At 48.8% G+C, this 70,273-nt stretch overlaps 3 protein-coding genes across 3 annotated transcripts; 2 read left to right on the forward strand and 1 right to left on the reverse strand.

The window, feature by feature from the left end:
* Positions 1 to 10,463: 10,463 nt before the first annotated feature.
* Positions 10,464 to 14,181, forward strand: LOC138666879 (filaggrin-like). The gene is made up of 2 exons (XM_069755058.1): positions 10,464 to 10,632; positions 11,291 to 14,181. Exons 1-2 carry the CDS (start codon positions 10,464 to 10,466, stop codon positions 14,179 to 14,181), a joined length of 3,060 nt encoding a protein of 1,019 aa, XP_069611159.1.
* An 11,459-nt stretch (positions 14,182 to 25,640) lies between these two features.
* DUSP5 (dual specificity phosphatase 5) lies at positions 25,641 to 34,968 on the forward strand. The gene is made up of 4 exons (XM_069754276.1): positions 25,641 to 26,071; positions 30,049 to 30,185; positions 31,419 to 31,638; positions 33,112 to 34,968. The coding sequence occupies exons 1-4, from the start codon at positions 25,708 to 25,710 to the stop codon at positions 33,504 to 33,506; spliced, it is 1,116 nt and encodes a 371-aa protein (XP_069610377.1). The 5' UTR covers positions 25,641 to 25,707; the 3' UTR covers positions 33,507 to 34,968.
* Positions 34,969 to 42,025: 7,057 nt separating this feature from the next.
* LOC138666880 (streptococcal hemagglutinin-like) lies at positions 42,026 to 46,720 on the reverse strand. Its single transcript, XM_069755059.1, has 2 exons — positions 46,485 to 46,720; positions 42,026 to 46,145 (listed from the first exon to the last, which is right to left on the reverse strand). Exons 1-2 carry the CDS (start codon positions 46,718 to 46,720, stop codon positions 42,026 to 42,028), a joined length of 4,356 nt encoding a protein of 1,451 aa, XP_069611160.1.
* Between the last annotated feature and the right edge of the window lie 23,553 nt (positions 46,721 to 70,273).

Below are 70,273 nucleotides of genomic sequence, written 5' to 3' on the forward strand. Positions count from 1 at the left end.
CCTCCACCAAAACCGGGGCAGGAGCATCAACAGATGGAACCATAGGTGCCACGTATCTCCGCAACAATGACCTATGGAATACGTTATGGATGGAAAAAGAATCTGGAAGGGTCAAACGAAAAGACACAGGATTAAGAACCTCAGAAATCCTATACGGACCAATGAAACGAGGCTTAAACTTAGGAGAGGAAACCTTCATAGGAATATGACGAGATGACAACCAAACCAAATCCCCAACACGAAGTCGGGGACCCACACAGCGTCTGCGATTAGCGAAACGTTGAGCCTTCTCCTGGGACAAGGTCAAATTGTCCACTACATGAGTCTAAATCTGCTGTAACCTGTCCACCACAGTATCCACACCAGGACAGTCCGAAGACTCAACCTGCCCTGAAGAGAAACGAGGATGGAACCCAGAATTGCAGAAAAACGGCGAAACCAAGGTAGCCGAGCTGGCCCGATTATTAAGGGCGAACTCAGCCAAAGGCAAAAAGGACACCCAGTCATCCTGATCAGCAGAAACAAAACATCTCAGATATGTTTCCAAGGTCTGATTGGTTCGTTCGGTCTGGCCATTTGTCTGAGGATGGAAAGCCGAGGAAAAAGACAAATCAATGCCCATCCTAGCACAAAAGGCTCGCCAAAACCTCGAAACAAACTGGGAACATCTGTCAGAAACGATGTTCTCTGGAATGCCATGTAAACGAACCACATGCTGGAAGAACAATGGCACCAAATCAGAGGAGGAAGGTATTTTAGACAAGGGTACCAGATGGACCATCTTAGAAAAGCGATCACAGACCACCCAAATGACTGACATTTTTTGAGAGACGGGGAGATCCGAAATAAAATCCATAGAGATATGTGTCCAAGGCCTCTTCGGGACCGGCAAGGGCAAAAGCAACCCACTGGCACGAGAACAGCAGGGCTTAGCCCGAGCACAAATCCCACAGGACTGCACAAAAGAACGCACATCCCGCGACAGAGACGGCCACCAAAAGGATCTAGCCACTAAATCTCTGGTACCAAAGATTCCAGGATGACCAGCCAACACCGAACAATGAACCTCAGAGATAACTTTATTCGTCCACCTATCAGGGACAAACAGTTTCTCCGCTGGGCAACGATCAGGTTTATTAGCCTGAAATTTTTGCAGCACCCGCCGCAAATCAGGGGAGATGGCAGACAAAATTACTCCCTCTTTGAGAATACCCGCCGGCTCAGACAAACCCGGAGAGTCGGGCACAAAACTCCTAGACAGGGCATCCGCCTTCACATTTTTAGAGCCCGGAAGGTACGAAACCACAAAGTCAAAACGGGAGAAAAACAGCAACCAACGAGCCTGTCTAGGATTCAACCGTTTGGCAGACTCGAGATAAGTCAAGTTCTTGTGATCAGTCAAGACCACCACGCGATGCTTAGCTCCTTCAAGCCAATGACGCCACTCCTCGAATGCCCACTTCATGGCCAGCAACTCTCGATTGCCAACATCATAATTTCGCTCAGCAGGCGAAAACTTCCTGGAAAAGAAGGCGCATGGCTTCATCACCGAGCAATCAGAACCTCTTTGCGACAAAACAGCCCCCGCTCCAATTTCAGAAGCATCAACCTCGACCTGGAACGGAAGCGAAACATCTGGTTGACACAACACAGGAGCAGAAGAAAAACGACGCTTTAACTCTTGAAAAGCTTCCACAGCAGCAGAAGACCAATTGACCACATCAGCACCCTTCTTGGTCAAATCGGTCAATGGTTTAGAAATACTAGAAAAATTACAGATGAAGCGACGATAAAAAATTAGCAAAGTCCAGGAACTTTTGCAGACTCTTCAGAGATGTCGGCTGAGTCCAATCATAGATGGCCTGGACCTTAACAGGGTCCATCTCGATAGTAGAAGGGGAAAAAATGAACCCCAAAAATGAAACCTTCTGAACACCAAAGAGACACTTTGACCCCTTCACAAACAAAGAATTCGCACGCCGGACCTGGAACACCATTCTGACCTGCCTCACGTGAGACTCCCAATCATCCGAGAAGACCAAAATATCATCCAAGTATACAATCAGGAATTTATCCAGGTACTCTCGGAAGATGTCATGCATAAAGGACTGAAACACCGATGGAGCATTAGCAAGTCCGAATGGCATAACTAGGTACTCAAAATGGCCCTCGGGCGTATTAAATGCAGTTTTCCATTCATCGCCCCGCTTAATACGCACAAGATTATACGCACCACGAAGATCTATCTTGGTGAACCAACTAGCCCCCTTGATCCGAGCAAACAAATCAGACAGCAGCGGCAGGGGGTACTGAAATTTAACCGTGATTTTATTTAGAAGGCGGTAATCTATACAAGGTCTCAGTGAACCATCCTTCTTGGCCACAAAAAAGAACCCCGCTCCCAATGGCGACGATGACGGGCGAATATGACCCTTCTCCAAAGACTCCTTCACGTAACTCCGCATAGCGGCGTGCTCAGGCACAGATAAATTAAACAGTCGACCTTTAGGAAACTTACTATCAGGAATCAAATCGATAGCACAATCACAATCCCTATGCGGAGGTAGGGCATTGGACTTGGGCTCATCAAATACATCCCGGTAATCAGACAAGAACTCTGGGACCTCAGAAGGGGTGGATGACGAAATAGACAGAAATGGGACATCACCATGTACCCCCTGACAACCCCAGCTGGACACAGACATAGATTTCCAATCTAATACTGGGTTATGGACTTGTAGCCATGGCAACCCCAACACGACCACATCATGCAGATTATGCAACACCAGAAAGCGAATATCCTCCTGATGTGCAGGAGCCATGCACATGGTCAGCTGGGTCCAATACTGAGGCTTATTCTTGGCCAAAGGCGTAGCATCAATTCCTCTCAGTGGAATAGGATACTGCAAGGGCTCCAAGAAAAACCCACAGCACCTAGCATACTCCAAGTCCATCAAATTCAGGGCAGCGCCTGAATCCACAAATGCCATGACAGAATAGGATGACAAAGAGCAGATCAAAGTAACGGACAAAAGAAATTTCGACTGTACCATACCAATGGTGGCAGACCTAGCGAACCGCTTAGTGCGCTTAGGACAATCGGAGATAGCATGAGTGGAATCACCACAGTAGAAACACAGCCCATTCTGACGTCTGTGTTCTTGCCGTTCAACTCTGGTCAAAGTCCTATCGCACTGCATAGGCTCAGGTTTATGCTCGGATAATACCGCCAAATGGTGCACAGATTTACGCTCACGCAAGCATCGACCGATCTGAATGGCTAAAGACATAGACTCATTCAGACCAGCAGGCATAGGAAATCCCACCATGACATCCTTAAGGGCTTCAGAGAGACCTTTTCTGAAAATAGCTGCCAGCGCACCTTCATTCCATTGAGTGAGCACGGACCACTTTCTAAACTTCTGACAATAAATCTCTATCTCATCCTGACCCTGACACAGAGCCAGCAAATTTTTCTCTGCCTGATCCACCGAATTAGGTTCATCGTACAGCAATCCGAGCGCCAGGAAAAACGCATCAATATTACATAATGCAGGATCTCCTGGCGCAAGGGAAAATGCCCAGTCTTGAGGGTCGCCACGTAATAAAGAAATAATGATCCTAACTTGTTGAACTGGGTCACCAGAGGAGCGAGGTTTCAAAGCCAGAAACAGTTTACAATTATTTTTGAAACTCAGAAATTTAGCTCTATCTCCAGAAAACAAATCAGGAATAGGAATTCTTGGTTCTAACATAGAATTCTGAACCACAAAGTCTTGAATATTTTGTACTCTTGCAGTGAGATGATCCACACATGAAGACAGACCTTTAATGTCCATCACTACACCTGTGTCCTGAACCACCCAAATGTCTAGGGGAAAAAAAAGGCAAAACACAGTGCAAAGAAAAAAAAATGGTCTCAGAACTTCTTTTTTTCCCTCTATTGAGAAGCATTAGTACTTTGGGCCTCCAGTACTGTTATGAACTGGTGATTCAGAACCACAATGGAACTAATGGTTAAGAGCACACAAGGTGACCTGATAGTTACTAATAACATAGGACGAGCTCTGAGACGTGGGAACTCTGCTGACCGCAATCCCTAATCCTATCCAACCACACTAGAGGTAGCCGTGGAGCGCTCCTGACCAGACCTATGCGCCTCGAGCACAGCCTGAGAAACTAGCTAGCCCTGAAGATAGAAAAATAAGCCTATCTTGCCTCAGAGAGATACCCCAAAGGAAAAGGCAGCCCCCCACATATAATGACTGTGAGTTGAGATGAAAATACAAACGCAGAGATGAAATAGATTTAGCAAAGTGAGGCCCGACTTACTGAACAGACTGAGGATAGGAAAGATTGCTTTGCGGTCAACACAAAACCCTACAAACAACCACGCAGAGGGGGCAAAAAGACCCTCCGCACCGACTAACGGTACGGAGGTGCTCCCTCTGCGTCCCAGAGCTTCCAGCAAGCAAGAAAAACCAATAATGCAAGCTGGACAGAAAAAATAGCAAACAAAAATAACACAAGCAAAACTTAGCTTATGCAGAGCAGACAGGCCACAGGAACGATCCAGGAGGAAGCAAGACCAATACTAGAACATTGACTGGAGGCCAGGAGCAAAGCACTAGGTGGAGTTAAATAGAGCAGCACCTAACGACTTCACCACATCACCTGAGGGAGGAAACTCAGAAGCCGCAGTACCACTCACATCCACCAACGGAAGCTCATAGACAGAATCAGCCGAAGTACCACTTGTGACCACAGGAGGGAGCTCTGCCACAAAATTCACAACAGAGGATGATGGCCGTCCAGAGGAGCAACCGATATCCAACATCAATGTGTCATCAGTGGGAGGATGATGGCCGTCCAGAGGAGCAACCGATATCCAACATCAATGTGTCATCAGTGGGAGGATGATGGCCGTCCAGAGGAGCAACCGATATCCACCATCAATGTGTCATCAGTGGGAGGATGATGGCCGTCCACAGAGGAGCAACCGATATCCAACATCAATGTGTCATCAGTGGGAGGATGATGGCCGTCCAGAGGAGCAACCGATATCCACCATCAATGTGTCACCAGTGGGAGGGATGATGACCGTCCACAGAGGAGCAACCGATATCCACCATCAATGTGTCATTAGTGGGAGGATGATGACCGTCCACAGAGGAGCCATCGATATCCAACATCAATGTGTCATCAGTGGGAGGATGATGGCTGTCCACAGAGGAGCAACCAATATCCACCATCAATGTGTCACCAGTGGGAGGGATGATGGCCATCCACAGAGGAGCCATCGATATCCACCATCAATGTGTCATTAGTGGGAGGATGATGGCTGTCCACAGAGGAGCAACCAATATCCACCATCAATGTGTCACCAGTGGGAGGGATGATGGCCATCCACAGAGGAGCCATCGATATCCACCATCAATGTGTCATTAGTGGGAGGATGATGGCTGTCCACAGAGGAGCAACCAATATCCACAATCAATGTGTCACCAGTGGGAGGGATGATGGCCATGCACAGAGGAGCCATCGATATTCACCATCAATGTGTCACCAGTGGGAGGATGATGGCTGTCCAGAGGAGCCATCGATATCCAACATCAATGTGTCATCAGTGGGAGGATGATGGCTGTCCACAGAGGAGCAACCAATATCCACCATCAATGTGTCACCAGTGGGAGGGATGATGGCCATCCACAGAGGAGCCATCGATATTCACCATCAATGTGTCACCAGTGGGAGGATGATGGTTGTCCAGAGGAGCAACCGATATCCAACATCAATGTGTCACCAGTGGGAGGGATGATGGCCGTCCACAGAGGAGCAACCGATATCCAACATCAATGTGTCATCAGTGTGAGGATGATGGCCGTCCACAGAGGAGCAACTGATATCCACCATCAATGTGTCACCAGTGGGAGGGATGATGGCCGTCCACAGAGGAGCAACCGATATCCACCATCAATATGTCACCAGTGGGAGGGATGTTGGCCGTCCACAGAGGAGCCATCGATATTCACCATCAATGTATCACCAGTGGGAGGATGATGGCTGTCCACAGAGGAGCAACCGATATCCCTCATCAATGTGTCACCAGTGGGAGGATGATGGCCGTCCACAGAGGAGCAACCGATATCAAACATCAATGTGTCACCAGTGGGAGGATGATGGCCGTCCAGAGGAGCCATCGATATCCACCATCAATGTGTCACCAGTGGGAGGGTGATGGCCGTCCAGAGGAGCAACCGATATCCACCATCAATGTGTCACCAGTGGGAGGGATGATGACCGCCAACAGAGGAGCAACCGATATCCACCATCAATGTGTCACCAGTGGGAAGGATGATGGCCGTTCAGAGGAGCAACCGATATCCACCATCAATGTGTCACCAGTGGGAGGGATGATGACCGCCAACAGAGGAGCAAACGATATCCACCATCAATGTGTCACCAGTGGGAGGGATGATGACTGCCAACAGAGGAGCAACCGATATCCACCATCAATGTGTCACCAGTGGGAAGGATGATGGCCATCCAGAGGAGCAACCGATATCCACCATCAATGTGTCACCAGTGGGAGGGATGATGACCGCCAACAGAGGAGCAACCGATATCCACCATCAATGTGTCACCAGTGGGAAGGATGATGGCCGTTCAGAGGAGCAACCGATATCCACCATCAATGTGTCACCAGTGGGAGGGATGATGACCGCCAACAGAGGAGCAAACGATATCCACCATCAATGTGTCACCAGTGGGAGGGATGATGTCCGCCAACAGAGGAGCAAACGATATCCATCATCAATGTGTCACCAGTGGGATGGATGATGACCGTCCACAAAGGAGCAACTGATATCCACCATCAATGTGTCATCAGTGGGAAGGATGATGACCGTCCACAGAGGAGCAACTGATATCCACCATCAATGTGTCACCAGTGGGAGGATGATGGCCGTCCACAGAGGAGCAACCGATATCCACCATCAATGTGTCACCAGTGGGAAGGATGATGACCGTCCACAGAGGAGCAACTGATATCCACCATCAATGTGTCACCAGTGGGAGGTTGATGGCCGTCCACAGCGAAGCAACTGATATCCATCATCAATGTGTCACCAGTAGAGAGAGGGATGATGACAACTGATACAACTGTCAGCACAAAACCAGTGCAGAGGTGGAGGGGGTATAATGGGGATACTGGCCATGTATAGGGAGCCACTCCACACCCAGCATGGCAATATGGCAAAGATGGAAGTAGGGGGGATGGTTTTCCACAAAGAAACAAATGATCTCCCTTCTCCATTCACATGTATGGATGTACAGGGTTCAGAGATCCGCCGTTGGTCTCGGTCTTTACTCCAGATTTTTGTATTTTATTCATGACCATGAAACTTTCACTGAAAGATCAGTGCAGCCAGCCTTGTGTGCTGAAATGGCTGATAACAGAGAGCAATGGTAGTATTCCCTTTCTGAGCTCGCATTTCTGCGCTTAGTGTCCCAGTGAAGCCCCGGATGGCGGCAGTAATGTGGGTCAGGAGCGGAGCGGGATATAATGTGGTGATGACGTCACTGTGTAATTATGATAATAGACGCAGCGTCCTAGGAAAATACCGTCATCTGCTGCTGACCCCGATCCCACCAGGATGAGTCAATCCGCTGCCACATTGTAGTGTGAGAAGGGAAGAGGGTCCCGGGATCTGCGGCGTCGTACACAATGTGCCGCCCCGTATCACAGCGCCCGCAGGTCCGGTACTGAGCGCGGACACATGGCAGCAGTGCTGTGCATCCCTATGACTGCGACCAGTGGGGGATGCAGACAGAAAAGGGCCCCTGTGCAAGAACAGTATATGGGCCCGTATCAGCTCAATAGTGGATGTGGCCCCCTCACCTCTCGGGCCCCTGTGGAAGAACAGTACATGGGCCCGTATCAGCTCAATAGTGGATGTAGCCCCCTCACCTCTCGGGCCCCTGTGGAAGAACAGTACATGGGCCCGTATCAGCTCAATAGTGGATGTGGCCCCCTCACCTCTCGGGCCCCTGTGGAAGAACAGTACATGGGCCCGTATCAGCTCAATAGTGGATGTAGCCCCCTCACCTCTCGGGCCCCTGTGGAAGAACAGTACATGGGCCCGTATCAGCTCAATAGTGGATGTGGCCCCCTCACCTCTCGGGCCCCTGTGGAAGAACAGTACATGGGCCCGTATCAGCTCAATAGTGGATGTGGCCCCCTCACCTCTCGGGCCCCTGTGGAAGAACAGTACATGGGCCCGTATCAGCTCAATAGTGGATGTGGCCCCCTCACCTCTCGGGCCCCTGTGCAAGAACAGTATATGGGCCCGTATCAGCTCAATAATGGATGTGGCCCCCTCACCTCTCAGGCCCCTGTGGAAGAACAGTACATGGCCCTGTATCAGCTCAATAGTGGATGTGGCCCCCTCACCTCTCGGGCCCCTGTGGAAGAACAGTACATGGGCCCGTATCAGCTCAATAATGGATGTGGCCCCCTCACCTCTCAGGCCCCTGTGGAAGAACAGTACATGGCCCCGTATCAGCTCAATGGTGGATGTGGCCCCCTCACCTCTCGGGCCCCTGTGGAAGAACAGTACATGGCCCCGTATCAGCTCAATAGTGGATGTGGCCCCCTCACCTCTCGGGCCCCTGTGCGGCCACACAGGCTTCACCAATGATCCATCTCTGCCTGTGACCGGCCAGCAATTCAAGGACGCATCAAGGTCACCAGAGACCCCAGAAGGACGGAGTCCCAACATGCAGGAAATTAGTGAATGGTGCAAGTTGCGTGCTCGCTGCACATCACAATCTCCATTTTTGGGGGGCGCATTTTACTAAACTGCTGCACTCCCCGTAGACATCGCTGAATCGGCGTGTGTGACACCGATTCAGCGATGTCTTTGCCGGTAACCAGGGTAAACATCGGGTAACTAAGCGCAGGGCCGCGCTTAGTAACCCGATGTTTACCGCTGGTACCGTCACACATAGCGACGCTGCAGCGATACCGACAACGATCCGGATCGCTGCAGCGTCGCTGTTTGGTCGCTGGAGAGCTGTCACACAGACCGCTCTCCAGCGACCAACGATCCCGAGGTCCCCGGTAACCAGGGTAAACATCGGGTAACTAAGCACAGGGCCGCGCTTAGTAACCCGATGTTTACCCTGGTTACCATCCTAAAAAGTAAAAAAACAAACGCTACATACTTACCTTCCGCTGTCTGTCCTCGGCGCTCTGCTTCTCTGGTCTGGCTGTGAGCGCCGGGCAGCCAGAAAGCAGAGCGGTGACGTTACCGCTCTGCTTTCCGGCTGACCGACGCTCACAGCCAGAGCAGGAGGAGAGCAGAGCACAGCGCTGAAGGACAGACGGCTGTAGGTAAGTATGTAGTGTTTGTTTTTTTACTTTTAGGATGGTAACCAGGGTAAACATCGGGTTACTAAGCGCGGCCCTGCGCTTAGTTACCCGATGTTTACCCTGGTTACCCGCAAAGACATCGCTGAATCGGTGTCACACACGCCGATTCAGCGATGTCTACGGGGAGTCCAGCGACGAAATAAAGTTCTGGACTTTCTTCCCCGACCAGCGATCTCCCAGCAGGGGCCTGATCGCTGCTGCCTGTCACACTGGGCGATATCGCTAGCGAGGACACTGCAACGTCACGGATCGCTAGCGATATCGTCTAGTGTGACAGTACCTTTAAGTGTAAAAAATGTCCACAAATCTGCGGTGCGAGCGGGACCCTCAGAGAGGCTTCTGTTCGTATAGGACCCTTCACCTCCAGTAAGGCTACGTTCAGACTAGCATTGCGCGCCGCTGCGTCGGCGACGCAACACACGACGCACACAAAAACGCGGCAAAACGCACGCAAAAACGCTGCGTTTTGCGACGCGTGCGTCGTTTTTTTGCCGAAAATCGGACGCAAGAAAAATGCAACTTGCTGCGTTTTCTTGGTCCGACGCTAGCGGCAAAAAAGACGCAACACACAAAAACGCATGCGTCCCCCATGTTAAACATAGGGGCGCATGACGCGTGCGTCGCCGCTGCGTCGCCCGACGCTAAGGCGACGCACACTAGCAGAACGCTAGTGTGAACGTAGCCTAATACAGGGAGGACGGTGCTGGGGGGGACGGACATGACGAGACGTCAGACTGACACTGGATAAGAGACAGCTGACAGCGGAGCGCTGACTGACGGACCGCCACAATGTCGTCTCATCAGACGTGACCTGGGCGCACCACAAAGCCCAGACACACCGGGATCTGATAGCATCCGGAGCTGAAATTGAAATGCAGCCAAGAACTCAGGATCTAATCAGATAGAGCGAATTTACAGACAGACGGATCGATAAATCAGTAGATAGAGAGCAGAGTGAGGACACAACCTCCAGGTCCTCGCAGGCGGCCATGTTCTCCCACCGATCACCTGTCTTATAGGGGGCTGCAGGATGGGGGGCGCAGAGACAATTACAGGAGAAACGCCGGAAAGTCATCAAAATGTAGATGTCGCAGAGAAGAAAGACAGGCTGGAGCGAGCCGCCCGCCCCCTCCCCCGGGCGGCGTACGAGAAAGCCGCCATGACAGGGGGTTTGGAGCAGGGAGAAAAGGGGGCGTGGGGTTCGTTCCTGGAGGAGGGGTACTGCCGGCGAGGGGTATGGTGGGAACAGGGGTAGGAGCGCTTCACTTCCCGCTCTGTGGAATCGAGAGCAGTCCCGCCCGCCCTCCCCTTTTTTGTTATGATTCAAGGGTGTTTTTGTTTTTCTGTTCGGGTCATAGTGGCTGTAGGCGGGGGGAGGGGTCCTTGGAGTTGGTGCTAAATTGGCCGGGGGGTCCGTCGGGATACGGATTCTCCAGTTGGTTTAAGTTTTGGTTGCGGGTCTGGTGATCTGGGGGAATCTTGGTAACGGTGGGCCAGATTCCTAAGTTGGAAGTGGACAATGGTAACCCTTCGGGGTATTTTGGTGCTCTCGAGCCTGTGGGGTAACGGCTGAGGGTAATCTATCGTTGGTCTCTTGTCCACTTGTTTATACTTTGGGTGACACCAGATTTTTAGCTTCAAGGACCGCTTCCCAGCTCATTTATGGTTATATGTTTTGTTTGTTATAATAAAGGCCGCTGTGGCCAATTATATCCAACTTGAGACTCATGTCGTTATTCGGTGGTTGGGCAGGAAAAGGGGTCGGTGATCCCTTGGGGAAGGTAATTAAGCATGATAGTCGACAATACCAATGTCATGTTCCCACCTCAGCTCTGCTACATCTGTAATCTCACCCAGGTGAGGTCCCCTCCGGTCGGACACTGTCACCTCCAGTATTTGGTGTCACTATTCCCCATCTCACCATTGATGCCCGGGGCAGGAATAATGGGGGGTCTGCACATACGCAGCGCAGGAATAACGAGGGGTCTGCACATACGCAGCGCAGGAATAACGAGGGGTCTGCACATACGCAGCGCAGGAATAACGAGGGGTCTGCACATACGCAGCGCAGGAATAACGAGGGGTCTGCACATACGCAGCGCAGGAATAACGAGGGGTCTGCACATACGCAGCGCAGGAATAACGAGGGGTCTGCACATACGCAGCGCAGGAATAACGAGGGGTCTGCACATACGCAGCGCAGGAATAACGAGGGGTCTGCACATACGCAGCGCAGGAATAATGAGGGGTCTGCACATACGCAGCGCAGGAATAACGAGGGGTCTGCACATACGCAGCACAGGAATAAGGAGGGGTCTGCACATACGCAGCGCAGGAATAACGAGGGGTCTGCACATACGCAGCGCAGGAATAACGAGGGGTCTGCACATACGCAGCGCAGGAATAACGAGGGGTCTGCACATACGCAGCGCAGGAATAACGAGGGGTCTGCACATACGCAGCGCAGGAATAACGAGGGGTCTGCACATACGCAGCGCAGGAATAACGAGGGGTCTGCACATACGCAGCGCAGGAATAACGAGGGGTCTACACATACGCAGCGCAGGAATAACGAGGGGTCTGCACATACGCAGTGCAGGAATAACGAGGGGTCTGCACATACGCAGCGCAGGAATAAGGAGAGGTCTGCACATACGCAGCGCAGGAATAAGGAGGGGTCTGCACATACGCAGCGCAGGAATAAGGAGGGGTCTGCACATACGCAGCGCAGGAATAACGAGGGGTCTGCACATACGCAGCGCAGGAATAACGAGGGGTCTGCACATACGCAGCGCAGGAATAACGAGGGGTCTGCACATACGCAGCGCAGGAATAAGGAGGGGTCTGCACATACGCAGCGCAGGAATAAGGAGGAGTCTGCACATACGCAGCGCAGGAATAATGAGGGGTCTGCACATACGCAGCGCAGGAATAACGAGGGGTCTGCACATACGCAGCGCAGGAATAAGGAGGGGTCTGCACATACGCAGCGCAGGAATAACGAGGGGTCTACACATACGCAGCGCAGGAATAACGAGGGGTCTGCACATACGCAGCGCAGGAATAATGAGGGGTCTGCACATACGCAGCGCAGGAATAATGAGGGGTCTGCACATACGCAGCGCAGGAATAACGAGGGGTCTGCACATACGCAGCGCAGGAATAATGAGGGGTCTGCACATACGCAGCGCAGGAATAACGAGGGGTCTGCACATACGCAGCGCAGGAATAATGAGGGGTCTGCACATACGCAGCGCAGGAATAATGAGGGGTCTGCACATACGCAGCGCAGGAATAACGAGGGGTCTGCACATACGCAGCGCAGGAATAACGAGGGGTCTGCACATACGCAGCGCAGGAATAAGGAGAGGTCTGCACATACGCAGCGCAGGAATAAGGAGGGGTCTGCACATACGCAGCGCAGGAATAAGGAGGGGTCTGCACATACGCAGCGCAGGAATAACGAGGGGTCTGCACATACGCAGCGCAGGAATAACGGGTCTGCACATACGCAGCGCAGGAATAACGAGGGGTCTGCACATACGCAGCGCAGGAATAAGGAGGGGTCTGCACATACGCAGCGCAGGAATAAGGAGGGGTCTGCACATACGCAGCGCAGGAATAACGAGGGGTCTGCACATACGCAGCGCAGGTATAACGAGGGATCTGCACATACGCAGCGCAGGAATAACGAGGGGTCTGCACATACGCAGCGCAGGAATAACGAGGGGTCTACACATACGCAGCGCAGGAATAACGAGGGGTCTGCACATACGCAGCGCAGGAATAATGAGGGGTCTGCACATACGCAGCGCAGGAATAATGAGGGGTCTGCACATACGCAGCGCAGGAATAACGAGGGGTCTGCACATACGCAGTGCAGGAATAACGAGGGGTCTGCACATACGCAGCGCAGGAATAACGAGGGGTCTGCACATACGCAGCGCAGGAATAACGAGCGGTCTGCACATACGCAGCGCAGAAATAAGGAGGGGTCTGCACATACGCAGCGCAGGAATAAGGAGGGGTCTGCACATACGCAGCGCAGGAATAACGAGGGGTCTGCACATACGCAGCACAGGAATAACGAGGGGTCTGCACATACGCAGCGCAGGAATAACGAGGGGTCTGCACATACGCAGCGCAGGAATAACGAGGGGTCTACACATACGCAGCGCAGGAATAAGGAGGGGTCTGCACATACGCAGCGCAGGAATAACGAGGGGTCTGCACATACGCAGCGCAGGAAAAAGGAGGGGTCTGCACATACGCAGCGCAGGAATAAGGAGGGGTCTGCACATACGCAGCGCAGGAATAAGGAGGGGTCTGCACATACGCAGCGCAGGAATAATGAGGGGTCTGCACATACGCAGCGCAGGAATAACGAGGGGTCTGCACATACGCAGCGCAGGAATAACGAGGGGTCTGCACATACGCAGCGCAGGAATAACGAGGGGTCTACACATACGCAGCGCAGGAATAATGAGGGGTCTGCACATACGCAGTGCAGGAATAACGAGGGGTCTGCACATACGCAGCGCAGGAATAAGGAGGGGTCTGCACATACGCAGCGCAGGAATAAGGAGGGGTCTGCACATACGCAGCGCAGGAATAAGGAGGGGTCTGCACATACGCAGCGCAGGAATAACGAGGGGTCTGCACATACGCAGCGCCTGACGAGTAGTTGTGATGACGGGTTCGTTTTCCGTTGTGTTCGCACATTGATGCTGCGCTTTGTGGTAATTTAATGGCGACGTGTGAACACGACCGTAAGGCGGATCTGTCACCACGTGAGACGTGTTCAGGGTTCGCTCTTATTTCGGTCCTGAGTCGTCTGTTGGGTTTTGCTCTATTAACCCATTACTTGCCAATTTAGCAATTTTCATTTTTATTTTTTTATGACAGATTTTTAATGATTTGGGTCCTAATGAATCAGAAACATAATTTGCAAAATTTTTACAAGTACGGATTTTTCAGAAAAGGGCGTCCCAATATTCAATTAAAAATGACAATGACATGATTTCCTATTTTGAAAACATTCATTTTACAGACACAACACAAAAAAATTGGGCCTAATTATAAAAATTAAAAAATCTTAGTTGCTAGTAGCTAAAGATTAGGCATCCCAAAAAAAGGACATTGGTAGATAATGGGTTAATCCGCCATGCGGGTCCAGAGATATGACACAGCGCGTGTCGCTGCGTCTCAGCCGAACCACGCAGTGTTTCTAATTGCAATAAGCTTTTGCATAACTTTCAAGCTGGATCCTCCGTGAATTTCGTGCTTCAGGGCCCCGGGAGCCGGTTACTTTTCTTTTTTTGCCTATGTATTTAGTGTTAATATTTATGATCTAATCATGTGGTGTAACCTAAAGACACGCCCCAGAGGATCCTGTAAGCCACGCCCCCTTAATAAGAACTTGAATGAGTTGGGTGGGAACTGGATCTCGTTTCCTCCTTTTGCTCAGTATTGGGGGGCTGGTTGGGCACTGGTTCTGGTATCCCCCTATACTCAGTATTGGGGGGCTGGTTGGGCACTGGTTCTGGTTTCCCCCTTTTGCTCAGTATTGGGGGGCAGGTTGGGCACTGGTTCTGGTATCCCCCTTTGCTCAGTATTGGGGGCTGGTTGGGCACTGGTTCTGGTTTCCCCCTATTGCTCAGTATTGGGGGCTGGTTGGGCACTGGTTCTGGTATCCCCCTTTGCTCAGTATTGGGGGCTGGGTGGGCACTGTGTTGTGAATTCTGTGGTCAAGCTCCCTCCTGTGGTCGTGAGTGGTACTTCGGCTGGTTCTGTCTGTGAGCTTCCTCTGGTGGATGTGAGTGGGGCTGCGGCTTCTGAGTTTCCTTCCTCAGGTGACGAGGTTAAGTCGTTAGGTGCTGCTCTATTTAACTCCACCTAGTTCTTTGTTCCTGGCCTCCAGTCAATGTTCCAGTATTGGTCTTGCTTTCTCCTGGATCGTTCTTGTGGCCTGTCTGCCTGCATAAGCTAAGTTTTGCTTGTGTTACTTTTGGTTGCTATATTTTCTGTCCAGCTTGCTATATTGGTTTTTCTTGCTTGCTGGAAGCTCTGAGACGCAGAGGGAGCACCTCCGTACCGTTAGTCGGTGCGGAGGGTCTTTTTGCCCCTCTGCGTGGTTGTTTGTAGGTTTTTGTGCTGACCGCAAAGCTATCTTTCCTATCCTCGGTCTGTTCAGTAAGTCGGGCCTCACTTTGCTAAATCTATTTAATCTCTGTGTTTGTATTTTCATCTTAACTCACAGTCATTATATGTGGGGGGCTGCCTTTTCCTTTGGGGAATTTCTCTGAGGCAAGGTAGGCTTATTTTTCTATCTTCAGGGCTAGCTAGTTTCTCAGGCTGTGCCGAGTTGCATAGGGAGCGTTAGGCGCAATCCACGGCTACCTCTAGTGTGGTATGATAGGATTAGGGATTGCAGTCAGCAGAGTTCCCACGTCCCAGAGCTCGTCCTATGTTAGTAACTATCAGGTCACTTTGTGTGCTCTTAACCACTAGGTCCATTGTGGTTCTGAATCACCTGTTCATAACAGTACTGGAGGCCCAAAGTACTAATGCTTCTCAATAGAGGGAAAAGAGAAGTTCTGAGACCATTTTTTTTTCTCTGCACTGTGTTTTGTTTTTCTTTTCCCCTAGACATTTGGGTGGTTCAGGACACAGGTGTAGTGATGGACATTAAAGGTCTGTCTTCTTGTGTGGATCATCTCACTGCAAGAGTACAAAATATTCAAGACTTTGTGGTTCAGAATTCTATGTTAGAGCCAAGAATTCCTATTCCTGATTTGTTTTCTGGAGATAGAGCTAAGTTTCTGAGTTTTAAGAATAATTGTAAACTGTTTCTGGCTTTGAAACCCCGCTCCTCTGGTGACCCAGTTCAACAAGTTAAGATCATTATTTCTTTTTTGCGTGGCGACCCTCAAGACTGGGCATTTTCCCTTGCGCCAGGAGATCCTGCATTATGTAATATTGATGCGTTTTTTCTGGCGCTCGGATTGCTTTATCATGAACCTAATTCAGTGGATCAGGCAGAGAAAAATTTGCTGGCTCTGTCTCAGGGTCAGGATGAGGTAGAGATATATTGTCAGAAGTTTAGGAAGTGGTCTGTGCTCACTCAATGGAATGAATGTGCGCTGGCAGCAATTTTCAGAAAAGGTCTCTCTGAAGCCCTTAAGGAAGTCATGGTGGGATTTCCTATGCCTGCTGGTCTGAATGAGTCTATGTCTTTGGCCATTCAGATCGATCGACGCTTGCGTGAGCGTAAAGCTGTGCACCACTTGGCAGTATTATCTGAGCATGGACCTGAGCCTATGCAATGTGATAGGACTTTGACCAGAGCTGAACGGCAAGAACACAGACGTCGGAATGGGCTGTGTTTTTACTGTGGTGATTCCACTCATGCTATCTCCGATTGTCCTAAGCGCACTAAGCGTTTCGCTAGGTCTGCCACCATTGGTACGGTACAGTCGAAATTTCTTTTGTCCGTTACCTTGATCTGCTGTTTGTCATCGTATTCTGTCATGGCATTTGTGGATTCAGGCGCTGCCCTGGATTTGATGGACTTGGAGTATGCTAGGCGCTGTGGGTTTTTCTTGGAGCCCTTGCAGTGTCCTATTCCATTGAGAGGAATTGATGCTACGCCTTTGGCCAAGAATAAGCCTCAGTACTGGACCCAGCTGACCATGTGCGTGGCTCCTGCGCATCAGGAGGATATTCGCTTTCTGGTGTTGCATAATCTGCATGATGTGGTCATGTTGGGGTTGCCATGGCTACAAGTCCATAACCCAGTATTGGATTGGAAATCAATGTCTGTGTCCAGCTGGGGTTGTCAGGGGGTACATGGTAATGGCCGAGAAAAAGATGTCATGCTATACATAAAGGGGAACCACCAAACAATAATGAAGATAAATAAAGATAAACTTGAATATTTTATTGTATCGACCAACACACAAAACAAACCACTACAATTAAAAACACTTAAAACAGAGTACACACCTGCTCCTGACGAAGCCACTCCTAGTGGCGATACGCGTGGGGCTTCAGCCCCCTGGACCTCTGTTTTCATTTGGTATTTGGTCATGCTCTACCGGTATTTTCTGCACTGGGATGATAGTATAGCGCCCCCCTTTTTGTGGGCTCTATACAGGTAGCTCCGGTCTTATTAGGTATTGGGACAGTATTGGCAGTGTGTGTCTGTGCTTGGTGGGGTTATGTACACCTCAGGAGGTTCAGATAATCTCTGACCTCTAGATTTACATGTGGGGATATTTGTATGTATAGTGCTTCTCCTTACTATAGACACTGTGCACTTGCTCTTTACCTTTGCCTATTTGTTCTTATCTGCTCGCAAGGGATACATGTGTTGTCACCATTATTATTGGTATATTCTTACATCTATATATTGGTAACTTATTGTCAGGCCATTTCATACCGGCCAGTCTTGAATTTGTACCCGAATATGTACCTGTTTAGAATAGAACATTTGGTTCACATATTACATCTATTTTAATATTGAATATTTATGTACATCATAATACCTGACACTGTTTGACTTATACCCACTATTGTGTGCTGCGAGCTGGACCAGGAGTAAATATACGTATAATTTCTGCTATTATTCCCATTTTTCATGCATACGCTTTGAATCATTTTACCATCTGTATATATGTGCATGTAGAGCAGCTGTGTCTGCCACTGACTTTGTCATCTGTAAGTGCATATTGTTATACATGTCCAGGGGGGGTTCCTTATAGGAATCCTTGATGACCTATTCTCTGTTTTAAGTGTTTTTAATTGTAGTGGTTTGTTTTGTGTGTTGGTCGATACAATAAAATATTCAAGTTTATCTTTATTTATCTTCATTATTGTTTGGTGGTTCCCCTTTATGTATAGCATGACATCTTTTTCTCGGCCTTTATAATGTGTACTACAGGTCATGCTTTGGGTTGAACCTCTGTCTTCCGATATTAGGTTGGATGGTGCCCTCCATTTTTCTTGTTTATACAGGGGTACATGGTAATGTTCCTTTTCTGTCTATTTCATCATCCACCCCTTCTGAGGTCCCAGAATTCTTGTCTGATTATCAGGATGTATTTGATGAGCCCAAGTCCGATGCCCTACCTCCGCATAGGTATTGTGATTGTGCTATCGATTTGATTCCTGGTAGTAAGTTTCCTAAAGGTCGACTGTTTAATTTGTCTGTGCCTGAACACGCCGCTATGCGGAGTTACGTGAAGGAGTCTTTGCAGAAGGGTCATATTCGCCCGTCGTCGTCACCATTGGGAGCGGGGTTCTTTTTTGTGGCCAAGAAGGATGGTTCGTTGAGACCTTGTATAGATTACCGCCTTCTAAATAAAATTACGGTCAAATTTCAGTACCCCTTGCCGCTGCTGTCTGATTTGTTTGCTCGGATTAAGGGGGCTAGTTGGTTCACCAAGATAGATCTTCGTGGTGCGTATAATCTTGTGCGTATTAAACAGGGCGATGAATGGAAAACTGCATTTAATACGCCCGAGGGCCATTTTGAGTACCTGGTTATGCCATTCGGGCTTTCTAATGCTCCATCAGTGTTTCAGTCCTTTATGCATGACATCTTCCGAGAGTACCTGGATAAATTCCTGATTGTGTACTTGGATGATATTTTGGTCTTCTCGGATGATTGGGAGTCTCATGTGAAGCAAGTCAGAATGGTGTTCCAGGTTCTGCGTGCGAATTCTTTGTTTGTGAAGGGGTCAAAGTGTCTCTTTGGTGTTCAGAAGGTTTCATTTTTGGGGTTCATTTTTTCCCCTTCTACTATCGAGATGGACCCTGTTAAAGTTCAGGCCATTTATGATTGGACTCAGCCGACATCTCTGAAGAGTCTGCAAAAGTTCCTGGGCTTTGCTAATTTTTATCGTCGCTTCATCAATAATTTTTCTAGTATTGCTAAACCGTTGACTGAGTTAACCAAGAAGGGTGCTGATGTGGTCAATTGGTCTTCTGCTGCTGTGGAAGCTTTTCAAGAGTTGAAGCGTCGTTTTTCTTCTGCCCCTGTGTTGTGCCAACCAGATGTTTCGCTCCCGTTCCAGGTTGAGGTTGATGCTTCTGAGATTGGAGCAGGGGCTGTTTTGTCGCAAAGAAGTTCTGATGGCTCAGTGATGAAACCATGCGCCTTCTTTTCCAGGAAGTTTTCGCCTGCTGAGCGTAATTATGATGTTGGCAATCGAGAGTTGCTGGCCATGAAGTGGGCATTCGAGGAGTGACGTCATTGGCTTGAAGGAGCTAAGCATCGTGTGGTGGTCTTGACTGATCACAAGAACTTGACTTATCTCGAGTCTGCCAAACGGTTGAATCCTAGACAGGCTCGTTGGTCGCTGTTTTTCTCCCGTTTTGACTTTGTGGTTTCGTACCTTCCGGGCTCTAAAAATGTGAAGGCGGATGCTCTGTCTAGGAGTTTTGTGCCCGACTCTCCGGGTTTGTCTGAGCCGGCGGGTATTCTCAAAGAGGGGGTAATTTTGTCTGCCATCTCCCCTGATTTGCGGCGGTTGCTGCAAAAATTTCAGGCTAATAGACCTGACCGTTGCCCAGCGGAGAAACTGTTAGTCCCTGATAAATGGACGAGTAGAGTTATCTCTGAGGTTCATTGTTCGGTGCTGGCTGGTCATCCTGGAATCTTTGGTACCAGAGATTTGGTGGCTAGATCCTTTTGGTGGCCGTCTCTGTCGCGGGATGTGCGTTCGTTTGTGCAGTCCTGTGGGATTTGTGCTTGGGCTAAGCCCTGCTGTTCTCGTGCCAGTGGGTTGCTTTTGCCCTTGCCAGTCCCGAAGAGGCCCTGGACACATATCTCTATGGATTTTATTTCGGATCTCCCCGTCTCTCAAAAAATGTCGGTCATTTGGGTTGTTTGTGATCGCTTCTCTAAGATGGTCCATTTGGTACCCTTGTCTAAATTGCCTTCCTCCTCTGATTTGGTGCCATTGTTCTTCCAGCATGTGGTTCGTTTACATGGCATTCCGGAGAACATCGTTTCTGACAGAGGTTCCCAGTTTGTTTCGAGGTTTTGGCGAGCCTTTTGTGCTAGGATGGGCATTGATTTGTCTTTTTCCTCGGCTTTCCATCCTCAGACAAATGGCCAGACTGAACGAACCAATCAGACCTTGGAAACATATCTGAGATGTTTTGTTTCTGCCGATCAGGATGATTGGGTGTCCTTTTTGCCTTTGGCTGAGTTCGCCCTTAATAATCGGGCCAGCTAGGCTACTTTGGTTTCGCCGTTTTTCTGCAATTCTGGTTTCCATCCTCGTTTCTCTTCAGGGTAGGTTGAGTCTTCTGACTGTCCTGGTGTGGATACTGTGGTGGATAGGTTGCAGCAGATTTGGACTCATGTGGTGGACAATTTGACATTGTCTCAGGAGAAGGCTCAACGTTTCGCTAACCGCAGGCGCTGTGTGGGTCCCCGACTTCGTGTTGGGGATTTGGTTTGGTTGTCATCTCGTTATATTCCTATGAAAGTTTCCTCTCCTAAGTTTAAGCCTCGTTTCATTGGTCCGTATAGGATTTCTGAGGTTCTTAATCCTGTGTCTTTTCGTTTGACCCTTCCAGCTTCTTTTTCCATCCATAACGTATTCCATAGGTCATTGTTGCGGAGATACGTGGCACCTGTGGTTCCATCCGTTGATCCTGCTGCCCCGGTTTTGATTGAAGGGGAGTTGGAGTATATAGTGGAGAAGATTTTGGATTCTCGTATTTCGAGACGGAAACTCCAGTACCTGGTTAAGTGGAAGGGTTATGGTCAGGAAGATAATACCTGGGTCTTTGCCTCTGATGTTCATGCTGCCGATCTGGTTCGTGCCTTTCATTTGGCTCATCCTGGTCGGCCTGGGGGCTCTGGTGAGGGTTCGGTGACCCCTCCTCAAGGGGGGGGGGGGGTACTGTTGTGAATTCTGTGGTCAAGCTCCCTCCTGTGGTCGTGAGTGGTACTTCGGCTGGTTCTGTCTGTGAGCTTCCTCTGGTGGATGTGAGTGGGGCTGCGGCTTCTGAGTTTCCTTCCTCAGGTGACGAGGTTAAGTCGTTAGGTGCTGCTCTATTTAACTCCACCTAGTTCTTTGTTCCTGGCCTCCAGTCAATGTTCCAGTATTGGTCTTGCTTTCTCCTGGATCGTTCTTGTGGCCTGTCTGCCCTGCATAAGCTAAGTTTTGCTTGTGTTACTTTTGGTTGCTATATTTTCTGTCCAGCTTGCTATATTGGTTTTTCTTGCTTGCTGGAAGCTCTGAGACGCAGAGGGAGCACCTCCGTACCGTTAGTCGGTGCGGAGGGTCTTTTTGCCCCTCTGCGTGGTTGTTTGTAGGTTTTTGTGCTGACTGCAAAGCTATCTTTCCTATCCTCGGTCTATTTAGTAAGTCGGGCCTCACTTTGCTAAAACCTATTTCATCTCTGTGTTTGTATTTTCATCTTTACTCACAGTCATTATTTGTGGGGGGCTGCCTTTTCCTTTGGGGAATTTCTCTGAGGCAAGGTAGGCTTATTTTTCTATCTTCAGGGCTAGCTAGTTTCTCAGGCTGTGCCGAGTTGCATAGGGAGCGTTAGGCGCAATCCACGGCTACCTCTAGTGTGGTATGATAGGATTAGGGATTGCGGTCAGCAGAGTTCCCACGTCTCAGAGTTCGTCCTATGTTAGTAACTATCAGGTCACTTGTGCTCTTAACCACTAGGTCCATTGTGGTTCTGAATCACCTGTTCATAACAGCACTGGTTCTGGTTTCCCCCTTTTGCTCAGTATTGGGGGGCTGGTTGGGTACTGATTCTGGTTTCCCCCTTTGCTCAGTATTGGAGGTCTGGTTGGACAGTGGTTCTGGTTGCCCCATTTGCTCAGTACTAGGAGGCTGGGAGGGCTCTGGTTCTGGTTTCCCCCTTTGTCAGGTATTGGGGGGGCTGGTTGGGCACTGATTCTGTTTCCCTCTTTGCTCAGTATTGGGGGGCTGGTTGGGCACTGGTTCTGGTTTCCCCCTTTGCTCAGTATTGGGGGCTGGTTGGGCACTGGTTCTGGTATCCCCTTTCCTCAGTATTGGGGGGCTTGTTGGTCACTGGTTCTGGTTTCCCCCTTTTCTCAGTATTGGGGGTCTGGTTAGACAGTGGTTGTGGTTGCTCCATTTGCTCAGTACTAGGAGGATGGGAGGGCTCTGGTTCTGGTTTCCCCCTTTGTCAGGTATTGGGGGGCTGGGTGGGCACTGGTTCTGGTTTTCCCTTTTGCCCAGTATTGGGAGACAAGTTGGGCACTGGTTCAGGTTTCCCCCTTTGCTCAGTATTGGGGGGCTGGTTGGGCACTGGTTCTGGTTTCCCCTTTTGCCCAATATTGGGAGGCATGTTGGGCACTGGTTCTGGTTTCCCCCTTTGCTCAGTATTGGGGGGCTGGTTGGGCACTGGTTCTGGTTTCCCCTTTTGCCCAATATTGGGAGGCATGTTGGGCACTGGTTCTGGTTTCCCCCTTTGCTCAGTATTGGGGGGCTGGTTGGGCACTGGTTCTGGTTTCCACCTTTGCTCAGTATTGGGGGGCTGGTTGGACACTGGTTCTGGTTTCCCCTTTTGCTCTGTATTAGAGGGCTGGTTGGGCACTGGTTCTCTTTTCCCTCTTTGCTCAGTGTTGGAGGGCTGGTTGGGCACTGGTTCTGGTTTCCTCTTTGCTCAGTATTGGGGGGCTGGTTGGGCACTGGTTCTGGTTTCCCCCTTTGCTCAGTATTGGGGGGCTGGTGGGGCACTGATTCTGGTTCCCCCTTTGCTCAGTATTGGGGGGCTGGGTGGGCACTGGTTCTCCCCCCCTTTGCTCAGTATTGGGGGGCTGGTTGGGCACTGATTCTGGTTCCCCCTTTGCTCAGTATTGGGGGGCTGGTTGGGCACTGGTTCAGATTCCCCCTTTGCTCAGTATTGGGGGGCTGGTTGGACAGTGGTTCTGATTTCCCCTTTGCTCAGTATTGGGGGGCTGGTTGGGCACTGGTTCAGGTTCCCCCTTTGCTCAGTATTGGGGGGCTGGTTGGACAGTGGTTCTGGTTTCCCCTTTGCTCAGTATTGGGGGGCTGGTTGGGCACTGGTTCAGGTTCCCCCTTTGCTCAGTATTGGGGGGCTGGTTGGGCACTGGTTCAGGTTCCCCCTTTGCTCAGTATAGGGGGGCTGGGTGGGCACTGGTTCTCGTTTCCCCCTTTGATCAGTATTGGGGGGCTGGGTGGGCACTGGTTCTGGTTTCCCTCTTTGCTCCGTATTGGGGGGCTGGTTGGGCACTGGTTCAGGTTTCCCCCTTTGCTCAGTATTGGGGGCTGGTTGGGCACTGGTTCTGGTTTCCACCTTTGCACAGTATTGGGGGGCTGGTTGGGCACTGGTTCTTGTGTCCCCTTTGCTCAGTATTGGGGGGCTGGGTTGGCACTGCTTCTGGTTTCCCCCTTTGCTCAGTATTGGGGGGCTGGTTGGGCACTGCTTCTGGTTTCCCCCTTTGCTCAGTATTGGGGGGCTGGTTGGGCACTGGTTCAGGTTTCCCCTTTGCTCAGTATTGGGGGGCTGGTTGGGCACTGGTTCAGGTTTCCACCTTTGCTCAGTATTGGGGGGGCTGGTTGGGTACTGGTTCTGGTTTCCCTCTTTGCTCAGTATTGGGGGGCTGGTTGGGCACTGGTTCAGGTTTCCCCTTTGCTCAGTATTGGGGGTCTGGGTGGGCACTGGTTCAGGTTTCCACCTTTGCTCAGTATTGGGGGGCTGGTTGGGCACTGGTTCAGGTTTCCCCTTTGCTCAGTATTGGGGGTCTGGGTGGGCCCTGGTTCAGGTTTCCCCTTTGCTCAGTATTGGGGGGCTGGTTGGGTACTGGTTCTGGTTTCCCCCTTTGCTCAGTATTGGGGGGCTGGTTGGGCACTGGTTCAGGTTTCCCCTTTGCTCAGTATTGGGGGGCTGGTTGGGCACTGGTTCAGGTTTCCACCTTTGCTCAGTATTGGGGGGGCTGGTTGGGTACTGGTTCTGGTTTCCCCCTTTGCTCAGTATTGGGGGGCTGGTTGGGCACTGGTTCAGGTTTCCCCTTTGCTCAGTATTGGGGGGCTGGGTGGGCACTGGTTCAGGTTTCCTCTTTGTATTGGGGGGCTGGTTGGGTACTGGTTCTGGTTTCCCCCTTTGCTCAGTATTGGGGGGCTGGTTGGGCACTGGTTCAGGTTTCCCCTTTGCTCAGTATTGGGGGGCTGGTTGGGCACTGGTTCAGGTTTCCACCTTTGCTCAGTATTGGGGGGGCTGGTTGGGTACTGGTTCTGGTTTCCCCCTTTGCTCAGTATTGGGGGGGGCTGGTTGGGCACTGGTTCTGGTTTCCCCCTTTGCTCAGTATTGGGGGGGCTGGTTGGGCACTGCTTCTGGTTTCCCCCTTTGCTCAGTATTGGGGGGCTGGTTGGGCACTGGTTCAGGTTTCCCCTTTGCTCAGTATTGGGGGGCTGGTTGGGCACTGGTTCAGGTTTCCATCTTTGCTCAGTATTGGGGGGGCTGGTTGGGTACTGGTTCTGGTTTCCCCCTTTGCTCAGTATTGGGGGGGCTGGTTGGGCACTGCTTCTGGTTTCCCCCTTTGCTCAGTATTGGGGGGCTGGTTGGGCACTGGTTCAGGTTTCCCCTTTGCTCAGTATTGGGGGGCTGGTTGGGCACTGGTTCAGGTTTCCATCTTTGCTCAGTATTGGGGGGGGCTGGTTGGGCACTGGTTCTGGTTTCCCCCTTTGCTCAGTATTGGGGGGGCTGGTTGGGCACTGCTTCTGGTTTCCCCCTTTGCTCAGTATTGGGGGGCTGGTTGGGCACTGGTTCAGGTTTCCCCTTTGCTCAGTATTGGGGGGCTGGTTGGGCACTGGTTCAGGTTTCCATCTTTGCTCAGTATTGGGGGGGCTGGTTGGGTACTGGTTCTGGTTTCCCCCTTTGCTCAGTATTGGGGGGCTGGTTGGGCGCTGGTTCAGGTTTCCCCTTTGCTCAGTATTGGGGGGCTGGGTGGGCACTGGTTCAGGTTTCCCCTTTGTATTGGGGGCTGCCTGGGGTGAATCATCGTCTCCCCCGCATCTTCCCTCCTACATTCAGCACTGGGAAAGTCTATGATTGAGTGCAGGGGGCGGGGACACATAGGTTTCAATGAATGGAGCACGGAGTACGTCACTCTCCATATATAGGCATTGACGTCACTGGCGGGTGGACCAATCACTTATAAGCAGCGGCTTCGGGAACCCCCGAGGCGGAAGTGAATTTAAAGAGCCGCTCGGAGCGCAGAGCTCACAGTGATCGCGGCCGGCGCTGACATGAAGGTGACCTCCATAGAAAGCCGGCGGCTGCACCGGCTGCTCAGGAAGGAGTTCTCCCGGTGCCTGGTGCTGGACTGCCGCCCCTACCTGCCGTTCAGCGCCTCCAGTGTCCGCGGCTCCATCAATGTGAACCTGAACTCCGTGCTGCTGCGCCGGGCGCGGGGGGGAGCGGCTCCTCTGCACTTCGTGGTGCCCGAAGAGGCGGCTCGGTGCCGGCTGAGGGATGGACAAGTGTCCGTGGTGGTTGTGCTGGACGAACGGAGCCAGAGGTGGCAGAAGCTGAAGAAGGAGAGCGCCGCGCACATAGTGATCACCACCCTGATGAGCCTGCCGGCCGGGCCCGGGGTCTGCTTCCTGAAGGGTGAGGAGACCCCCTATACCTGACACCCTGTGTATACAGAGACCCCCCTATACCTGCCTGACCTCCTGTGTATACAGACCCCCTATACCTGCCTGACCTCCTGTGTATACAGACCCCCTATACCTGACCTCATGTGTATATAGACCCCCTATACCTGACACCCTGTGTATTCAGACCCCCCTATACCTGACACCCTGTGTATTCAGACCCCCCTATACCTGACACCCTGTGTATAGAGACCCCCCTATACCTGACACCCTGTGTATACAGAGACCCCCCTATACCTGCCTGACCTCCTGTGTATACAGACCCCCTATACCTGCCTGACCTCCTGTGTATACAGACCCCCCTATACCTGCCTGACCTCCTGTGTATACAGACCCCCTATACCTGCCTGACCTCCTGTGTATACAGACCCCCTATACCTGACCTCATGTGTATATAGACCCCTTATACCTGACACCCTGTGTATTCAGACCCCCCTATACCTGACACCCTGTGTATAGAGACCCCCTATACCTGACACCTTGTGTATACAGAGACCCCCTATACTTGACTTCCTGTGTATACAGACCCCCTATACCTGACCTCCTGTGTGTCTAGACCCCCTATACCTGACCTCCTGTGTGTCTAGACCCCCTATACCTGACACCCTGTGTATAGAGACCCCCTATACCTGACACCCTCTGTATACAGAGACCCCCCCTATACCTGACACCCTGTGTATACAGAGACCCCCTATACCTGACACCCTGTGTATTCAGACCCCCCTATACCTGACACCCTGTGTATCCAGAGACACCCTATACCTGCCTGACCTCCTGTGTATACAGACCCCCTATACCTGACACCCTGTGTATAGAGACCCCCCTATACCTGACACCCTGTGTATACAGAGACCCCCTATACCTGACACCCTGTGTATTCAGACCCCCCTATACCTGACACCCTGTGTAGAGACCCCCTATACCTGACACCCTGTGTAGAGACCCCCTATACCTGACACCCTGTGTATACAGAGACCCCCTATACCTGACCTCCTGTGTATACAGACCCCCTATACCTGACCTCCTGTGTATCTAGACCCCCTATACCTGCCTGACCTCCTGTGTATAGAGACCCCCAATACTGACCTCATGTGTATACAGACCCGCTATACCTGACACCCTGTGTATTCAGACCCCCCTATACCTGACACCCCGTGTATAGAGACCCCCTATACCTGACCTCCTGTGTATCCAGAGACCCCCTATACCTGCCCCGACAGCCTGTGTATAGACCCCCTATACTGACCTCATGTGTATACAGACCCCCTATACCTGACACCCTGTGTATTCAGACCCCCCTATACCTGACACCCTGTGTATAGAGACCCCCTATACCTGACCTCCTGTGTATCCAGAGACCCCCTATACCTGCCCCGGCAGCCTGTGTATAGACCCCCTATACTGACCTCATGTGTATACAGACCCCCTATACCTGACACCCTGTGTATTCAGACCCCCCTATACCTGACACCCTGTGTATCTAGACCCCCTATACCTGCCCTGACAGCCTGTGTATAGAGACCCCTTATACCTGACACCTTGTGTATACAGTGACCCCCTATACCTGACCTCCTGTGTATACAGACCCCCTATACCTGACTTCCTGTGTATACAGACCCCCTATACCTGCCCCGACACCCTGTGTATACAGAGACCCCCCCCCCTATACCTGCCCCGATATCCTGTGTATAGAGACACCCCCCCCCCCATACCTGCCTGTCCTCCTGTGTATAGAGACCCCCTATAACTGCCCCAACATCCTGTGTATACACCCCGTATACCTGCCCCGATATCCGGTGTATACAGTCCCCGTATACCTGCTCTGACATCCTGTGTATACAGTCCCCATATACCTGCTCTGACATCCTGTGTATACAGTCCCCATATACCTGCTCTGACATCCTGTGTATACAGTCCCCATATACCTGCCCTGACATCCTATATATCCTGTATATACAGACCCCCCTATAGCTACCCCGCAGCACTGCTCCTCCTGTATAGTAGAAGTGTATAGATTACCAGCGCCTTACATAGATGGGTTTTAGCGCCTCATATATTGTACACTGTTGTATGTATTGTAGACCCCCGTGTTCCCCCGTACACCCCCCATACCCCCCTCTTCCAGCCTCCTGTATTACTGGCGTGATGATTAGCGCAATGTTCAGACATCTGATCTTCATGGATCATCCTCTGAATTCTTCCCTTATTAGCGGTGACTCGGATCTCCTCCATTTTTTGACGCTTCACATCCCTTTATATTTCCTAATTGGGGGTCGTCCTGTCTCTGCACCCCCTGCTTGTGTTTTCTCAGGTTATTCTATGTTACACACTGAATATCCCATTATAGATCCTTCTGATTCCCTCTTGTGATTGATTCCCCTCCCCCATTGATTGTCGCCTCATTATTACAGCCCTCATCTTCGCTCCACAGCTGCTATTTTTAGTAGGGACACATAATGGCGGTTGTCTGCTGGGTTCTTCCTCCTGTTGTCGCTCATCTACTTATGTAACTGATATTCTAGATTATTAGTCCATGTTCTGTATCTCCGATGGTAATAATCTAATGTCCATGATGTTGGGGCTCCTTTATGGATGGGGTTTCCTGTTCTATTCTCCCATCACTTTATGTATCTGATGGGGGGATACATTGTATCCAGTACAGGAAATCCAGTCACCGGCCCCCTCCCTCCGCTGAATAGAATGACTATTGAGGAGTCAGGAAGAAGAATCTGTGGTTAATTGAATCATCTCATCATTAGACAGCTGCCATGTCCTGTACTGGCCACAACTGGTGGCTGCTGGGCCCCTGCTGCTCCTTAATGGGGCAGTAAAGTAATGACCCCCTGAGGCTTCTCTGCTGGGCTGTCAGGGGGTTATGTGCAGGTCATGGGGGTCCGATTGTCACCTCCAGAATGTACATGTGTGATGGGGGTCTGGCTGCCTGGATCTGTCCCCATCCCCCACCTATTCCTGTCTGCTTTTAGCTATTGCAGTCACTACTGGGAGTCATTACATCATTTTATAGAGAATTTCCCCAATATTGTGGAGGAAACATCTTAACCCTCGAGTTGTCTGTATGAAATTCTGTCCAGTCCTTTTTTGGGAAAGGTGGGTGACTATAATATGGCTGCCGTTTTAGGCTGGGTATTTACCTGAACCCCACACTTTCATATGCTGGAGCAAATCTTGTGTCTCGGGATTTCATCTCTTGGTCCGAGTCGTTTGTAGGAATTTTCCCTTGTTTGTTTTGGTGATCTGGTGTTTGAAACGGTAACACTGTAAAGCGCTGCGGAATATGTTGGCGCTATATAAATAAAGATTATTATTATTATTATTATTTTGTGACTGCGCCTTCTCTGATGGACGCATTGAATTGATCGGTTGCACTTTACTACGTTCTGTCCTATACATGAGGTTATGGCTTCCAGCTGTGGGGTCACCACAAGTCCCAGTACATCCTCCCTCCATTAACACAGGGGTCCTAATTTGATTTTGCTCTGCCATAAAGTGATTCTCTCCTCAGTACAATCCCATTAAGTAAAAGCGTTAACTGTCTATTGAGTGGTCAGACAATGCACTAGAGCCCCGGCGTCCCCTCCCCGTGTCCTGCTTTACCTTCCTGTCTCCCCCAGTCCAGGAGGTAAATGCTAATCACATCCTCTCCCCTGAGCCCTGATTAGTGACATATGGCCGCTCTCTAGTGAAAGGAATAACCTGCCCGGCCCAGGAAATTCTCCCCTTCCGTTTTGCCACCGCCCATCAGATCCCTGGATAATAATAATCACATTTCGCTCGGCTTCCTCTCATCATGTCAATCTACTGATATTATGTAAGTGTCCCGACACGAGACCAGTACGTAGCGGTTCTAATATTCCCCGGAGGAAACATTGTATCAGTGAAAAACTGAATGATGGAAATTGTGTCTTGTAGGAGGATACGAGTCGTTTCGCACTGAATATCCCGAATGCTGCATCGATCAGAGAAGTTTATCTGAAGAGGAGAACGAAAGTGACCGCAATGTCCTCTGTGAGAAGATCTCCTCCTTCCAGAAACCGTCCTACGACGAGGTGAGCGGGGGGTTCTGCGGCAGATATGGCGGTGGGTTTGACGTCTTGGTCATGCTTGGTATCTCTGTGCTGCAGACATATTATTCTACAGTCCCCTTATTATTCACGCTCAGATCTGTAGCAATTATCTAATTATTATCCGATCATCTCTGCTATGATAAAGGGAATACTGCATAAATTCCACCTTGCTGACGGTTTCCAGCTTTCTAAACCTTCTACATTGTCTTAGATGATTGATCCGTTACAGAATGGCGACTGACATCAGAGCTATACGGGGGTCCGATTAGACACGTTGTTAGGAGCGGGGACTGAAGGGTTAATGTGTGATGGAGGCGCCGTGTCTCCGCGGATGTCGGATCAGCCATGCTTCCGGAGATCAATAAGAGCCCTGGAGGCTTCCTGCGCCAGGATTAGACTTTGCCGGGGAGATGGACTGGAAAGAAGAGATGACTTGAAGCACAATATCGTCCGTGACTCATCCGCTGCCCCTATAGACACAACACTCTATAACCCCGGGGGATTGTTTTACTGATGAATTATTGATGGCGGATGATGAATATTTCACAATGTCTCTTACTGCCATACTGTAATATGGATTGTCAGCTCTGGCGATCGGCCGTTCTGGACTCTTCTATAGATGTTTCAGGCTTCATCTTCTGATGAATTAGTAATTCCTATATGGAAAGACCGTTACTACTTAGTCAGTGGTTTCCAACTGATGCAGAACAACAACTCTCAGCATGCCTGGAGAGGCGGCTGATGTAGATGAAAGATGCTTTTCACCTTAGAATCAGTTCCTGCCTTTGTACCGAGACCCATTGAGGGGGTGCACGTAGGCTGGATGACAAAGTGGCGTTAGGACAGGGACCAGTTTTTGGGATTTCAGCCATGGTCAGTGCCAGAGCTTTTTAATGCCCAGAAAAAGGCGATCGGGCTTCTAAAGCTCCTATTTGCCCAACCTGGGGTCTGCAGTCAGGAAGTAACGTGGGTGAAGCCGTGGGCCTGGCGATGGGAGGTCTGTGTGGGCTCCGTATGATTCATTGGCTTATAATTCTAGGGTGTCGAGCCGCAGAGCAGAGACGGAACAGCCTTCCATATTTAGACCGGCTTTGTTTCATCATAGTGTGCGGGGATATTACTCATTTCATCTGTAACCCACTCGACCTTGATCATTGACCTGAATGTTCAGTGCTTTGTTGGTGACCACCATATTTTGCGTCTTCTGTCTTGCAGGGCAGTCCTGTAGAGATCCTTCCATTTCTCTATCTCGGCAGCGCTTATCATGCTTCCAAATGTGAATTCCTTGCAAACCTCCGTGTCACCGCCTTACTCAACGTCTCCAGAAAGTGCTCTGATTGCATCAAGGACAAGTATGATTATAAGTGGATCCCGGTGGAAGACAACCACAACACGGACATCAGCAGCCACTTCCAGGAGGCCATAGATTTTATCGGTAAGGTCTGACCTGAAAATATTATGGCTAACAACGTTTCTACAATTCATTGTATCCTATAACATGGACGTGTACATGATGCTCCAGGTGCATAAATCACATTCGATGGCTCCCTGGGGTCCTAGACTTCTCTACCTCCCCCTATACACATGCATGTTCTTCTTGGTCATGCATGTGGTCACGAGGGACTCCTCCGCTGGTGGCTCATCCAGCAGCGAAGAACATGGTGAAATCCAACATTCCCGATCCTGACCTCTGCTTACAGGGTAGAGATGGGAGCGCCACATAGACCCTAATTGGTCAGTCGGTCCCAGTGTATCTGCTGGGATCGGCCAATATCCGTCTAATATCTATGGCCAGTGATTTCTGACTTTGTTAGGCTGTTTCACACATCAGTTTTTTGCCGTCAGTCACAATCCGTTGGCTCGACGGATCCGTTGCAAATTGTGAAAAACAACTGATGCGACGGATTCATTTTTTCGGCAGATCCGACTAGCAGATCTGATTAATTGGATCCTAAATAAATTGGAGCATCCTCAGTTAAAAAACCGGAATCCATCACCAGATTCCATCATTTGACAGATCCCATAGGCTTCCATTCAAGCAAACGACAACAGATCTGTTGCTGTCCAATTTTTCAACGTAAACAAATGTTACTTTGTCCATTGTCTCCGGACAAACAATTTTCGATGGATCCGATGTATGAAACGTGAGGCAATCTGTCGCTAATACAAGTCTATGAGGAAAAAAATGGATCCGGTGGCATCAGTCACTGGATTCGTGTGTTTTTTTTGTTTTTTTTGTTTTGGTTTTTTTTTCCCAAAATTCGACAGATTGCAACTGATGGCAAAAAACTGATGTGTGAAAGGGGCCTTACAGGCCATTGGGGAGGACAACTGTACTGTATGACACTGCCATAAAGGTCAAGGTGTCACTTAGGGTCAGTCCTGGGTTAGGGAGGGAAGAGGTGAGGAATGTCTGTTTTTACTACATGCCCCATAAAGACAGCTGCTGCTGTACGATTTTACGGCTGTCTCCCCAAACCCACCCATTAATTAAAGCCCTGGGAGCAGATTATTTACCTTTCTGAGGAATTCTCTGTAATTACAGGAACTTCTTCTTCAGGAATAGACCATTTGTCTACATCTCCAGCCATCTCTTAGTGGAACAATAGTTATTACGGGCAATAAAAGTAACTAATGGCCAGGTGATTAGTGGTCATCTCCGTGCCATAAGTCATTGTTCATGCAGGTGGGCTGCATGGTGGACGGAGAGTTCAGACGGGGGCCAGGACAATGCTGAGATCTATCTGGAAGCAACTGTCTAAAGTTGTACAACATTTACTATTTGCATCGGTCACAGATAAAACTGCAACTCTATTGCAGCCATCATTAATGCCACCGTATCCAATACTAGAGATTTATTATGCTGCAGATTTCTTCCGTTACTTATATACTATGTTTTCTCCTGCAGATACTGTGCGACTGGCAGGAGGGAAGGTCCTGGTCCACTGTGAGGCTGGGATCTCCAGGTCTCCTACTATATGTATGGCCTACCTCATGAAAACCAAGAGATTCCGTCTGGAGGAAGCCTTCGAGTATATAAAGCAACGCCGCAGCCTTATCTCTCCCAACTTCAGCTTCATGGGTCAACTCCTTCACTATGAGACTGAGATTTTCTCTTCCAAAATCAGTGCTCCCTTGTCCTCCATGCCTTGTAACAGGGACTCCGTGTCGTTCTTCGCAGAAGAGATGGACCTTGGCCAACACTTTGACGGCTCTTGTTTTTCCTTCCCGACTCCTGTTCCGCTCAGGTCTCCGATGCACCAGTTAAAACTGAGTCCTATCACTGCTACTTCATCCTGCTGATACAGGACCTAATCTTGTGGACAAACAGTTATTTTTTTTTTTTTTTAACTGTGCAATATATGAGACTGGTTATCGCACCGTCCCATAGATGCCTGATGTGTCCGTAGAGCTTACATCTAATGCTTTAATGACTTTCACATTGTGTCCATTCGGATTCCACTGTTTACATCTTGAAGTTCTTAATTTAACACGATCTGTGCCCAGTGTCAAGGTGAAGATGAGATATTTCATAGGTCCAGGGTAAAGGTATAGTGTACGTTCCCCTCTAAATAGATAATATTTGAACAGCCCACCCTTCCTAAATCTTAGGTAGAGCTTTGTGATTGGCTAAAGTAATGAATTGCTGCATGGCAAGTATGTAGCTGTGCCCCTAAGTGGTGGCACATTAGGGCCAGTGGGAGTTGGCACATTAGACACATGCAAGTGTTTTTTTTTTTTTTTCCAGCACCTCCCGGCCTTTATTACTCCTTTTTTGCAATGCCTTCAGCAGGTGCGGGGTGATGGTAGAAACTGTTGTATTTCAGGGCTTCAAAGGCAACAAAGAAATCTCACAACATCAGAGAGGATAGAATTGATTGCGTCTATTAAAAGAAAAGAGATAAACGTTACAAGTTTTCAAATTGCAACATTTGTATCACTGTTGCAAAATGAACCTGATCTGAAACCTAGTTCTTTGGTTGTTGCTAAACCTCACTTTTGAGCGTGCTGCCACGGTCCGGATAAGGTTTAGCTTGCTGGGATTTGTAGTTCTGCACCCTATATTCTTGTTACTTGAACCTCTGCTATTGATTCCACTGTCAAATACGACTCATTGCAACAGAGGTAAAATTAGACTCGGTCTCACAAAAAAAAAAAAAAAACTGTCCAACTTGTCATCAAGTGTCTGTTTTAGAGCCGTGATTTTGCTGGAAAAAAAAAGTGGAAATTGCGATTCGTAGTCGTAGGTGACTTGCAGTGACGTTTAGGGCAAGTATGTTGCGTGCAGATTGCGACCAGCGACAGCAAATCCTAATTTCTTGGAAACGTTTGTAACGAAGTTACAGTTGCCATTCACAATTCAACACAGACAATCACTAGCTGCGATTATATCCTCATTCCTGTCCGTGTGAACGACACTTTAATGACGCCACCCCGTCTTCTGGAAGAATGCACTACACACATTATTATATGTTGTGGCAATAACCAAGAAATATCTGATCTGTGCTCAGAAGTTCCCCGATAATGAAAGGTCTGAACCTTTTAAGCCTCAATTTGGCAGGAAAGGATTGAACAGTCTGTGCAAGTGCTGAGGGGGTTAACACTGGATTATTCACTTAACCCCTCATCTGCTGGAGGTTACTGTTGCTCATATTCATAACTGAATATTACAGGGTACAATGCAATAATTCTCCTGTGTTTTATAATGGGGGGGGGTCTGAGCCTTCATTGTGCCAATAAATGTGTTGTTTTTTTTTTATTTAAACCAATCTCTGATACATTTTATTATTTATCTAAATAAAATAAGAAAACCAAAAAGACGTGTGACCACAAGAAACTGAAGCTTCGCCCCTTCACCTGACACCTGTGTCTCACCGCCTGCGACTTCAAAGGGCCGGGACCGACATCAGGTCCTCGGTGCGGCTTCAAGACCGGACATGCCGCAGATTACCTGCAAACACCCGGTGATCGCTGCCTCCCAACAACTAAATTAGGGCCATTTGTGTTGGAAAAACCCCTCCTTGTTCGGTCTGGAGCTTTGTACAAGTGCAGTATTGTATTAAACGTCAGTCACCCGGGGGGGTATAGTGGTCGATAGCAGAGACTGTTTCCTTATACTCGCCTGTACCCTTAAATGGCTGATAACAGAGAATAAAATAATACATTCATAAGGTTAATGAATAAACTATGCACAGGATATAGAATGCAGTACTCGTTTTGCTCCACAATGGTTGTGATCTAAGGCCTAAAGATTTGACCTTTGGGCCCTTACACGAGCATGGGGGGCCCTTGTTGTCTCAGGTGTGTCCAGTATTATATATTATATATGATGAGCTTGTGTCAATAGACAAAAGTCGCTGCCAGAAACTTCTGACACTCGCTGATCTCCCACCACGTGAAAGGATCACACATGATGAACAGCAGCATACCCAATCCTGGCCCCCAAGATATGGGACCCCGAGGTCTGCCTGAACCAGCCTGTAGTTAGAGAAGCCTGTCGCTCGCCTACTGGTAGGGAATGGTGGGAGAAACAGAAATGACGATGATCCCAAAGACCGAACCTCCGCAATAAAGGCAGGAAATCCTCTATCTGGCAGGAGGAGATTGGAGACTTCTACCCATCTCTGAGGACTATCTCCCAGACGTACGTAGGGTCTGTGGTCGCCATGCATCTCAGATCGTCTGGTAGACACCCCCAACATCCAAGATGACCACTCAGCTTTATGTTTTCAATGCAGAATGGATAATAAACAGTTTCCAGACGCCTATGGCAGTGGCTTATGTTTCTTAAGAACTGGAGATCGGGCATGTTAAGCTCCAACATGTCTGATCCCTCTTTCCACTATCATCTGACATTTGTGGAGAACCGGACATCACCACAGATGAGATAGTCAGCTGATCGAGCCAAAATCTGCAGGTTCGGGTAACACTTATCTGATGTGTATGGCCACCTTAGTTCATAAGTCATTACATACTTTTCGACATCACTGCACCTTCAATCCCTCATTATTCACTCCCCAAAAAAAAGAGAAAAGGGGCCTAAAGCTCCTTCTCCATTATGCTGTGTAGGAGCCAAATGTCTGAATGACTCCTCTGTCGTTTGCCTATGTCCTGTTTAGGTTGTGGTATACATGGCCCTACACATACAGTATCACGGTACAAAGCCTCCGCTACATTCACTAGAAGGACCAACGTACTGGAACACACGTCGTAACCACTGACTTTATATTTCTAGTTCTGTCCCTTTGTATAATACCTGTCCGCTCGCCCCCAGTATCTAACATACAGCCCTTCACACCCAGTGTATATCCCCAGCCCCTCACCCCTGGTATATAACCTCCGGCCCCCCGCCATGCCGTCTGCCATTACTACCATGTGACAGAGCGGCCGGTGGGGCAGAGCTCCTGATACCAGCGCGGTCCTGTAATAGGAGCCACCGGGGAACAAGTCCGTCCATGACATTTCTACCTCCTGACTCTTCTCCTATCACCTGTGAGTGATGTTATTGAGATGCGGAAGGAACCACAGACAATCAGTCACAAAGTGGAGACCCCGTAATGTTAGAGATTGGGGGGCCGAGTGCCGAGGAGCAGAAAAGTCACCACCGCTCTGCTGACCCCATAATTGCAGAGTGCAGACCTCCTCTGGTATCAGCACAAACACTGCTCCCCCACCGGGGGCTTCATAGTAAAACGGCTGCATGCAGCCGTACATCACCAAGCACAATGCTGGGTGTCGGATGGAGTGCTGTAAAGCCGCCACCACTGGACTCTGGAGGAGACGTGTTCTGTGCAGTGACGGATCACACTTCTCTATTTGCCTCTGATGGAGGAGTTTGGTGATTCCAGAAGGACGTTGCCCCGACTGCATTGTGCCCCCTGTACAGATGGTGGAGGATAATGCAATGGGCTGTTATCCATACAAACATGGGGGGAAACACGAGCGGCCGCACAGAGCCTGGACCTCAGCCCCATCCTATAATGGAGATTGTGGGTGCCAACCCCCCAACATCAGGGTCTGACCCCACAAAATGCTCTTCTGGATGAAAGCATAAACATTTTCCACAAATGCCTCGAAAGTCTTGCTGAGCCCTTCTCCAGGAGAGCAGAGCCATTATATCTGCAGAGAGCCGACTCCATATTACTGTGTATGGATGTAGATAGGAGATAAGAGAAGCCCCCGGAGGTGGATGTGAGGGGCACATACTTTCTCCATATTAATGTCTATGGATCTAGGTGCAGGACAGAGAAGCCCCCGAAGGTGGACGTGGGGGGGCACATGCATTCCTCCATATTACTGTCTATGGATGTTGTAGTGCAGCGGTATCCACGCTGTGCAGTGACGATGAGGCAGTGACCCAGGAAAGATCAAAGCAAAATGTCTCTTTAACGTTCAACTCACAAAAACACAGCACCCAATATCCTCCAGATTGCAGCAGGGAACCATATCCTCTGTATTGCAGCCAATAAACACTCCAGTCCACCTTCAGTGACCGGTTGCCGTGGGAGACTGCACCGCTGTGTTAATGTTCAACTCGCAGCATTACACAGTACACAATATCCTCCGGATTGCAGTCGGGAACCATATCCTCTGGATCGCAGCCAATAAACATGCCAGTCCACCTCCGAGAAGAGATGCCGTGGGCGAATGCACCGCTGTGTACGCTGTGGGTGCCAGACCACTCAGCTCCCCTGGCTGTTTGGCTCCGCTGGCTTGTGTTGCCTCACACAGGTGGAGCTCTGCAGAGCCTTCTACTCTGTACTCCTCCAAACACCAGACTGACACTGACCCTGACACCCAAACTCTGCAGGATTTTTAACTGGAATTTGTGGCCTTGGGCCACATGGAAAACCCCGGAATGAAACGGACTGCACCACTACCGTCCTGTAGTCCATTTCAAAACACAAAAGCCCAGAGGTTTTCTTGAATCTGCCTTGGACAAATAGTTTGCCCAAGACAAACACTGTGGCCGTGGTCACACTTGTGTGTGCAATGCGAGAAACTCGCATCAATACCCGTCACTTGGGACCGGAGTGTGCAGCTGCATGTATTTCTGCCGGGTATTGAAGCGAGAGACTCGCCCAAGTTTCTCACATTACACTCGCAAGTGTGACCCCGGCCTTATTCTTATTCCGCATTGCAATCACAGCAACGCCTGTGACTATGCGCATCCTGGGGAACACACAGCGACCCTTGCATATAACACCGGTCACTCCCTCACATACCCCCTCCCTCTGTTCAAACTTATGGGGTTGAACACTTGTCACCCTACATGGGCGCGTGACAAGGCATCCGCATGACCCTGTGACACCCCGTCCAACACTGAGAAACCAAAGTAGGGACCAGAACAATCAGTTGACGCAAACATCCCTCCACTTTGCGTTTCTCCTCCATACTTTATTACGTGACTACCCACCTCCCCGTTCTCCATTGCAGAAGACACGCCTACTTTCCTGACTAACAGTAGATTTGTGCCAGTTTTGGGGGGTCTCGACCTTATTTATTTGGGGTTCACTAACCCCGCCACTCATCTCGTAACCTAGTACCTGCCTTCGGGCACTTGGTACTGTTTCCTCTGTACTCATACCTGTGCCTCGATGACTACTTCCCACCGAAACGCCGTGGTCCGCGCTGGCAACTCTGGGCATACGTCCGTACCACATCGCACCCGAGCCTGAGCCTCCCGATGCTGCTGTCTAGTGAGAGCTCTATCCATTTTACCCTGATCCAAGGCCACATCCTTGGCCAGTGCCAGAGTTCCTTGTGCGTACATCCCTAGTCTCCTCTGCGACCACACACTCCCGGTTCTTCCCGGCTTTCATTTTATATGTGTGTCTCTGCGTGGGACCCTGCAACTGAACTGTCCCGAACTTAACAGGGAACATTTCCAGCTTGGGGTTCGGTGGGGTCTCCTCGACCTCTCCTGCCACAACCTCTAGGGGGAACCTATCAGGGTTACACTCTGTCCTTAGGTTAACGACCCCCTATGGCAGGTATCCCTGACTGGAGGATCTTTGAGTTCTATGCCCAGAACAAGATTTACCTTGGGAGGTTTGACCCTGGTCTCCCAAAGGGACCAGAACAGGGACAAGTCTCTTCCTAACACAGCCCCATATGGAAGGGTCTTCACCACTCCCACCACATGCTTAATGTCGCCACATGGTGTGGAAAAATTAACCTCCACAGTCGGGTACACCTGGATTTCCTCATGGATACCCATCACCTCTACTTTCTGTCCTTTGGGGTTGTCCTGGCAACAAGCGACCCATGGAACAAAATCACTACGCTCCCCGAGTCCAAGAGAGCCTCTGTTTGGTACCCATTCACGAGTACCTGGCACTGCCGCGGTTCGCTGCCGGCAGTGCCTGTAGTGGCAGTACAGACTGGCTGGACATACATAAACACTCACTGAGCATATCTGCAGTCCATGGGCTCAGATTTCAGGGGGCAGGTGACAGCCACATGTCCAGGTCCTCGGCACCACCAACACTTAATTGCTGCGGCATGACAACACCTTGGAACCGCTTTAGGGTAAATGGGACTTTTATCACCCTCACTTCGGGTTACTCCCTCATCACGGGCTCGATCCTGGTTACCCCCAACAGTGGTTTGTGGGCTTTTCCCATGCTCCTGTATTACACAGTCCTCAGTGGCTGTATACCACTCAATCCAACTTATCAGTTGGTCCAGAGTTCCCAGGTCCCCTTGCACCATCCAATGCTGCAGTGCGGCCAGCAAAGCCCTCACCAGCTGGTCGACCACCAGCCTCTCTACCATCTGGGTCGGGGTGAAAGTCTCAGGCTGGAGCCATTCCTCCACCTGCAATAAGACATACGCCTGAGACCTGGCGGGACGAGTCTCTGCAAAGGACCACTGGTACACCCTCTGATCGCCCCTTACCTTACGGATCTCTTCTTGATACTGCTGATCACTCAACTTAATGGTCTCCTCTTTACACCGCTGACCGCCCCTCTCCTTAAGTGTCTCCGCTTTACATCGCTGATCACCCCTCACCTTAGGGGTCTCCTCATTACACCGCTGATCCCCCCTCACCTTAGGGGTCTCCTCTTTACACCGCTGATCGACCCTCACATTAGGGGTCTCTTCTTTACACTGCTGATCCCCCCTCACCTTAGGGGTCTCCTGTTTACACCGCTGATCCCCCCTCACCTTAGGGGTCTCCTCTTTACACCGCTGATCGACCCTCACCTTAGGGGTCTCCTCATTACACCGCTGATCCCCCCTCACCTTAGGGGTCTCCTCTTTACACCGCTGAACGCCCCTCACCTTAGGGGTCTCTTCTTTACATCGCTGATCGCCCTTCACCTTAGGGGTCTCTTCTTTACACTGCTGATGCTCTGGTGGCTGCCACTGCAACTGCAGTGCCTCTTGCTGCTGCTGCCACTGCAACTCCTGCCGAATGAGGACCATCTGCCTCAAAAGCTCATCCATTTTTCCAGCAGGCCTGAGCTGCAGGAATGCCGACCCGCTCACTGACATACAGCACGCTTTGGGTTATGTCTCAGTTCACACTGCCCGCATTCTTTCCACCATATGTCATGCAGCGGTATCCACGCTGTGTAGTGATGAGGCAGTGACCCAGGAAAGTTCAAAGCAAAATGTCTCTTTAATGTTCAACTCACAAAAACACAGCACACGATATCCTCCGGATCGCAGCTGGGAAACATATCCTCTGGATTGCAGCCAATAAACACGCCAGTCCACCTTCATGACCTGTTGCCTTGGGCGACTGCACCGCTGTGTTAATGTTCAACTCACAACACTGCACAGTGCACGATATTCTCCGGATCGCAGCCAGGAACCATATCCTCTGGATTGCAACCAATAAACATGCCAGTCCACCTCTGAGACCAGTTGCTGTGGGTACCAGGCCACTCAGCTGCCTTCGCTGTTTGGCCTCACTTGCCACTGTTGCCTCACACAGGTGGAGCTCTGCAGAGCCATCTACTCCATACTCCTCCAAACACCAGACTGACACTGACCCTGACACCCAAACCCTTTACTGCAGGATTTTTAACTGGAATCTGTGGCCTTGGGCCACATGGAAAACCCAGGCCGGGAATTAAATTGACTGCACCACTACCGTCCTGTAGTCCGTTTCAAAACACAAATGCCCAGAGCAGGTTTTCTTGAATCTGCCTTGGACAAATAGTTTGCCCAAGACTAACACTTACTCTTATTCCGCATTGCAATCACAGCAACGCCTGTGACTGCAATGTACTCCCATGGCCCCAATACGCCTCCGTGGGCATCCTGGGAGGAACATACAGCGACCTTCACATGTAGCACCAGTCACTGCCTCACAATGTAGATGAGGACAGAGAAGCCCCCGGAGGTGGATGTGGGGGGCACATACTTCTGTGTATATGGCATACTAATACACACCAGTCCACTGTACATATTAAACCCTATTTTCAGTGCCTATGACTAACAGGTTATAATAAATGGCAATTCGTCAACTAAAACTGGGTTAAGGTACAATTATAAGCTGGAGCTGAGGACCAGAGAGTATCAAGTGAGGAGGAAGCAGCGGCCGTGATTCAGCGCGTGACTCATCGTGTGTTGTGTGACGGAGCTATTAATATGTTCTCGGATGAGAAATCAAGAAATTACATCAAGAAAAGAGGCTGGAAGTGAGATGCCCAACACATAAGGGGATCGGGGTCTGCTGCTGCGGGGTCTTTTCTGCAAAGTGAGAGCCCCCCACAGACCCCATGTTATGGGCATAGATGTGGGGGCCACTGTAGTGGAAAGTAGGGACCACAGTGTATGTGGCATAATAAAATCCTCTGTGGTAATATTTATAATGTATGGAGCTGAACGTGGGCTACTGCAGTGTGACTGACGGCTCTGCTCTCAGGTCCCGCTACAATGTGACTGACGGCTCCGCTCTCAGGTCCCGCTACAATGTGACTGATGGCTCCGATCTCAGGTCCTGCTACAATGTGACTGACGGCTCCGCTCTCAGGTCCTGCTACAATGTGACTGACGGCTCCGCTCTCAGGTCCTGCTACAATGTGACTGACGGCTCCGCTCTCAGGTCCCGCTACAATGTGACTGACGGCTCCACTCTCAGGTCCAGATACAATGTGACTGATGGCTCCGATCTCAGGTCCTGCTACAATGTGACTGACGGCTCCGCTCTCAGGTCCCGCTACAATGTGACTGACGGCTCCACTCTCAGGTCCAGATACAATGTGACTGATGGCTCCGCTCTCAGGTCCTGCTACAATGTGACTGACGGCTCCGATCTCAGGTCCCGCTACAATGTGACTGACAGCTCCGCTCTCAGGTCCCGATACAATGTGACTGACGGCTCCGCTCTCAGGTCCCGATACAATGTGACTGATGGCTCCACTCTCAGGTCCTGCTACAATGTGACTGACGGCTCCACTCTCAGGTCCCGATACAATATGACTGACGGCTCCACTCTCAGGTCCCGCTACAATGTGACTGACGGCTCCGATCTCAGGTCCTGCTACAATGTGACTGACGGCTCCGCTCTCAGGTCCTGCTACAATGTGACTGACGGCTCCGATCTCAGGTCCCGCTACAATGTGACTGACGGCTCCGCTCTCAGGTCCTGCTACAATGTGACTGACGGCTCCGCTCTCAGGTCCCGCTACAATGTGACTGACGGCTCCGCTCTCAGGTCCTGCTACAATGTGACTGACGGCTCCGATCTCAGGTCCCGCTACAATGTGACTGACGGCTACGCTCTCAGGTCCTGTTACAATGTGACTGACGGCTCGACTCTCAGGTCCCGATACAATGTGACTGACAGCTCCGCTCTCAGGTCCTGCTACAATGTGACTGACGGCTCCACTCTCAGGTCCCGCTACAATGTGACTGACGGCTCCACTCTCAGGTCCCGATACAATGTGACTGACGGCTCCACTCTCAGGTCCCGATACAATGTGACTGACGGCTCCGCTCTCAGGTCCTGCTACAATGTGACTGACGGCTCCGCTCTCAGGTCCTGCTACAATGTGACTGATAGCTCCGCTCTCAGGTCCCGCTACAATGTGACTGACGGCTCCGCTCTCAGGTCCCGCTACAATGTGACTGACGGCTCCGCACTCAGGTCCCGCTACAATGTGACTGACGGCTCCGCTCTCAGGTCCTGCTACAATGTGACTGACGGCTCCGCTCTCAGGTCCCGATACAATGTGACTGACGGCTACGCTCTCAGGTCCTGCTACAATGTGACTGACGGCTCCGCTCTCAGGTCCCAATACAATGTGACTGACGGCTCCACTCTCAGGTCCCGCTACAATGTGACTGACGGCTCCACTCTCAGGTCCTGCTACAATGTGACTGACGGCTCCGCTCTCAAGTCCCAATACAATGTGACTGACGGCTCCACTCTCAGGTCCCGCTACAATGTGACTGACGGCTCCGATCTCAGATCCCGCTACAATGTGACTGACGGCTCCGCTCTCAGGTCCTGCTACAATGTGACTGATAGCTCCGCTCTCAGGTCCCGCTACAGTGTGACTGACAGCTCCACTCTCAGGTCCCGCTACAATGTGACTGACGGCTCCGCACTCAGGTCCCGCTACAATGTGACTGACGGCTCCGCTCTCAGGTCCTGCTACAATGTGACTGATGGCTCCGCTCTCAGGTCCCGCTACAGTGTGACTGACGGCTCCGCTCTCAGGTCCCGCTACAATGTGACTGACGGCTCCGCACTCAGGTCCCGCTACAATGTGACTGACGGCTCCACTCTCAGGTCCCGCTACAATGTGACTGACGGCTCCGCTCTCAGGTCCTGCTACAATGTGACTGACGGCTCCGCTCTCAGGTCCTGCTACAATGTGACTGACGGCTCCGCTCTCAGGTCCCAATACAATGTGACTGACGGCTCCACTCTCAGGTCCCGCTACAATGTGACTGACGGCTCCACTCTCAGGTCCTGCTACAATGTGACTGACGGCTCCGCTCTCAAGTCCCAATACAATGTGACTGACGGCTCCACTCTCAGGTCCCGCTACAATGTGACTGACGGCTCCGATCTCAGATCCCGCTACAATGTGACTGACGGCTCCGCTCTCAGGTCCTGCTACAATGTGACTGATAGCTCCGCTCTCAGGTCCCGCTACAGTGTGACTGACAGCTCCACTCTCAGGTCCCGCTACAATGTGACTGACGGCTCCGCACTCAGGTCCCGCTACAATGTGACTGACGGCTCCGCTCTCAGGTCCTGCTACAATGTGACTGATGGCTCCGCTCTCAGGTCCCGCTACAGTGTGACTGACGGCTCCGCTCTCAGGTCCCGATACAATGTGACTGACAGCTCCGCTCTCAGGTCCTGCTACAATGTGACTGACGGCTCCACTCTCAGGTCCCGCTACAATGTGACTGACGGCTCCACTCTCAGGTCCCGATACAATGTGACTGACGGCTCCACTCTCAGGTCCCGATACAATGTGACTGACGGCTCCGCTCTCAGGTCCTGCTACAATGTGACTGACGGCTCCACTCTCAGGTCCTGCTACAATGTGACTGACGGCTCCACTCTCAGGTCCCGCTACAATGTGACTGACGGCTCCGCTCTCAGGTCCTGCTACAATGTGACTGACGGCTCCGCTCTCAGGTCCCGATACAATGTGACTGACGGCTACGCTCTCAGGTCCTGCTACAATGTGACTGACGGCTCCGCTCTCAGGTCCCAATACAATGTGACTGACGGCTCCACTCTCAGGTCCCGCTACAATGTGACTGACGGCTCCACTCTCAGGTCCTGCTACAATGTGACTGACGGCTCCGCTCTCAAGTCCCAATACAATGTGACTGACGGCTCCACTCTCAGGTCCCGCTACAATGTGACTGACGGCTCCGATCTCAGATCCCGCTACAATGTGACTGACGGCTCCGCTCTCAGGTCCTGCTACAATGTGACTGATAGCTCCGCTCTCAGGTCCCGCTACAGTGTGACTGACAGCTCCACTCTCAGGTCCCGCTACAATGTGACTGACGGCTCCGCACTCAGGTCCCGCTATAATGTGACTGACGGCTCCGCTCTCAGGTCCTGCTACAATGTGACTGATGGCTCCGCTCTCAGGTCCCGCTACAGTGTGACTGACGGCTCCGCTCTCAGGTCCTGCTACAATGTGACTGACGGCTCCACTCTCAGGTCCTGCTACAATGTGACTGACGGCTCCACTCTCAGGTCCCGCTACAATGTGACTGACGGCTCCGCTCTCAGGTCCTGCTACAATGTGACTGACGGCTCCGCTCTCAGGTCCCGATACAATGTGACTGACGGCTACGCTCTCAGGTCCTGCTACAATGTGACTGACGGCTCCGCTCTCAGGTCCCAATACAATGTGACTGACGGCTCCACTCTCAGGTCCCGCTACAATGTGACTGACGGCTCCACTCTCAGGTCCTGCTACAATGTGACTGACGGCTCCGCTCTCAAGTCCCAATACAATGTGACTGACGGCTCCACTCTCAGGTCCCGCTACAATGTGACTGACGGCTCCGATCTCAGATCCCGCTACAATGTGACTGACGGCTCCGCTCTCAGGTCCCGCTACAATGTGACTGACGGCTCCGATCTCAGATCCCGCTACAATGTGACTGACGGCTCCGCTCTCAGGTCCTGCTACAATGTGACTGATAGCTCCGCTCTCAGGTCCCGCTACAGTGTGACTGACAGCTCCACTCTCAGGTCCCGCTACAATGTGACTGACGGCTCCGCACTCAGGTCCCGCTACAATGTGACTGACGGCTCCGCTCTCAGGTCCTGCTACAATGTGACTGATGGCTCCGCTCTCAGGTCCCGCTACAGTGTGACTGACGGCTCCGCTCTCAGGTCCCGCTACAATGTGACTGACGGCTCCGCACTCAGGTCCCGCTACAATGTGACTGACGGCTCCGCTCTCAGGTCCCGCTACAGTGCGACTAAAGCTATACCTATTTTCATTTACGGTATAAAACGAACTGATGTTAGGCTACGTTCACATTAGCGTTGTGCAGTGTTGCGTCGGGGGCAGCCGCGGCGACGCATGCGTCATGCGCCCCTATATTTAACATGGGGGGGCGCATGGACATGCGTTGTCTTGCGTTTTGTGACGCATACGTCATTTTGGCGCAAGCGTCAGGGCGCAGAGGACGCTGCATGATGCAGTTTTTTCTGCGCCAAAAATCATGCAAAAATGAACGCATGCGTCACAAAAAGCTGCGTTTTTGCATGCGTTGTGCGTTGCGTCGCCGACGCAGTACCGCACAACGCAAATGTGAACTTAGCCTTACATGTTAATAACGTCGTGTTGATGTCTGATGTTTGCTGAGCAGCAGATCAGTGCATGTGATGGCACATCCGGGGCTTTTCCTGACATTATGCACGGATCTTTGTAATGGAGAAATATTTTGCGGCTATAGATCGCCCTCTTGTGGTCATGTTCTGTAGTTACTGCCCAGAGTGGAGATTGTTTAGTCGCCGGATGTTTCTCTGGAACAATGAGCGCCATTCTCTCCTCGCCAACCATATTTGTCAGCAGGACATAACAAAGCTGCTCGTAGTGTCCTGTATATAATATACGTCCTTCCTTTACATTTTCTTTTAAATCCACTTCTGGCTTTAATGCAAAATATAGCTGGACAAAAAGGAGGCTTTTTACTGAAAAACTCAGCGCTGGGTTGGTTTGGTGCAGATTCAATTTTCATTCTCTCTTTCCCTACAGCTTGTGCCAAAGTCTGACCTGCAATCAGCAATGGGGAACATCTGGCCGGCTGTTAATCCACTGCTCCGTGTACAATATTTCCCAGTCAATAATGGTGGCGACACTGGTCATCTGCGCAGGGATCAGAAAGTTGAGTGTTTGGACGTGTTAGCTGAATACAGGCTTTGTAATAATAATAATTATAATATAATTTTTTATTTCTATAGCGCCAACATATTCCACAGCAACATAAGGGTTTTCATATAAAGCTGTATGATCCGTCATCAACCAGTATCTGTATATGTACATGTATGATCCGTCATCAGCCAGGATCTGCATATTATTATTATTATTTATTGTTATAGCGCCATTTATTCCATGGCGCTTTACATGTGAGGAGGGGTATAAATAATAAAAACAAGTACAATAATCTTAAACAAGTCATAACTGGTACAGGAGGAGAGAGGACCCTGCCCGCGAGGGCTCACAATCTACAAGGGATGGGTGAGGATACAGGAGGAGAGGACCCTGCCCGCGAGGGCTCACAATCTACAAGGGATGGGTGAGGATACAGGAGGAGAGAGGACCCTGCCCGCGAGGGCTCACAATCTACAAGGGATGGGTGAGAATACAGGAGGAGAGAGGACCCTGCCCGCGAGGGCTCACAATCTACAAGGGATGGGTGAGGATACAGGAGGAGAGAGGACCCTGCCCGCGAGGGCTCACAATCTACAAGGGATGGGTGAGAATACAGGAGGAGAGAGGACCCTGCCCGCGAGGGCTCACAATCTACAAGGGATGGGTGAGAATACAGGAGGAGAGAGGACCCTGCCCGCGAGGGCTCACAATCTACAAGGGATGGGTGAGAATACAGGAGGAGAGAGGACCCTGCCCGCGAAAGCTCACAATCTACAAGGGATGTGTGAGGATACAGGAGGAGAGAGGACCCTGCCCGCGAGGGCTCACAGTCTACAAGGGATGGGTGAGGATACAGGAGGAGAGAGGACCCTGCCCGCGAGGGCTCACAGTCTACAAGGGATGGGTGAGGATACAGGAGGAGAGAGGACCCTGCCCGCGAGGGCTCACAATCTACAAGGGATGGGTGAGGATACAGGAGGAGAGAGGACCCTGCCCGCGAGGGCTCACAATCTACAAGGGATGGGTGAGGATACAGGAGGAGAGAGGACCCTGCCCACGAGGGCTCACAATCTACAAGGGATGGGTGAGGATACAGGAGGAGAGAGGACCCTGCCCACGAGGGCTCACAATCTACAAGGGATGGGTGAGGATACAGGAGGAGAGAGGACCCTGCCCGCGAAGGCTCACAATCTACAAGGGATGGGTGAGGATACAGGAGGAGCGAGGACCCTGCCCGCGAGGGCTCACAATCTACAAGGGATGGGTGAGGATACAGGAGGAGAGAGGACCCTGCCCGCGAAGGATCACAATTTACAAGGGATGGGTGAGGATACAGGAGGAGAGGACCCTGCCCGCGAGGGCTCACAATCTACAAGGGATGGGTGAGGATACAGGAGGAGAGAGGACCCTGCCCGCGAAGGCTCACAGTCTACAAGGGATGGGTGAGAATACAGGAGGAGAGAGGACCCTGCCCGCGAGGGCTCACAATCTACAAGGGATGGGTGAGGATACAGGAGGAGAGAGGACCCTGCCCACGAGGGCTCACAATCTACAAGGGATGGGTGAGGATACAGGAGGAGAGAGGACCCTGCCCGCGAAAGCTCACAATCTACAAGGGATGGGTGAGGATACAGGAGGAGAGAGGACCCTGCCCGCGAGGGCTCACAATCTACAAGGGATGGGTGAGGATACAGTAGGTGAGGATAGAGCAGTGGTTTGGTCGATCGGTGGTTACTGCAGGTTGTAGGCTTGTCGGAAGAGGTGGGTCTTCAGGTTCTTTTTGAAGGTTTTGATGGTAGGCGAGAGTCTGATGTGTTGTGGTAGAGGGTTCCAGAGTAGGGGTGATACGCGAGAGAAATCTTGTATGCGATTGTGGGAAGAGGAGATAAGAGGGGAGTAGAGAAGGAGATCTTGTGAGGATCGGAGGTTGCGGGTAGGTAAGTACCGGGAGACGAGGTCACAGATGTATGGAGGAGACAGGTTGTGGATGGCTTTGTACGTCATGGTTAGGCTTTTCTACTGGAGTCTCTGGGTGATGGGGAGCCAGTGAAGGGATTGACAGAGGGGAGAGGCCGGGGAATAGCGGGGGGACAGGTGGATTAGTCGGGCAGCTGAGTTTAGAATAGATTGGAGGGGTGCGAGAGTGTTCGAGGGGAGACCACAGAGCAGGAGGTTGCAGTAGTCAAGGCGAGAGATGATGAGGGCATGGACTAGGGTTTTTGCAGATTCTTGGTTGAGGAATGAACGGATTCGTGAAATATTTTTGAGTTGAAGGCGGCAGGAAGTGGAAAGGGCTTGGATATGTGGTTTGAAGGAGAGATCAGCGTCAAGGATTACCCCGAGGCAGCGAGCTTGTGGGACTGGGGAGAGTGGGCAGCCATTTACTGTAATGGACAGGTTCGTTGGGGGGGGTCGCGTGAGATGGGGGAAAGATGATGAATTTTGTTTTGTCCATGTTAAGTTTGAGAAATCTAGCGGAGAAGAAGGATGAAATAGTGGACAGACATTGAGGGATTCTGGTCAGTAGGGAGGTGATATCTGGTCCAGAGATGTAGATCTGTGTGTCGTCAGCATAGAGATGATACTGAAAACTGTGAGATTCTATGAGCTGTCCCAGGCCAAAGGTGTAAATGGAGAAGAGCAGGGGCCCTAGGACTGAACCTTGTGGGACTCCCGACAGATAGGGGGCGAGGTGAGGAGGTGGTGTGTGAGTGGGAGACGCTGAATGTCCGGTCTGTTAGGTATGACGAGATCCAGGATAGGGCCAAGTCTGTGATGCCAAGAGATGAGAGGATCTGTAGTAATAGGGAATGGTCCACTGAGTCAAAGGCAGCCGACAGGTCCAGGAGGAGGAGGACAGATTAGTGTCGCTTGCTCTTGGCAGTTAAGAGGTCATTGGTGACCTTAGTGAGGGCAGTTTCAGTAGAATGGTGTGACCGGAAGCCAGATTGTACATGTAAGGCTACGTTCACATTTGCGCCTTTGGGCGCAGTGTCGTCGACGCATACCGACGCATGCGTCATGTGCCGGTATGCGTTGTACTGCGTTTTACGACGCATATGTCATATAAACGCAGAGACAGGGCGCAGAGGACGCTACTTGTAGCGTTTTTCCTGCTCTGAAATTCTTGCTCTGTGCTTTATGACAACGCATGCGTTGCAAAATGCAGTGTTGTGCACATGCGTTGTTGGTTGCGTCGCTGCGCCCAACAACGCAAATGTGAACGTAGCCTTAGATCCGTTCATCGGCCATTATCTGTATATGTACATGTCTGATCCGGTCATCAGCCAGGATCTGTATATGTACATGTCTGATCCGGTCATCAGCCTGGATCTGTATATGTACATGTATGATCCGTCATCAGCCAGGATCTGTATATGTACATGTATGATCTGGTCATCAGCCTGGATCTGTATATGTACATGTATGATCCGGTCATCAGCCAGGATCTGTATATGTACATGTATGATCCGGTCATCAGCCAGGATCTGTATATGTACATGTATGATCCGGTCATCAGCCAGGATCTGTATATGTATATGTATGATCCGGTCATCAGCCAGGATCTGTATATGTACATGTATGATCTTTGGACCCGTTGAAGTGCTGAGGCACGAAACGATCGTTGTCTGCTTTTTTCACATCCCTCCCTGCACTTTTTGTACCATGTCCGAATAAAGTATTGTGACCAGCATATACGGGTAAGTGCACTTCATTTTTTTTCTTTTGTTGGACTGACATGTATGATCTGGTCATCAGCCAGGATCTGTATATGTACATGTATGATCCGGTCATCAGCCAGGATCTGTATATGTACATGTATGATCCGGTCATCAGCCGATATATGTACATGTCTGATCCGGTCACATCAGGAGTTGTTTCACCAAGGATAGTGTGAATGGGATCCTTTGCCAAAATACAGAACCAGTACATCGTTTCCAAAGGAATATTTGCGTCATCACATGTAAGACCAGAACAAGCAAGAATGACTAGACATCAAAACAGAGAAGGAAACAAGACATACAGTATTAGAACACACAAACAGCCACGTAAAGATTAAAACCAAAGACTATTCACTATAAAAAGGAACTAAAGCTCAATTGCTCGATCAAGCCTGCTGGGGGAATAGTATTCGATACAGTGATCCAGCGGCATTCTCTCTGTGCCAATTTACGTTTCATGTCCCCCCATCCCCCCTCTAATGCCAGCACGAATTTTATCAATACCCCAGATCCTTAGATCTTTTGGATTGCACTTATGGTGCAATCTAAAGTGTTTGGGGATAGGGTTTAGACTATCCACATCCTCCACCATCATGTGCCGCCACAATGTCTCTTGTATAGTCACGTGCACGTACACATAGCTCTCAAGATGTTAAACCAATATAAATCAGATTGCAAGATCAAATCGCATAGTAGACCACATAGGTCGCGCAACAGGTGATATATTCTGATTTGAAATTCTTTCTTACCATCTGATGACGTGAAGGATGTGGCCCTGACTAAATTCTTGCAGGCAAGGCAGTTACCACATGGGAAAAACCCATTTTTTGTCTTCCCGCTTTAAACGGGTCTGAGGTTTTAACAATATAGTGACTGTGCGCTAAAATATCTCTGATGTTACTACTTCATCGTGCTGTCATCAAAGGCACCTGTGTAACGTTGGGTCAGTTTTAAGAATTGATGTTTCTCATCAAATCCCACCTATGGTTAAATGTAGAGATAAATCTCGGTTGACCATCCCATGTTTTTCCCGCCACAAGAAGTTCATTCCTACAAGTCTTTTTTGCCCTCACATACCCCTGCTTAATAGAACGCCTACTATAACCTATGTAAGCTTGTAGTAGCATCGTACGCAGTGAAGAGGCAGTGACCCACAAAGTTCAAACACAAAAGTCTCTTTTAATGTGTTTCCTCGCAGCATTAAAGTCCAATTCACACAAATCCATAAAACTTCAGTGTATTTTATCAGTGTTCAGTTCACACCAGTTCATAGCAATACAAATCATATGGCTTTAGATTGCGGTCCATAAACAGGCCAGTCTTCTCTTGTCCAGTTTCCCTGGGAGACCGCACGCCATATTACAGTCTCCATACACACAGCCTCATATGTTGCAGACACTACACACGCCAGCCTTCCTCTGACTAGTTCCCGTGGTGTCCGGCGTCACTGTATCACAGTCTCTTTACTCACACAGTCATACACAGTCCAGGATATCCTTCGGATAGCAGCCGGGCACCATATCCACCTGTTTGCAATCGTTACACATGCTAGTCCTCTTTCGGGCCCAGGACATCCACCTCCGGGCACAGGACTGTCCATATCCGAGACCAGTACCATGGACGACTTGCATCACTGTATACGCTGCGGGTGCCAGGCTATACAGCTGCCCTGGGTGCTGGCTCCGCTGGCCTGTGCCTCCATGCACTCAGCCAGTGGTCTGCAGGCCTCTGCTCTGCACACCAGACTGACACTGACGTGCACTTTGCACACCTGATACCCATACCTCTAACTGCAGGGCTTTTAAACACACACAAACCTGTGGCCTTCAGCCACTTGGAAAACCCGGATCAGAAATCCGTGACTCCCATGCACGCCTATGGACTTCCTCCGTTTGCATGCACATTCTGGCGAGCACAAACAGCGTCTAATAGCTGTAACAGAGGCCACAGCCTCACACCACGTTGACTAAAACGTTCCCCAAGGTCCACAGCTTGCTCCTCAAATAATAAGTCAGAGGTACAGATCCTTCTGGCACGAAGGAACTGTCCAGTGGGGATAGCTCTTATCGTGGATGTGAGGATGAGGCGTGCAATTACGTACTCACAAGACGTTTCCTTATGGTACATGTCCATATAGATGAATCCAATCTCCTGTACCTTAAGTGTAATATCCAGGAAGGAGATTTCTTTGTGATGTTAAATATGTGAGCCTGATATTGGAGTCATTGCGATTCAACCCTGTCTTAAATGTCTGTAATTCCTGGACAGGGCCCTGCCAGATGAATAGGACATCATCGATGTACCTATACCATCCTAGGATTTGGGGGGCGGCATGTGCGCCATCAAGAAAAATCCCCCTCTCCCAAAAATAAATTAGCATAGGACGGCACACATAGTTACATAGTTATTAAGGTTGAAGGAAGACTATAAATCCATCTAGTTCACCCCATAGCCTAACCTAACATGCCCTAACATGTTGATCCAGAGGAAGGCAGAAAAAACCATGTGCAAAGAGTAAGCTCCACATTGGGGAAAAAAATTCCTTCCCGACTCCACATACGGCAATCAGACTAGTTCCCTGGATCAACGCCCTATCAAGGAATCTAGTATATATAACCTGTAACATTATACTTTTCTAGAAAGGTATCCAGTCCCCTCTTAAATTTTAGTAACGAATCACTCATTACAACATCATACGGCAGAGAGTTCCATAGTCTCACTGCTCTTACAGTAAAGAATCCGCGTCTGTTATTAGGCTTAAACCTTTTTTCCTCCAGACGTAGAGGATGCCCCCTTGTCCCTCTCTCAGGTCTATGATTAAAAAGATCATCAGAAAGGTCTTTGTACTGTCCCTTCATATATTTATACATTAAAATAAGATCACCCCTTAGTCTTCGTTTTTCCAAACTAAATAGCCCCAAGTGTAATAACCTATATGGTATTGCAGACCCCCCAGTCCTCTAATAACCTTGGTCGCTCTTCTCTGCACCCGCTCTAGTTCAGCTATGTCTTTCTTATACACCGGAGACCAGAACTGTGCACAGTATTCTAAGTGTGGTCGAACTAGTGACTTGTATAGAGGTAAAATTATGTTCTCCTCATGAGCATCTATGCCTCTTTTAATGCATCCCATTATTTTATTTGCCTTTGTAGCAGCTGCCTGACACTGGCCACTGAATATGAGTTTGTCATCCACCCATACACCCAGGTCTTTTTCATTGACGGTTTTGCCCAGAGTTTTAGAACATGCCGCCCCCATTGCGGGGCCTTGTCTCTGGAGAAAAAAAAACGGTCTTTGAAAACAAAAAAAAAAAAAGTTGTGAGTCAGGATAAAATCCAATAACTCCAATATCAGCTCACGTAAGTCTGCTTCTAAATTACTGGATTCAAGGGAAAACCTCGTCGCCCTTAAACCATCCCCATGGCGGATGCTGGTATACAATGATTAAACATCCGCCGGTTACTAAGATCATATCCTCCTAAACGACAAGACCATCTACCCGCCTAAGGACGTCCGTAATGTCTCTGACATAGGAGGGCAGCGTCTCAACTTGTAGCCTTAGATAATGTTTAATGAATTTGCATGTTGTATCACATAGCCCTCCCGTGCCAGAGACAATGGGATGCCCTGGAGGAGACACCGGATTTTTGTGGACCTTGGGGAGAAGATAAAACGTAGGTATCACCGGCTATTGAACCGCCCAAATCCTTTTCGTTATTATACATTTCTAAGATATTATGTAATTGACTCTGAAATTTTGGGAGGGGGTTCTGCGGCAATTGGATATAGGTATCTTTATTTCGCAATTGCCTGAAGGCTTCCTTCTGGTGCCTCTCCACTGGCCAGATGACCACATTACCCCCCTTGTCTGCAGGTTTTATGACGTCATCCCACATTTTTATCTCTTCCAGTGCCTGTCACTGGGAGACATTCATATTATCTCTTTTCTTATAGCATGCTGTAGATAAGCCCCTAATGACGGTGGTGTCCGCAGCTTATATACGAAAAAGTAGCTGACGGATTCCCTTTAAGGTGCAAGTGACACGAAGTAGTGATTGGATATGGGGAAAAAAGGAAAGTTCCGTGTCACATATGACTCCAAGGCAACGAGCATGCGCTGGGGAGTTATGGTTGAACCATCCAAGGAAATTGCAAAGTGGGGTATAGGTAGGTTAGTAGAGGGAGGAAACAAGTTCGGTTTTGGAGAGAATCAGTTTCACACAGAGGGAGGACATGATGTTAGAGAAAGTCGGTTGTATCCACTGTGACCAGAACCGCACTTACCATGTTTTTATGGATGTGATTTATTTCTTTAATAAAATTGGACATTTCAGTTACCTGCTTCTACGTTGGATTTTTCCTCTTCGGTTGCCTCAGCCAGATCCCGTGCTTATCCGCGCTCTTCCCAGCAGGATTGTGGCTGCATCAATGGTGAGCTGACTCTCCTTTTCCCCTTCTCCACTTGTTTCAACAAATCTTCTGATGGTTTGTCCAATAGGGGCAGTCTGTAGAGAGAATATGAGGGGGGCCATGGACTGAGCCTTCAGGAACCCCGAGAGTAAAGGTGTGACAACACAGCATTTCATCTTGATTAACCACATCTATTTTCAGTAAGCCAAGAGGAATAGACTTTTTGCGTCCTTCACAAAAATTAACCTGCCCAATTCCAGCCTTGCTGAAGCATCCCCAGATCATCACCTGGTCGTCTAATGGTTAGACGGAGACCTGGAGAGGCGGACAAGCCACAATGTCTTGTATCCACTGTGAAATTTGGTGGAGGATCGGTGATGATCTGGGGAGGCATCAGCAAGGCTGGAATCTTTGTGAAGGTTAATCTTTGTGAAGGACGTATGAATCCAGCCGCATACAAGGCTATCCTGGAAAAATAGTGGATTCCTTCTGCTCAGGCAATGTTCCCCAACTCTGAGGACTGGTTTTTCCAGCAGGACAATCCTCCATGCCACACAGCTAGGTCAATCAAGGTGTGGATGAAGGACCACCACATCACATCCCTGTCATGGCCGCCCAATCTCCAGACCTGAACCCCATTGAAAACCTCTGGAATGTAATCAAGAGGAAGACGGATAGTCACAAGCCATCAAATAAAGAACTGCTGACATTATTGTACCAGGAGCCGTGTGAAAGACTGGTGGAAAGCTGCCCAGACGCATGAAAGCTGTGACTAAAAATCATGGTTATTCCACAAAATATTGATTTCTGAACTCTTCCTGAGTTAAAACATTAGTATTGTTGTTTCTAAATGATTATGAACTTGATTTTTTTGCATTATTTGATGTCTGCAAACAATGCATTTTTTTGGGTTATTTTGACCATTTCTCATTTTCTGAAAATAAATACTAAGTTTATTGCTTGGAAATTCGGAGACATGTTGTCAGTAGTTTATAGAATAAAAGAACAATTTACATTTTACTCAAATATACCTATAAAGAGAAAAATCAAACTGAACATTTTGCAGTGGTCTCTTAATTTTTGCCATAGCTGTATACACGCATACATATATACATATACACACACACATATATGTAGTTACACACACTTATATACATACACATTACACATATATACACACATGTACAGTTACACACACATATACATCACACACATGCATTAGACGCACATATACATTATACACACACATACTGTATATAGACATGTAGTTACACACACATACCTCACACATGTACACACACACTATTATACCACACATATATTATATATACACACACGTAGTTACACACACACATAGATACACATACCTTACATATACAGTACAGACCAAAAGTTTGGACACACCTTCTCATTTAAAGATTTTGCTGTATTTTCATGACTATGAAAATTTTACATTCACCCTGAAGGCATCAAAACTATGAATTAACACACGTGGAATTATATACTTAACAAAAAAGTGTGAAACATCTGAAATTATGTCTTATATTCTAGGGTCTTCAAAGTAGCCACCTTTTGCTTTGATGACTGCTTTGCACACTCTTGGCATTCTCTTGATGAGCTTCAAGAGGTAGTCACCGGGAATGGTTTTCACTTCACAGGTGTGCCCTGTCAGGTTTAATAAGTGGGATTTCTTGCCTTATAAATGGGGTTGGGACCATCAGTTGTGTTGTGCAGAAGTCGGGTGGATACACAGCTGATAGTCCTACTGAATATACTGTTAACTGCTTTTTTCTTGCCATAATACAAATTCTAAGTAAAGTAAAACGAGTGGCCATCATTACTTTAAGAAATGAAGGTCAGTCAGTCCGAAAAATTGGGAAAACTTTGAAAGTGTCCCCAAGTGCAGTGGCAAAAACCATCAAGTGCTACAAAGAAACTGTGCCCGTCGCTGATTGGTCGCGGCAGCCATGACAGGCAGCTGGCGAGACCAATCAGCGAATGAATATCCGTGACAGAAGGACAGACAGACGGAAGTGACCCTTAGGCAAGTATATATAAGGTATTTTCAGTTGTTTCACACTTTTTTGTTAAGTATATAATTCCACGTCTTAATTTATAGTTTTGATGCCTTCAGTGTGAATTTACAATTTTCAGTCATGATGAAAATACAGAAAAATCTTTAAATGAGGTGTGTCCAAACTTTTGGTCTGTACTGTACATACATTACACACACATTATATTATATATATACAGTGGGGCAAAAAAGTATTTAGTCAGTCAGCAATAGTGCAAGTTCCACCACTTAAAAAGATGAGAGGCGTCTGTAATTTACATCATAGGTAGACCTCAACTATGGGAGACAAACTGAGAAAAAAAAATCCAGAAAATCACATTGTCTGTTTTTTTATCATTTTATTTGCATATTATGGTGGAAAATAAGTATTTGGTCAGAAACAAAATTTCATCTCAATACTCTGTAATATATCCTTTGTTGGCAATGACAGAGGTCAAACGTTTTCTGTAAGTCTTCACAAGGTTGCCACACACTGTTGTTGGTATGTTGGCCCATTCCTCCATGCAGATCTCCTCTAGAGCAGTGATGTTTTTGGCTTTTCGCTTGGCAACACGGACTTTCAACTCCCTCCAAAGGTTTTCTATAGGGTTGAGATCTGGAGACTGGCTAGGCCACTCCAGGACCTTGAAATGCTTCTTACGAAGCCACTCCTTCGTTGCCCTGGCAGTGTGCTTTGGATCATTGTCATGTTGAAAGCCCCAGCCACGTTTCATCTTCAATGCCCTTGCTGATGGAAGGAGGTTTGCACTCAAAATCTCACAATACATGGCCCCATTCATTCTTTCATGTACCCGGATCAGTCGTCCTGGCCCCTTTGCAGAGAAACAGCCCCAAAGCATGATGTTTCAACCACCATGCTTTACAGTAGGTATGGTGTTTGATGGATGCAACTCAGTATTCTTTTTCCTCAAAACACGACAAGTTGTGTTTCTACCAAACACTTCCAGTTTGGTTTCATCAGACCATAGGACATTCTCCCAAAACTCCTCTGGATCATCCAAATGCTCTCTAGCAAACTTCAGACGGGCCCGGACATGTACTGGCTTAAGCAGTGGGACACGTCTGGCACTGCAGGATCTGAGTCCATGGTGGCGTAGTGTGTTACTTATGGTAGGCCTTGTTACATTGGTCCCAGCTCTCTGCAGTTCATTCACTAGGTCCCCCTGCGTGGTTCTGGGATTTTTGCTCACCGTTCTTGTGATCATTCTGACCCCACGGGGTGGGATTTTGCGTGGAGCCCCAGATCGAGGGAGATTATCAGTGGTCTTGTATGTCTTCCATTTTCTAATTATTGCTCCCACTGTTGATTTCTTCACTCCAAGCTGGTTGGCTATTGCAGATTCAGTCTTCCCAGCCTGGTGCAGGGCTACAATTTTGTTTCTGGTGTCCTTTGACAGCTCTTTGGTCTTCACCATAGTGGAGTTTGGAGTCAGACTGTTTGAGGGTGTGCACAGGTGTCTTTTTATACTGATAACAAGTTTAAACAGGTGCCATTACTACAGGTAATGAGTGGAGGAAAGAGGAGACTCTTAAAGAAGAAGTTACAGGTCTGTGAGAGCCAGAAATCTTGATTGTTTGTTTCTGACCAAATACTTATTTTCCACCATAATATGCAAATAAAATGATAAAAAAACAGACAATGTGATTTTCTGGATTTTTTTTTCTCAGTTTGTCTCCCATAGTTGAGGTCTACCTATGATGTAAATTACAGACGCCTCTCATCTTTTTAAGTGGTGGAACTTGCACTATTGCTGACTGACTAAATACTTTTTTGCCCCACTGTATATACATACACGTGTAGTTACACACATACATATACGTCACACATGTAGTTACACATACATGCATACATTACACACCTCATACACATACAGTTACACATACATACCGTATATACTCGAGAATAAGCCGAGATTTTCAGCCCAAATTTTTGGGCTGAAAGTGCCCCTCTCGGCTTATAATCGAGTCAAGGTGGGTGGCAGGGTCGGCGGGTGAGGGTGCTGAGGTATACTTACCTGCTTCCAGCGCTCCCCCTGCCGTCCCACGGTCTTCGGTGCTGCAGTTCTTCCACTGTTCAGCGGTCACGTGGGACCGCTCATTAGAGAAATGAATAAGCGGCTCCACCTCCCATAGGGTTGGAGCCGCCTATTAATTTCTCTAATCAGCGGTAACGGTGACCGCTGATAGAGGAAGAGGCTGCGGCACCGAAGACAGCTGTCCGGGAGAAGGAGCCGGGCGCCGGGAGCAGGTAAGTATTGCATATTTACCTGTCCACGTTCCATCCGCCGGGCGCCGCTCCGTCTTCCCGGCGCCGCTCCATCTTCCCGGCGTCTATCTGCACTGACTGTGCAGGTCAGAGGGCGCGATGACGCATATAGTGTGCGCGGCGCCCTCTGCCTGATCAGTCAGTGCGGAGACACCGGGACCGGACGCCGGGAGCTGCAAGCAAGAGAGGTGTTTTTTTTTTTACTGCAGCAGCAGCAGCAGCGACAATGGCAGAGCTTTCTATGGGGAAATATGAACGGTGCAGAGCACTATATGGGGCACAGCTATAGGGAACTATGAATGGTGCAGGGCACTATATGGGGCACAGCTATGGGACAATAATGAACGGTGCAGAGCACTATATGGGGCACAGCTATGGGACAATAATGAACGGTGCAGAGCACTATATGGGGCACAGCTATGGGACAATAATGAACGGTGCAGAGCACTATATGGGGCACAGCTATAGGGAAATAATGAACGGTGCAGAGCACTATATGGGGCACAGCTATAGGGAAATAATGAACGGTGCAGAGTACTATATGGGGCACAGCTATAGGGAAATATGAACGGTGCAGAGCACTATATGGGGCACAGCTATAGGGCAATAATGAACGGTGCAGAGTACTATATGGGGCACAGCTATAGGGAACTATGAATGGTGCAGGGCACTGTATGGGGCAGAGCTATAGGGCAATAATGAACGGTGCAGAGCACTATATGGGGCACAGCTATAGGGAAATAATGAACGGTGCAGAGCACTATATGGGGCACAGCTATAGGGAAATAATGAACGGTGCAGAGTACTATATGGGGCACAGCTATAGGGAAATATGAACGGTGCAGAGCACTGTATGGGGCAGAGCTATAGGGAACTATGAATGGTGCAGGGCACTATATGGGGCAGAGCTATAGGGCAATAATGAACGGTGCAGAGCACTATATGGCACAACTGTGGGGAAATAATGATCTATTTTTATTATTGACATTCACCGGTAAATGCTGCATTTCCACCCTAGGCTTATACTTGAGTCAATAAGTTTTCCCAGCTTTTTGTGGCAAAATTAGGGGGGTCAGCTTATACTCGAGTATATACGGTAGATTACACATATACACACACACACACACACATTACACGCATACACCTCACACACGCATACACCTCACACGCATACACCTCACACACGCATACACCTCACACGCATACACCTCACACACGCATACACCTCACACACGCATACACCTCACACACGCATACACCTCACACACGCATACACCTCACACACGCATACATTACACACATACACCTCACACACGCATACATTACACACATACACCTCACACACGCATACATTACACACATACACCTCACACACGCATACATTACACACATACACCTCACACACGCATACATCACACGCATACACCTCACGCATACACCTCACACACGCATACACCTCACACACGCATACACCTCACACACACATACACCTCACACACGCATACACCTCACACACGCATACACCTCACACCATACACACGCATACATCACACGCATACACCTCACACACGCATACATCACACGCATACACCTCACACACGCATACATCACACGCATACACCTCACGCATACACCTCACACACGCATACATTACACGCATACACCTCACACACGCATACATTACACGCATACACCTCACACACGCATAGATTACACGCATACACCTCACACACGCATACATTACACGCATACACCTCACACACGCATACATTACACGCATACACCTCACACACGCATACACCTCACACACGCATACATTACACGCATACACCTCACACACATACACCTCACACATACATACACCTCACACACACATACATTACACACATACACCTCACACACGCATACATTACACGCATACACCTCACACACGCATACATTACACACATACACCTCACACACATACACCTCACACATACATACACCTCACACACACATACATTACACACATACACCTCACACACGCATACATTACACGCATACACCTCACACACGCATACATTACACACATACACCTCACACACGCATACATTACACACATACACCTCACACACGCATACATTACACACATACACCTCACACACGCATACATTACACACATACACCTCACACACGCATACATTACACACATACACCTCACACACGCATACATTACACACATACACCTCACACACATACACCTCACACACGCATACATTACACACATACACCTCACACACGCATACATTACACACATACACCTCACACACGCATACATTACACACATACACCTCACACACGCATACATTACACACATACACCTCACACACGCATACATTACACACATACACCTCACACACGCATACATTACACACATACACCTGACACACGCATACATTACACACACACCTCACACATGCATACATTACACACATACACCTCACACATGCATACATTACACACATACACCTCACACATGCATACATTACACACACCTCACACATGCATACATTACACACATACATACATTACACACATACACCTCACACATACATACATTACACACACACCTCACACATACATACATTACACACACACCTCACACATACATACATTACACACATACACCTCACACATACATACATTACACACACACCTCACACATACATACATTACACACACATACCTCACATATGCATACATTACACACATACACCTCACACATACATACATTACACACACACACCTCACAACGATGCTGAAGTTGGTTTCTTATTCGTTCAGTTTCTTATTCGGGCTGAAGTTGGTTTCTTATTCAGCAGTTTCTTATTCGGCTATTTTTTATTTTCTGGTTTTTTCAGGTTTTGGTATAAAAATAAACCATTCTGAGTATATAATAATATGCGGTCATGTGTCCTTTTGTGAATACACTTAAAAACAGATACAAAATTTAGAAGGCTGGCACAAAAATGGGCATCAAAGTGGGCACTGAGGTATGGTATTGAAGGGGTTAAATGCCTTTGTGCCACTGATTTAACACCTGATTTACATATTTACTGATGCCCCACATGAAATCCATGTCACTCCAGCCTGGCACAAATGGGTTCTGGGCATCAAAACTGGCATCAAAGAGGGCAGAGAACCAATTTTCACACATGCGAATAAGTAACAGCTATTTTTAAGGGGTTAAATGCCTTTGTGCCACTAATCTAACACCTGATTTACATACCTACTGATGCCCCACATGAAATCCATGTCACTCCAGCCTGGCACAAATGGCTTCTGGGCATCAGAACTGGCATCAAAGTGGGCAAATCACCCATTTTCACAGATTTGAATAAGTAACAGCTATTTTTAAGGGGTTAAATGCCTTTGTGCCACTGATCTAACACCTGATTTACATACCTACTGATGCCCCACATGAAATCCATGTCATTCCAGCCTGGCACAAATGGGTTCTGGGCATCAGAACTGGCATCAAAGTGGGCAAATTGCACATTTTCACAGATTTGAATAAGTAACAGCTATTTTTAAGGGGTTAAATGCCTTTGTGCCACTGATCTAACACCTGATTTACATACCTACTGATGCCCCACATGAAATCCATGTCACTCCAGCCTGGCACAAATGGGTTCTGGGCATCAGAACTGTCATAAAAGTGGGCAAATCGCCCATTTTCACAGATTTGAATAAGTAACAGCTATTTTTAAGGGGTTAAATGCCTTTGTGCCACTGATCTAACACCTGATTTACATACCTACTGATGCCCCACATGAAATCCATGTCACTGCAGCCTGGCACAAATGGGTTCTGGGCATCAGAACTGGCATCAAAGTGGGCAAATCGTACATTTTCACAGATTTGAATAAGTAACAGCTATTTTTAAGGGGTTAAATGCCTTTGTGCCACTGATCTAACACCTGATTTACATACCTACTGATGCCCCACATGAAATCCATGTCACTCCAGCCTGGCACAAATGGGTTCTGGGCATCAGAACTGGCATCAAAGTGGGCAAATCGTACATTTTCACAGATTTGAATAAGTAACAGCAATTTTTAAGGGGTTAAATGCCTTTGTGCCACTAATCTAACACCTGATTTACATACCTAGTGATGCCCCACATCAAAGTCAAATCACTTCAGCCTGGCACAAATGGGTTCTGGGCATCAAAACTGGCATCAAAGTACTCAAATCACCAATTTTCATAGATTTGAATAAGTAACAGCTATTTTTGAGGGGTTAAATGCCTTTGTGCCACTGATATAACACTTGATTTACATACCTACTGATGCCCCACATGAAATCCATGTCACTGCAGCCTGGCACAAATGGGTTCTGGGCATCAAAACTGGCATCAAAGAGGGCAAATCGCCCATTTTCACAGATTTGAATAAGTAACAGCTATTTTTAAAGGGTTAAATAGCTTTGTGCCACTGATCTAACACCTGATTTACATACCTACTGATGCCCCACATGAAATCCATGTCACTCCAGCCTGGCACAAATGGGTTCTGGGCATCAGAACTGGCATCAAAGTGGGCAAATCACCCATTTTCACAGATTTGAATAAGTAACAGCTATTTTTAAGGGGTTAAATAGCTTTGTGCCACTGATCTAACACCTGATTTACATACCTACTGATGCCCCACATGAAATCCATGTCACTCCAGCCTGGCACAAATGAGTTCTGGGCATCAGAACTGGCATCAAAATGGTCAAATCGCCCATTTTCACAGATTTGAATAAGTAACAGCTATTTTTGAGGGGTTAAATGCCTTTGTGCCACTGATATAACACCTGATTTACATACCTACTGATGCCCCACATGAAATCCATGTCACTCCAGCCTGGCACAAATGAGTTCTGGGCATCAGAACTGGCATCAAAATGGTCAAATCGCCCATTTTCACAGATTTGAATAAGTAACAGCTATTTTTGAGGGGTTAAATGCCTTTGTGCCACTGATCTAACACCTGATTTACATACCTACTGATGCCCCACATGAAATCCATGTCACTCCAGCCTGGCACAAATGGATTCTGGGCATCAGAACTGGCATCAAAATGGTCAAATCGCCCATTTTCACAGATTTGAATAAGTAACAGCTATTTTTGAGGGGTTAAATGCCTTTGTGCCACTGATCTAACACCTGATTTACATACCTACTGATGCCCCACATGAAATCCATGTCACTGCAGCCTGGCACAAATGGGTTCTGGGCATCAGAACTGGCATCAAAATGGTCAAATCGCCCATTTTCACAGATTTGAATAAGTAACAGCTATTTTTGAGGGGTTAAATGCCTTTGTGCCACTGATCTAACACCTGATTTACATACCTACTGATGCCCCACATGAAATCCATGTCACACCAGCCTGGCACAAATGGGTTCTGGGCATCAGAACTGGCATCAAAGTGGGCAAATCGTACATTTTCACAGATTTGAATAAGTAACAGCTATTTTTAAGGGGTTAAATGCCTATGTGCCACTGATCTAACACCTGATTTACATACCTACTGATGCCCCTCATTAAATGCATGTCACTGCAGCCTGGCACAAATGGGTTCTGGGCATCAGAACTGGCATCAAAGTGGGCAAATCGTACATTTTCACAGATTTGAATAAGTAACAGCAATTTTTAAGGGGTTAAATGCCTTTGTGCCACTAATCTAACACCTGATTTACATACCTAGTGATGCCCCACATCAAAGTCAAATCACTTCAGCCTGGCACAAATGGGTTCTGGGCATCAAAACTGGCATCAAAGTACTCAAATCACCAATTTTCATAGATTTGAATAAGTAACAGCTATTTTTGAGGGGTTAAATGCCTTTGTGCCACTGATATAACACCTGATTTACATACCTACTGATGCCCCACATGAAATCCATGTCACTCCAGCCTGGCACAAATGGGTTCTGGGCATCAAAACTGGCATCAAAGGGGGCAAATCGCCCATTTTCACAGATTTGAATAAGTAACAGCTATTTTTAAGGGGTTAAATAGCTTTGTGCCACTGATCTAACACCTGATTTACATACCTACTGATGCCCCACATGAAATCCATGTCACTCCAGCCTGGCACAAATGGGTTCTGGGCATCAGAACTGGCATCAAAGTGGGCAAATCACCCATTTTCACAGATTTGAATAAGTAACAGCTATTTTTAAGGGGTTAAATAGCTTTGTGCCACTGATCTAACACCTGATTTACATACCTACTGATGTCCCACATGAAATCCATGTCACTCCAGCCTGGCACAAATGGGTTCTGGGCATCAGAACTGGCATCAAAATGGTCAAATCGCCCATTTTCACAGATTTGAATAAGTAACAGCTATTTTTGAGGGGTTAAATGCCTTTGTGCCACTGATCTAACACCTGATTTACATACCTACTGATGCCCCACATGAAATCCATGTCACACCAGCCTGGCACAAATGGGTTCTGGGCATCAGAACTGGCATCAAAGTGGGCAAATCACCCATTTTCACAGATTTGAATAAGTAACAGCTATTTTAAGGGGTTAAATAGCTTTGTGCCACTGATCTAACACCTGATTTACATACCTACTGATGCCCCACATGAAATCCATATCACTCCAGCCTGGCACAAATGGGTTCTGGGCATCAGAACTGGCATCAAAATGGTCAAATCGCCCATTTTCACAGATTTGAATAAGTAACAGCTATTTTTGAGGGGTTAAATGCCTTTGTGCCACTAATCTAACAACTGATTTACATACCTAGTGATGCCCCACATCAAAGTCAAATCACTTCAGCCTGGCACAAATGGGTTCTGGGCATCAAAACTGGCATCAAAGTACTCAAATCACCAATTTTCATAGATTTGAATAAGTAACAGCTATTTTTGAGGGGTTAAATGCCTTTGTGCCACTGATATAACACCTGATTTACATACCTACTGATGCCCCACATGAAATCCATGTCACTGCAGCCTGGCACAAATGGGTTCTGGGCATCAAAACTGGCATCAAAGGGGGCAAATCGCCCATTTTCACTGATTTGAATAAGTAACAGCTATTTTTAAGAGGTTAAATAGCTTTGTGCCACTGATATAACACCTGATTTACATACCTACTGATGCCCCACATGAAATCCATGTCACTGCAGCCTGGCACAAATGGGTTCTGGGCATCAAAACTGGCATCAAAGGGGGCAAATCGCCCATTTTCACTGATTTGAATAAGTAACAGCTATTTTTAAGAGGTTAAATAGCTTTGTGCCACTGATCTAACACCTGATTTGCATACCTACTGATGCCCCACATGAAATCCATGTCACTCCAGCCTGGCACAAATGGGTTCTGGGCATCAGAACTGGCATCAAAGTGGGCAAATCACCCATTTTCACAGATTTGAATAAGTAACAGCAATTTTTAAGGGGTTAAATAGCTTTGTGCCACTGATCTAACACCTGATTTACATACCTACTGATGCCCCACATGAAATCCATGTCACTGCAGCCTGGCACAAATGGGTTCTGGGCATCAAAACTGGCATCAAAGGGGGCAAATCGCCCATTTTCACAGATTTGAATAAGTAACAGCTATTTTTAAGAGGTTAAATAGCTTTGTGCCACTGATATAACACCTGATTTACATACCTACTGATGCCCCACATGAAATCCATGTCACTGCAGCCTGGCACAAATGGGTTCTGGGCATCAAAACTGGCATCAAAGGGGGCAAATCGCCCATTTTCACAGATTTGAATAAGTAACAGCTATTTTTAAGGGGTTAAATAGCTTTGTGCCACTGATCTAACACCTGATTTACATACCTACTGATGCCCCACATGAAATCCATGTCACTCCAGCCTGGCACAAATGGGTTCTGGGCATCAGAACTGGCATCAAAGTGGGCAAATCACCCATTTTCACAGATTTGAATAAGTAACAGCTATTTTTAAGGGGTTAAATGCCTTTGTGCCACTGATCTAACACCTGATTTACATACCTACTGATGCCCCTCATTAAATGCATGTCAATCCAGCCTGGCACAAATGGGGTTTGGGCATGAAAACTGGCATCAAAGTACTCAAATCACCCATTTTCATAGATTTGAATAAGTAACAGCTATTTTTGAATGGTTAAATGCCTTTGTGCCACTGATATAACACCTGATTTACATACCTATTGATGCCCCACATGAAATCCATGTCACTCGAGCCTGGCACAAATGGGTTCTGGGCATCAGAACTGGCATCAAAGTGGGCAAATCGCACATTTTCACAGATTTGAATAAGTAACTGATGTTTTTAAGGGGTTAAATGCTCTTGGGCCACTGATAAGACACATAAAATACACAGATATTGATGTCCTGCATCAAACCCAGGTCCTTTCAGCCTGGCAGAAATGGGTTCTGGGCACCAGAACTGGCATCAAAGTGGGCAAACAGCCCATTTTCACAGATTTGAATAAGTAACTGATGTTTTTAAGGGGTTAAATGCCTTTGGGCCACTGATATGACACTTACAATACACATAAAGTGATGCCCTGCATCAAACCCAGGTCCAATCAGCCTGGCCCAAATGGGTTCTGGGCACCAGACCTGGCATCAAAGTGGGCAAACAGCCCATTTTCACAGATTTGAATAAGTAACTGATGTTTTTAAGGGGTTAAATGCCTTTGGGCCACTGATACGACACTTAAAATACATAGACAGTGATGCCCTGCATCAAACCCAGGTCCCTTCAGCCTGGCCCAAATGGGTTCTGGGCACCAGAACTGGCATCAAAGTGGGCAAACAGCCCATTTCCACAGATTTGAATAAGTAACTGATGTTTTTAAGGGGTTAAATGCCTTTGGGCCACTGATACAACACGTAAAATTCACAGACAGTGATACCCTGCATCAAACCCAGGTCCCTTCAGCCTGGCCCAAATGGGTTCTGGGCACCAGAACTGGCATCAAAGTGGGCAAACAGCCCATTGTCACAGATTTGAATAAGTAACTGATGTTTTTATGGGGTTAAATGCCTTTGGGCCACTGATATGACACTTACAATACACAGAAAGTGATGCCCTGCATCAAACCCAGATCCCTTTAGCCTGGCCCAAATGGGTTCTGGGCACCAGAACTGGCATCAAAGTGGGCAAACAGCCAATTTTCACAGATTTGAATAAGTAACTGATGTTTTTAAGGGGTTAAATGCCTTTGGGCCACTGATACGACACTTAAAATACACAGATAGTGATGCCCTGCATCAAACCCAGGTCCTTTCAGCCTGGCCCAAATGAGTTCTGGGCACCAGAACTGTCATCAAAGTGGGCAAACAGCCCATTTTCACAGATTTGAATAAGTAACTGATATTTTTAAGGGGGTTAAATGCCTTTGAGCCACTGATACCACAGTGCATATGTCAGGAAACAGGAAGAAGTCCTGATTACTTCAATTACACATACAGCGCTCTGAGCTGCAATTTCCTCTGCCTGCCCACACAAGGCTGGAATTCTAAGCCACTCTTTCTCCCTCCCCCCGCTATACAGCCGTAATGTACGACGAGCCTGCCAGCGTCATTGAAGAATTTATATGGCCCTGTGCTGCTGTCACGATGATGCCAAAAAATGTCTTATTGTGAGTGTAGTTTCAGAAGGACATGGCTAACTACACACACACACTCACAATGCAGCTGCGACCCCTTTCTCTTCCCCCCACCCCTCAGCTTCACTCCTACCCGAAACAAAGCCTATGATAGAGACTGGGCAACCTGATACTAATGGTGGGCAGGGTGTGGCTTTAACCTGCAGGTGACCAATCCGGCAAAGCCACCCGTTGTCCCTCCCCTCTCACTCAGGAATGCCTTTGTCTGAGACCTTGGAATAAGGTAAAGAACTATCCGATCAGTGCATATCATTAACCAGCCCTTTAGCGATGTCACAAGCTCAGAAGTATAAGTCACTATACTCTTAGACCAGCCATCAGTCTTGGTCGGGAAGCGATCTAACACAGTTTGGCAAAGCTGTTCCATGCATCTGGATGTATTTATCCTCCTAAGGCTCCTTTCACACTAGCGTCGTTTTGGAGAAAAAACGCATTCTGCAAAGTTGTCTGCAGGATGCGTTTTTTCCCCATAAACTAACATTACCGACGTATTGCCACACGTCGCAACCGTTGTGCGACGGTTGTGCCGTGTTGTGGCGGATCGCCGGCACAAAAAAACGTTCAAAGTAACTTTTTTTGTGCGTTGTGTCCGCCATTTTCGGCCGCGCATTCGTGGCCGAAGCCACGCCCCTCCTCGCCGCAACTCACAATGGGGCAGCGGATGCGTGGAAAAAATGCATCCGCTGCCCCCGTTGTGCGGCGCTTCCACAGCATGCGTCGGTACCTGGGCCCGACGCTCTGCGACGGGCCGAGCCCGACGCTAATGTGAAAGTAGCCTAAGCCACAGGCCTGCCAAGATGATACCATGACATAACCTGTAAGTTCTCTTTTCAACGTTAATCCTTTTTTATTTTGTAATCTGTAATGTACCGTATTTTCCGGCGTATAAGACGACTTTTTAACCCCTGCAAAGCATCTCAAAAGTCGGGGGTCGTCTTCTATGCCGGGTCCGGCATGTGCAGGGAGCGGTCCTGTATGGTTCCCAGGATCTAAAGGAGAGTAGACTCTCCTTCAGGCCCTGGGATCCATATTCATGTTAAAAAAAAAGAATAAAAAAAAAAAATATGGGATACACTTACCCATCGACGGCCCGCGGCTCTCAT

Source organism: Ranitomeya imitator, chromosome 2 (assembly GCF_032444005.1).
Source record: "Ranitomeya imitator isolate aRanImi1 chromosome 2, aRanImi1.pri, whole genome shotgun sequence".
NCBI classification, from domain to species: Eukaryota; Metazoa; Chordata; class Amphibia; order Anura; family Dendrobatidae; genus Ranitomeya; species Ranitomeya imitator.

Coding starts and splice junctions, on each gene's coding strand:
- LOC138666879 (XM_069755058.1), top strand. CDS start 10,464: ATGGGGGGCGCAGAGACAATTACAGGAGAAACGCCGGAAAGTCATCAA. Junction 10,633..11,290: donor GGGAGAAAAGGGGGCGTGGG/GTTCGTTCCTGG, acceptor AATCTCACCCAG/GTGAGGTCCCCTCCGGTCGG.
- DUSP5 (XM_069754276.1), top strand. CDS start 25,708: ATGAAGGTGACCTCCATAGAAAGCCGGCGGCTGCACCGGCTGCTCAGG. Junction 26,072..30,048: donor CGGGGTCTGCTTCCTGAAGG/GTGAGGAGACCC, acceptor TGTGTCTTGTAG/GAGGATACGAGTCGTTTCGC. Junction 30,186..31,418: donor AGAAACCGTCCTACGACGAG/GTGAGCGGGGGG, acceptor TCTGTCTTGCAG/GGCAGTCCTGTAGAGATCCT.
- LOC138666880 (XM_069755059.1), bottom strand. CDS start 46,720: ATGGTTGGCGAGGAGAGAATGGCGCTCATTGTTCCAGAGAAACATCCG. Junction 46,146..46,484: donor CAACACGACGTTATTAACAT/GTAAGGCTAAGT, acceptor AAATGAAAATAG/GTATAGCTTTAGTCGCACTG.